This window comes from Physcomitrium patens, chromosome 21 (assembly GCF_059467195.1).
Source record: "Physcomitrium patens ecotype Gransden chromosome 21, ASM5946719v1, whole genome shotgun sequence".
NCBI classification, from domain to species: domain Eukaryota; kingdom Viridiplantae; phylum Streptophyta; class Bryopsida; order Funariales; family Funariaceae; genus Physcomitrium; species Physcomitrium patens.
Window position 1 is genome coordinate 8610081 of NC_143430.1, and position 72089 is coordinate 8682169.

Consider the following 72089-nt stretch of genomic DNA (forward strand, 5'->3'; position numbering starts at 1 on the left):
ATAGACAATTCAAACAAATTCAAAAAGTTAAATTAGAAGAAGATAATCTGCAACCTCTAATAAAAAATTTCACAAAAAAGGGTAATCCACTCTCTTTAAGAAAAAGATCAATATTAAAAAATAAGATTTTTTTTGTTTAAAGATAGATAATCTATAATATTCAAAATACAACAATAAAAGTGGAATAATTACTCATTTCTAAAAAAAGAAAAAAATAATAGTTTAGCACTTTTATCAAACAATCAAGGATATTCATCTTGAAGAAAGAAAATTTTTAATGTACTCTTGTGTCATTGAAGAGAACTAAAAAGTCATTCAAAGGTGATATAATATTAATTCAAATATCTATTGCCAAAAATAAAAAGACTAAAAAGCCTTGAAACAAGACTAAAGACTAAGAAGGCATTGATAAGAATAAAGAAGGCTTCACTCTTACTTCCATATATACTCTTAATTAGGAGCTACGTGGCGATGTCTTTTAGGACCTTTAAAAACGTTTTGACTTTATAAGACATGTATCTTAATTTTCAAGGCAAGTTTTCTATAAGTGCGCCATGTAGTTAACTTATTCTAGAAGCTATCAATATGTGGTTGACTTATTGATCAAGTTTCTAACCTACCAAATAACTACAAATATATATATATATATATATATATATATATATATATAAGGTCAAAGCAGCATCTATGAAGATTCTAAAAAGCTTCTCTAAAAGGTATTATAAAATTAACCTACTTTTATCTACTAGTCATATAGGTATTTACTAGTGTATCTATGTATATCCATGACATGCTAATATTTTTACAAATTTGAATGAGATTTAGAATAAGAGATTGTTTTTTTAAATGAATTATTCAAGCTCTGAAGATATTATCTTTTAGGATAGAACTTTTGGAATCAACTCGGATTTTTTTTTTTTTTTTTTTTTTTTACTTAGGTAGGAGTGTATGAGAGAAGGTCTCTAGAGTTTTGAAATAATAAGTTTTAAGACTAGTTTGAAATTTTCAATACTACTTATTCAATGTCAACTTTTCAATAAAACTTAATATTCAAAAAGAAGAATTGTAATGAAAGAGATCTATGCAAGTTTGTGAGAGAGAGGTCGTGAGAGTTTTTAAGTAGCAAGTTTCAAGATTAATTTGGGATTTCTTATGCGATTTATAAGATATTCTTTTTTTATCTTAAGATTCAAAGAAAAGTTAGATCTTCTTATTAGCTTTTTAATAAGCCTTAACATGTAAGTAATGGGACTATGATGAGGAAAATTTAAGCAAATTTGTAGAAGGGGGGTTGCTAGAATTTTTTTAGCAACAAGTATTAAGTTTGGTATAGGATTTTATATACTTTTTATAGAGTTTTATCTTTTATTTTGATATTTTAAAAGAAGATGGATCTCATTATTAGCTTCTTAATAATACTTAATATATAAAAAAAAAGAATTGTGACAAAAGAGATACATGAAAACTTGTAGAAAGAGGGTCATTAGAATTTTGGAGAGGCAAGATTCAAGAATAATTTAGAGTTTTTTATGTTATTTCTTATATTTTCATCTTTTTGTTTTGAGCTTTTGAAAGAAGCTTGATCTTATTATTAGCTTTCTAATAAGCCTTAGCATGCAAAAAAAAAGCTATGATAAGTGAGATCCAAGCTAATTTGAAGACTAGAATTTTAAGGGTATGGACTTTAGCAAGCAACCTATTTTATTTTTTCTTGATTTATTTTTTATTTTTTTAAAATTTTATTCATTAATTTTGATAATTTAAAATTTTTAGCTTGAATTAAACTTAATGAACTAAATCATATCTAAATAGAATTATTAATAAGTAAGTTATAGGTATTTTAATAAAAAGAAGTTTAAATTTGAGATTAGAGTTAAAAGTTGGATATATCTCAGCATAAGAAAGAAATTAATTTAAAATTTGTACTCAATCTTTGAGCTACTCTTAAATATTTGATTTCATTTGGACAACATTATATTTCTTACAATCCATTTGCAATCAAGAATCCAATGTTCTCCTGATAAGGCTCATCTTTTTGAGAAAATGTTTCAAAATTGTATAAATGGTTGCACTAATTCAACCTTAATGAAGGCAGCAAGTCATCATGTTGTTAAAAGATTCTTATATTAAGATCTCTTTTTTTATATAGATAATTATAGCTTATTATTAATTATGTTTTAATTCTATTGTAGGTTGTAGTGGCACACTTGTTTGTTATTCTTTTGTTTACTTTTCAATTGCTCAAAGGAAGTTAAAATTATGGTGGTTGAAATTTTTATTTTTGCTATTTTTTTCTTTGTGATTTTGTCGAAAGCCACTAATTTAGAATGGTATATTGATTGTTGTTATCCTATAGTGATGTATAGTAGACTTATATACCTTGGAACTATTGGTGGTATTGATTGTGTTTTGAGGCACTCAACTATGTAGAGTTGCAAAAAACTTCAAAATTAGCAATGATGTGTTAGAACAATTGTGAGCCATTGAATTGACTCACTTTAATATTTAGCATAAAAAATGTACTTATTATGCTTAAAAAAAATTTATGAATTAATATTAGACTTTTAGGAAAAAAATATAAAATAGATTGCTAGTAGCAAACATACAATCTAGGATAGAGTTTAGTAAGAAAAATACCATACAGACTATATTTTTTTAGTTAGCTAATAGTATAAGAATTACAAAAGAAGTAGTCTTGATGTCAAAAAGAAAAAAAAAAAAAAAAAAAAAAAAATCCAGTGAGATTTAATTATGATGTTTTTGAAGATTTTTTCTAAATTCAACAAATCCAAGCAGCAAAGTAGTTTTTCTAATTTATGGAAGCCTTTCAAATAAAATGGAGGCATTGAATGCACTATGTGTAATGAAGAAAACAAGATCAGCATCCTTTTCCTTCAAAGTACAAGTACATCAATGAAATTCTCATTTTTTGAAGAATTTTTACAAAAATTGCCAAAATCATTATAAGTAAAAAAAACCTTTATAAAAGTTGCAAATGAACATAGATTGAGGCATGTAAGCAGTCAATCTTAGCATAGGAAGGTGTTTTGAACACAACTGTGAAGTTAGATTTACCAAAAAGTGTTTTTTTTCCCACTTACAAGAGCCATCAGCCTTGGTCACGAAATTAGCTCTTGGATGAATGAAGGCCATAGATCTACATTAGGGATCTTAGAGATCAAGGGTGGAGATATGCCCACCCTTCCACAAGCCACCACTCAATTGTATAAGAAAGGCTTGATTTCCCAAGCCCTCTCTCTCTCCTCTTTTGGTTAAGAGCGAAGCTATGCCAATTTTTGGCCCTAACCTTAATCTTAATTTTATTTTGATTTTTAACTTTTATTGTAAACCTTATAGATGTGTATGCATGGATTTTGAGTAGTGAATGATTGTCATTAGATTTTAAAACATACTTCATTGTGGTAGATAGCTCCCTCGGCCTCTCAAATATACCAAGGGTTTCAAAAGCCTCGGATTTTCCTCAATCAATCTTAGCATAAAAATTTCCCTCAATCATTGATTATGTAGTTTCAATGTGATTTTTTTTTATGGTTGTAGCTTTTGGTGTTAGCTTTCTAACAAATTATTTCTTGCTTGATTTAAAATAAGAATAAATTTTTGGTGAATTTTTAAGTGCAAGGGGGATTGGTTGCTTAACAGTTTAGATCACCCAACATCAACAAGGCATTTTTCAGTGCCTCAAAATTGATTTAAGTAAATGCATCTTTAAGCTAGACTTCTAGTAGCATAATTTTTATCAAATTTAAAGATGAATTGATTTTTTAATAAATTTCCAAGTAAAAGGAACTTGCTTGTTGCAACAATCTTAGTCACTCAACATTGGAGGAGCATTTCTTGTAGCTTAAATACTAAATTGAGTTAAAAGTTATTGGAACAAGAGCACCTTCAAGTTAATTTTAAAAAAACCAAAAATTCATTTAATTTGACATTCATCACGATTTTTGGAAATTTTTGGAGTAGAAGTGGGATACTGCCTCAATTCTTAGACATTATTAAGATACCTTCATTTTTTCCCCTCTTTAGTCCCATTTTTATTTTTAATTTTTAAATAACTTGTAACTTCCATATGTCAACTTTTAACTCTTAATTTATTTTAAATTTAACTTAATCTTTATTTTAACTTTTAATACTTACCTTTATTTTTTAATTTTATTTTTTACTTTTACTTTTAATTTGTACTTAAGATTTTACCTTTACTATGGATTAAGGATAATAACTTTATTAATTACTTTTACCATCAATTATTTAAGAAGTAATAATATATATTTTTTAAAATAATAAAATAATATAATAATATAATAATAAAAAATAATCAAAATAAAATAAAAAATAAATAATAATAATAATAATAATAATAATAATAAAACTAAAACTAAATTATTTAATTAAAAATATAAAAAATGAATTATTTTGCATGAAGTTTAAAGAATGAATTATCATTGTAAATGTGAATAATATTAAGAAATTTGATTAATAACTTGGTGTTTTAAGAAGAACAAGTAATGATTGGATTAGAATTTAAATAATAGCTTTACTTTTAAATTCACATAGTTAATTCACTTATTGTGAGTTAGAATAAACTTCTAATTAGTGGAGGTTTATTTTAGCTCACAACAGTCAATAAGAAAGGATATGTTTGTTGTAGATTAACACCAACTGTATTAGAATTATAACCCTAGACAAATCACAAGGCATAGAATCTCATGTCAAATATTGGATAATCTCTATTATAGCTCATCTAGTAACTGGGCAAACAAATAAGGGTGGTAGAGTGTAGTAGATTGCAATCAAGTTGACTTAGAATAGATTGACCAATACATCATTCTTTTTAGCTTAGTAAGGATCTAATGCAATGACATCATAAATAGATTAGATTTAAATGAATTAAATTAGGACTTAACCAAATTAGAATTTAAACAATTTAGGATTAAAACAAATTATAGTATAAACAATAGGATATTGGATGAATTTTGGTAGATGAATTACTATTCATAGATAAATTTTCATTCATAGATGATTTTTTTAATGAATGAATAAATAATTTTAAATTAATTTAATTAAATTAAATTAAAATCAGCAAATAACAACATAAATTAAGAATTAAGAAAAGGGATTTTTTTTAGCATGCAATTTGTAAGTGATTCACTACTATAAGAGTGATTTAATGGTAGAAGTTGATTGACTAATAGGATGAATTAAGAATTTTTAATAATGAATTAATTTGGAATAAATATGAGCTAAATATTCTAATATTCTTTTAGTTAATTTACTTGTTGTAAACTAGAATAAACTTCCAATAAATGGAGGTTTATTTTAGCTTACACCACTTTTTTAGATTTTTAGGAATTAATTCTAAAAATTTAAAGAATAAATTGAAGAAGATCAAAGCCACTTATAAAAGCTAATGATAAATAAACATGGTTGCATCCATCAACAAAAAGAAGAAGTTTCAACCAAATGAGTCTATAAGACCTTTTATATTTTTACTTTAAGACTTAAAGGTAGTAGCTATATGTCTATTCTTAAATTCAAAAGAGATGAAATTACGATCCATAGTCTTCATTTGATCCAAGGATCAAAACTTGAAATCAAAATTAATGGCTATAGAATGAGACATAGAAATATTTTCTTATATCAAATTAAATTCACCATTATGTTTAAAATATGTCTTTAGTAAGGATAAATTATTCATTTAATAATAACAAAACTAATAGAAACTAATATCAAATTAATTAATACTTTATTTATTAAATTTTCATATTTATTGCCATATTTATCACAATTAGAACCATTTGAAGAATTCAAATAGCAATAGACATTGAAATGCACCACAAAAATATAAAGACGATTTTTTTAAATAAAAAATTACAAGACATCTATGTGCATCAATTTCAAGGATTTGTATAGTGAAACAAGTATCAATTTGTGAACAAGTTAAAAAAATCTTTGTACATTTTAACAAATTCTAAGAGCATGATACCAATGTTATCATGTTATGTGTAAATCAGCCTAGAAATGTATTAGCATTGGGCTATAGAATGATTTTATTTTACCTTGAATTTAAATATATAATCCAAAAAAATACACAAGGTCTTTAAAAAACATCCTTTTGGAAATGTTGAACAATCTAAGCAAGCTTTTGATTATATTTAGTACACGTTATTAACTTTAAAAAAATCTTAGAAAAATCTTATTAAATTTTAATTAACTTCAAATAAACTTAAAATAATCCTAATTAAATCCTAAATATATCTTAATTGATTCTAATTAAATCTTAATGGAATCTTAATTATATCTTAAATAAATCTTTAAAAATATAATTAAGCTTTAATCAAATCTTAAGTAAATTCCAATTAAACTTAGTTAAATCTTGTGTAAATTTTTGAACACTTATAAGTAAATTTTAATAAAATATTAATTGAAACTTAACTAATCTTATTCAATTATAATTAAATTTTATATTAAATTTAAAATTTCAATGATTAATACATAAAAATTATCAAAATAAGTACATAAAATTTGAAAAAAACTAAACTTACAAATTTAGAAAAAAATTCTTAATTTGTTTAAATATTATCTATCTTTATTTTTTAATCTTAGCATTAATCTTCTAAAGTGAATAGCTCTTTCTTGCACAGTTCACTTATTACTATATATATATATTTCTTGAAAACTAAGCCAGTATTTACTCACAAAAAACCATTTTAATCTAATTAGTAAATTTTTGAAAATCTTCGAAGTCCTCATTGATCTTTAAAATCCTATTTTTAAGATTTAAACTCACTTTATTTATAATAAAATTTCATACATAAATTATATTTAATTTAAATTTGTATTATATATTTAAAATAATTAACTTTATAAATACAAAAATTTCTACTAATATATTTGCTACAAAATTCATAAATATTTTTAAAATATAATTATTTTATTATTCTACAAAAAGCAAAGCTAGCCAAAATAACCGTGACTTTGTAAAGCACTTACAATGTCATTATCTACTTAAATTATTCAAAAAAAATTCAAAGAAATCTTATAAAGCCTATTCTTCAATTTCACTCTTCAATTAATAATTAAACTTCATGTGAGTTCTATCAATAGATCTTAATTAGTGAAGTTATTATATATAGTTTGAAGTTATTTAAATATAAAAATATGAATAATAGTACTTTTTATTATTTAATTATCTATTATAAATTAAAAAAAATTATAAAATAAGAGGGTCTTATTAAAGAAGAAATTATAAAAATAGAATCTTAGTAAGTCTTAGATAGAATTATCTTAGTTAATTTAGTATTTTTACTTATTATTAAGTATTATTGTTTAATTATTGAGACTAATATCTACATTGGTTTTCTATCTATATGTATTATTTATAAAAAAAAAACTATAATTTTAGTTAATAGTTAGAAGAAGCATGAGAAAGAACCTCATATCTTTTTAGTTATGTATATAAAAAATAAAAAAATTACTTAATTTCAATTAATTTTATTATTATAAAAAATCACCAAGATAAAAAAATATAGATTTATATTTATAATAGAATTATAATAATATTATTTTAATTTTAAATTTTTATTTATAATTTATTAGGAATTAGTAGAGAAAATTTTAAGACTTTGGTAAAATTGAGGTTTTCCACCTTCGACGCTATTATGTAGAAATAGAGCAAGATTTGAAAGATGTATTTAGTTTTTAGGCTACTTGGATATTTTTGAATACTATGGTGAATTTCAAAATATAAAAAAAATAATTTTATTAGTAGAAAATAGGAGGACCAACAGCTAATTTAACCCTTGCAAGAAGAAAGGTGCACAAGTCACTTATAAGTTATAGCACTTTAGTTGTAAGTAGGAGAATAAAATTAAGACTTTGAGGCCTCTCTAGGATACCTTCATATACTACATGTGAGCTTTAGTAAGGCTCAAATCATTGATTTATTAAGCAAGCTATCCGTGAGATAAAATATTTTTACTTAATTTTTTAATTATTTATATGTTATAATTAAATCTTCATAATTTATTCATAATAAATTTAATTCACATGTTTCTTATGTCATTAAAAAGATAATAAAATTAAATATCTAAAAATATAATTTTAACTTTTAATTTTAAATTTTAATTAAATAAAAATCTAATAAATAGATTATGACAAAGTTTTGGAGTATGTAATTCCTCAATTACATTTATTTCACTTATTTTGTATTGTACTTCTTTTATTCTTGTTATTTTCTTATCTCTCTTTACATTTCCAACTACAAAAAACTTTTAATTAAAGCTATCTTGTAATTTGTATTAAATGATGAAATTTATCTTTACACTCTCCATTTATTATATGTACATAATTTTGAGCCTAAAGATCTCATTTTGACTATGATTCACAATTAATCCTCTTTAGGTATCAATGCAAGATTTTTCTACAATCTCTTTTTTAAAACATATTCTTTATTTTTAATTAAATATAATTGTGATATATTTTTTTAATCTACTTATTTATAATCCTATAAAATATTCAAGTATCTATTTTATAAAAAATAGAATTAATATTAAATTAATTTTATTATCATTTTAATTTTTATATATATTTTTAAAATAGTTTTCTATTTTATTTCTAATTATATTCTCTTATAATATAAATATTATTTTTTTATCCAATAGATATATTATAAAAATAGAAATATTATTATGATATATAAAAATTATAATAGAAATATATTAAGAATTTAATTGTAAAAAGTTATGATCTTATCTTAAAGTTAAATTTATAATAAATAAATAAATAATATAAAAAATATAAAAACATAATTTATTAAAGAATATCTTTATAATCCTTAAAAATATTGATATCTAACCTACAAATTGAAAAGAAATGCTTATAATTTGATGAAGGATTTTCCAACTTTCTTTTCAAATCTCAAAGCAAAACTTCTAGCTTTAATATCTTATTATTAACTATTAATTTTGTCTCAAAATTAATAAGTATAAAAAAATATTAATTAAAAATTATCACACATAGAAATTTTTACGATTCAATTTGTAAATTTTGAAAAATATAATAATCCATCATTAACTTCTAAAACCCAATTTTCAAGATTGTAGCTCACTTAAATCTCACTTATGTTTGAGTTGACGATCTAATTGAGCTTAAATTTATTATACATATTCAACAAAAATATACTCACAAATCTATTAGAATTTACCTATATATCTTCTACAAAATGTACATAACTTATTAATATAAAATTTCTTCTTTATTCAACAAAAAATAAAGCTACTTAAAACAACCTTGACTTTGCAAAGCTCTATTAAAGTTAATATTTACTAAAATTCTTCAAAACCATTTTTATAGAAATTTTATCATATCTACTTTCAAAATTTATACTTTAATTGATGATAAAACCTCCATTTTCTATTGATACATGGTTTTGTGCCTCAAATGTTGATTTTGACCTTGGTTTATAATTGGCCCTCCATGGGTATTAATATAAGATTTATCAAAGTAATTTTTATTAATTTCTATTCTTTACTTCTACATAAAAATACTTATAGTATGTTTTTGCTATTCTATTTTTTTCTTTATTATAGTCCTACATAACAAATAGAAGTCTTTTTTATAAAAAATAATGTAAATACTTGTTAATTTTATTACATTTTTAACTATTATCTATGATTCTAAGATAATTTGCTACTATATTTTAAAATTTTCTATTTTATAATATATTACTTTTTTTTTTAATTCAATAGACTTATTATAGGATTTAAAAAATATTAATATATATTTTTATGAAGGATTTGTAAAAAATGAGGTGGATCATTGATTGTATATAATGCAATCAAAAAAATATTTATTGATTGTAATTCTTTATTTTAATAATTTTATTATTATAGCAAGCATTATAAAGAATATAAATGGGTGAAGAAAAAATTAAAAAATGAATATGAGACAAAATACTTTAAGCAATTGCATTACTATCTTAGTGTTACATTTGTTAGAATTTGTGTCAAATATATCATTATGATGAGACAAGAAAAATATATCAAAGAAGCATGATAATATTTTAACATGTAAGAATATAAATCTATTTATATAACACTTGAAGCTAATTTAAAGTTGATAAAACTTTTGGAAGAAGCATTTGATAAGTTGAAGTTGAAATAAAAGATGTTTCATATAATGCATTAGTTGGATCACTTATATATGCAATAGTATGTAGAAGTATGAATTATGCATATGTTATGAATGTTGTGAATTAATACATGTCTAAAGCTGGATCTACATATTAAATGATAGTAAAGAGAATCATGAAGTATTTAAAAGATACATTAGACCTTAAATTATATCTTGGTGGTAAGAATATTAATTTGCAAGTTTATTGTTTGTTGGTTAGATTAGAGATGTGAATGATAGAAGATATATTATAAAGATAGGTATTTTATTTTATTAGAATAGAAGCTATTTCATAGAATTTTAAAAAATAACAAACTATTGCAAGATCAACTATGGAAGTATAGTATATATTAGTAAGTCATTATGCAAAAGAGGCTTCTAAATAAAACAACACTTGAAAGACATTAGGCTTATATAATGGAAGCAATTCAAATAAAGTGTAATATCTAATGATGCATTATATTTGCAAAGAATCCAAAGCTCTATTCTAGCATCAAATACATTGATACTTAACACTATTTTATAAATAATAAGATTAAAAAAAGGCATGATAAATATGATGTATTGTTATAAGTGTAAACTTTTTCTTCAATCCAAATTATAAAATGGCATCAATTAAAAGTTACTCATAATTGGTGGTTTAAAGAAGGAGATATAATAAATAAAAATAAAAGAAAGAATAATATAAAATAAGTGAAAAAAATACAATCAAATAATTTCATATAACAAAAGTAGTCTACAATTTTTTACTAATTTTTTATCCAATACAAAGTAAAGATCAATATTTAAAAATATATTTTTACATATTTAGTTTTATTATCTTTTTAATGACATAAGAAACATGTAAATCTAAATTATTATGAGTAAGTTATGAAAGTTTAAAGGAACAAAGTGAATAATTAAAAAGTTAAGTAAAAATAATTTACTTCAAGAATAACTTACTTATAGATCAAGGATTCAACTTCACCAAGGCTCACATGTAGTGTATATGGGTTGTTAAGAAAGGCCTTGAAGCCTTAGTCTTATCTTCCTGCCTATATCCAAGGTGCTTCAATACATTTGGAACTTATGCACCTTTCTTCTTACGAGGACTAGACTAGCTCTTGGTCCTCCTATTTTCTACTAGTAAAACTCATTTTTTTGCATTTCTAACTATGCTATGGTCTTTAAAAATATCTGAATAGCTTAAGAACCTTGAATGGCCTTCAAATCTTGTTCCATTTTTTCATAATGGCTCTCGAGGAGATAAAACTTAATTTTACCAAAGTCTTAAAATCTTCTCTAAAAATTCTTAAATAAATTCTAAATAAATCCTATAATATTTTTATAATATTAATATTTATTTAAATCTATAATTTTCTATCTTGATGATTTTTTTATAGTAATAGAATCAATTTAAATCTACTAAATAAACTTTATTATTATAAAATATTTATAGTCAAAGACTAAGTAAAGATAAAGTATTGCAAGTAATGTTGTAGCTTAGATTGTAAAATGGATATGAATGATGATTTTTAAGGTGTTAATAAAAAAAAAATCTTATTATGGAAAATATATTTAGAATATAAAGTAATAATAAAAATAATCTTATTATAGTAAATAAAATTGGTAGATTTTAATATTTATAGGTAAATCCAAAAAAACCAATGATTGATAAATATCAGCTTATATAGATTAATTTTAAGATAATAAATCTATGGAAAATAAGCTCTTAAGAAGACCATTAGTAAGGCACTTCAAGTTGTATCCACTACCTAAAAAAAAAACAAGTTGTAGTAGTATGAGATATCTTATTCTACATACTCTCTTATGTTTGTACCATTGTATTTTGGAGGAATTTTTACTTCTAACTCATTTATTTTTTTAATATTAGTTTCAATTAGTTTTTTAAAAATCAATCTGTATATTTTAAAAAAAAATTGTCAACTTCAATAAACTCACTTAGAAATTTTATTTAGTATCTAAAAGACTACTTATTAAACAAATTCAAAATTATATCTTCATTAAGTTCTTTAATATCTATTTTTAAAACCCTCTTAAAATAATCTTCAACTAATTTTTAATTTCATGTTTTTACAATAAATGTGAAACTATTGCTAAATTATAAAAAAATCAAAGAAAAAATGTCTTTCTTTATTTTGATTTAAATTTTTCATATTATCAAAAACTAAGATGCATTTGTTTTAGAAAAAAGATAATTTAAAGAGATTCTATAATTCTTTTAAGTTATTTTTTCAGAATCCTATAAAATCCCTCTCATATATTGCAAAATATTTCATTATTTTTACTACTATCTTGTTCACTTTAAATAAAGTATGAGACATTTTATATATATTTTATATCTTTAAATGCAACTTTTGTGATTTTAGTCTTGTTTATAACTTCTATACTAACAAGAAAATACAAATGTATTTTTTTATGTATAATTGTAATAATTTTAATAAAAATTGTTTTCTTTTCAATAATTTTTATTCTTTATAATTATCCAACAAAAAGAACCAAAATTAGGGATCAAAAAAATTACATCATATATGCTATGTTTTTGTAAATTTTTATGAATATTTATTTACGATTTAGAATCTAAAAATTATAATAATAGAAAGATATAGATAAATATGGCAAAAAACTATTCAAGTTTTATTTTAATATATACCTAATAAAAATTATAAGTATAAATATTACTAATATTAAACCATCATTTTTTTTTGTGGTTTAAAATTTTAATATATTTTTTCTATTAATATTTTGGTATATTCTAATATTTCTATATTACTACCTTTTATAGAAAAATAATATTTATTGAGGTTAGGATGGCTTAAATTTAAAAAATACCAACTTCTTTGCTAATTGTTTTTATGATTACCATTAGTTTATTTTGTTATACTTAAGAGTCTAAAATACTTAGTCTTATGAGCTCTTCTATAATCTCTTTTATCTATATATTTCAAAAAAATAAATTTTTTATGTCAATTAAAAATTCTAAAGCATCTCATTTTTTTACCTTTAATATAATGCAGCTCATTCAATTTGTATAACAAATAGTTGCTTATCTATAATTTTGATTATTCTTTTTAATTGCATAGATCAATCTCCTATAAATGATTTAAATTTTATTTTTTATTTTATTGAAGATTGTTATATTAAAAATATTAAGTATATTAATTTAAAGTTTTTTAGATATTTATTTGAAAGCATATTACTTTAATATAACATAATACTTCAAATATCAAAGAATTTATCTAAATAATTCTTTATTCTTTATTTGAAAGATGATTACTTTATATAAATAAATTTTTCTATAATATTTTATTATTGTGTGAATCTTTCTTGATATTTGAAATAATTTATTAAAAAAATCTATAATAAAAATTGTAATAATTATAAATTCATAATTTTGAAAATTTCTTTATAATATAGTGAAATGCTTTACAAAGCTTAATACAATGTTTCTTATTTAATATTTCTATTTTTATTAATATTTTTATTTCTAATACATGACTTTGGCAATGTATCCAAATTTCTCCATCATATCTAATAATTTCACTATAATGCCAATATCTTAAATACTACTATTATTATTCTTCAATAAACATAAAAATCTTTATTGCCCAAAGCCAATTAGAACTTTCAAACCATTAATGAGTACTTCAAGACTGATTCCAAAAACTTGATTATTTTATTTCTATAATAAGTATTTAAATCCTAAAATCAATAAAATACATTAAATTTGATTTGATTTTATTAAACTCTTATTGATATAAATCTTATTAGACAAAAAAAATTTGACTTTTAAAAAATATAAAATTCAAGATAAAATTTATAAAAATATAAAATAATTCAATGACTAATTTAAGTTTTGTTTTTGGATTTACAATAACACTACTTAAGAAATATGTACAAAAAAGACTTTAAATTCTAGCTTTATTATTTCTTCTCTAATTTATTTTTGTGGATTAAGAATCTAATTTTTTTTATTTTTGAAAAAACATTATAAAAAAAAATATTTAACTTCAAAAGTAGCATGCAAATAAGATATTGCAATTGAACAATAAATTATTTATTTAAAAATTAGATTAATATATATTAGAATTTAATTAAAATTAAATCAAATAAATAAATTTTCTAAAAATAGATTGTATGTAAATTAATCAATTTCAATAATAACAATCTCTATGTAATAGAATATCAAAAATATACAACATGTAGAGTAAAAAAAATCTCTATTATCTATTCCTACGATGACATAACTTGCATCAAAGAAAGCAACATCACAACATATAAGTATGGGTGGAAGAAAGATGGCATAGAGTTTTTAGTAAGCATGAAGCGCTGCAAGCAATTGTGGATGAGGCAAGGCAAGTAAAATAGCTAGAGACAAGGCAAGGCCAACCAAGAATAATCACTTTATATTATATATTGATAGTCATGGCAAGGAGAATAAAATAAAGATTAATTGGTGGTTTTAATTTTAAATTAGAATAAAACTTAAACAGAGACATCCATTGCATTTGTTGAAGTAGAAATGTTGGATTACAATCACGTTTGGACATCCTACAGTTTATACCACAAAGACTGTGCAATCTAAAATTTTTTTGGTAGTTTGATTTTCTATCAAACATTTTGAATTGCCTTGGATATAATAATTCATATTAGAGTGCAGTAAAAAAGTCAATCAAATGCGACAATAACGTGTTTAAATAATATTTTGAATTTTAATTTTAATTATCATCAGAAAAATCAGATCATTTTTTATTAATATTTTATTAATACTAATATAATAAATTTTATAACTTAATAATACTAAATTTTATTTTTTATGCTTGTTATTTATAATATGTTAATAAATAAAAATAAAATTTATCAATTTTTATATATCAATTAATAACTTAATAATACTAAATTTTATTTTTATTTATTTAAATAAAATTTATCAATTTTTTAAAAATTGCACCAAAAAAATATTTATGTATTTTTAATTAAAAATATTCATCTAAAAACTAACCATTCATTAATGATTATAATAATAATAAAATAAAAATATTTAAAAAAATATTAATTTTTATAATTTTATTTTATAAATTTTTATAATTTGAAATTAACATGTATGTATAATAATAATAATAATAATAATAATAATAATAAAATAATAACTAAACTAATTCATTAATTATTTTAATAATTATTATTTATAAATTATTATATAATATTTTAATCGATTAAAACTTTCAAGGACATAAATCACAACAAAAATCTAAAAAAATAATACACTCTTGCATCACTAAAAGAAAAAATTAGATAAATCAAAGATAGTCATAAAATTGAAAGCAAAATGTCAAACACAAAAAGATTAGTTAGTCATAATTTAAGATTAGAACACAAAAAAAACATTAATAAGAGTAAACAAGTGTCTCGCACTTGCCTCCAAATATACTATCTACTAAAGAATTATGAAAATATATATATATATATATGTATATATATATATATATATATATATGGTAGAATAAAATATATTTAATAACATAATATTATTAAAGAATATTATATTTAATGATATTATTAGGTATAATTATTATTTTTATAGACTTTAAAATTATTTTTTAAAACTTTTCTTAAAGGATTTTAAAATAATCAAATGCTTAGATAGAGTTTTATTTTAAAATATTTTATAAATTAGCTTCAATCCTAGCATAAATTTAAGTTTATAGAAATTATAATATAATGTATTTTTGACTTTATTAACTGATAAAACAACCCTAATATCACCATTCTTCATAGAACTTGTTTTAAGAAAAAGAAGATGAATATAAAGAATAATTATATATATTCTTTTGTTAATTAAATATAAATAATAAATAAAATAGAAGCAAGTAGAAATATGTTAAATGAAGTGTGATCTTTCATTCTATAAATTTATGTCTCTAAAAGTGTCCTCTATCAATAATTATTGATAAATTATTTTTCAAAAATATTAATATGTCAATCTATTTTATAAGAAAAATTATTTAAAATAATAAATCTTTAAATAATAAATAATTTATATGATATTTTTTTATTTTTTAAAATAATTTATAGTAATTAAAAAACAACTCCTTAATTTTTTTTCTTTTAATAAACCTAATTTTTTGAAATGGATTTTACATAATTTAACAAAATAAAACTACATATATAGTTTATAATTGGACTATACTTTCTATACAAAATTTTGACACCTCTAGATTATACATTCAGTAGTCTTAAAGTCTTAGTCGTATTTATTATCATATTTGTTTCAAAAATATATATATAATATTTTTTAGTATATTTTTGAATCTTTAAATAATATTATTGATAGAAAATTATTCTAAACAAAAATTTGAACTCTTTTATAATTTTTTTATAAATTTAACCATAAAATATTATTATTATTATTATTATCATCAATGTTATATATATATATATATATATATATATATATATATATATATATTGAAAATTTCAAAAGTATAAATATTTTGTATAAATTATCCTATGAAAATCTATAAATGCTTTTAAATATAATGATACACGTATTTTTTAATTTGTATAAGGTGTAATAAGAAAAGTATTTTAATTTTTTTAATAAATTTATTTTTACATATAAACTTTATAATTTATAATTTTTAAATTTTAATTTAGTTTATCCTTAATTATATTTTTATGCAAATACTTAGATAATTACAAATAAATCCTTTCATCTGTGAATTATCACAATTTTATTATATATGAAATAGCTAATTAGTGTCTATTCCATTGCAAAAAAAAATGTAAAGAAATTTACTTTAAATTTTATTTACTTGATTCTTTATAATAATTAAAATTTTTATTTAAATTATTTTAAATTATTATAGAACTAAATTTTAATAATTATTTTTTAACTACGTTTTTTTAGTTTTAATTTTAATTTATTTTTTAATTTTTATTAATACTATGTTAAATAATACTTCTATGTATTTATTATTTTTTAAAAAAGAATTTAAGTGAGAATAAAATTATAAAACAATAAAAGTAGATAAAATATCATTATTGATTTTTAATATTATTTATTTATTTGGATGGTAATATATGGCCTAATTTTCCAATAGTATAAGTAAATTTATTATAATAAATGAAATCAATTAATATTAGTAATGATGCAAATATGAATATAAATTTATTATATTTGTAATTAATTTAAAATACGATATTAATAAAATAAAAAAAGATTTTTTATTAAAAATCCAAAGTCTTTATGATTTTAAATATTAGAAAATTCAAATTACTCAATAACATTGGCTAGAAGAAACAAAATTTAAGATTATAATTACTACTAAGAAAAATGAATTAAATGTTAATGCAATATAGAGGATTGAAGAGTCATTATAAAGGATCTCATGATGGCTAATATTGAAAAAATATTAAAAAAATATAAATTATTGTAGAATAAGTAGTTATTTGCTGATTTGTAGATACTTAGTTTATAGTGTAAACAGGGATAGATGACTGTTAGAAAGGTAGTTCAGTAGTTAAAATGGATGAATAGTTAGGAAAAGCAGTTTTCATTAGAGATGTAGCAGTTGATATCTTGTGGTAGGATAAGGAGGATGAGAGAGAGGAAGAAACCGCCATTACTGTGATAGTGTGAGCCGGGGTAAGCTTGGTGCTACCTCTTTTCTTTTGTTGTTATGTTCTTTGAAATAAGAGTATTGAGAGTTTCTGAATATTGTGAAGTGAATCATGGAATTAAAGTGTGAATGGAATTATATGTTATTGAATGAGAAGAAAAGAGATTGAATGCTGAAATCTGAATGTAGTTCAGCAGAAAGAGTGAATCTGTGGTTGTGTGAAACACTGTAATGTGAATGGTAGTTCTGTGTGAAGAATTCCAGTAATTGGAATGAGGGTAATTGTGTGCTGAAGCTGTGATGTTGAGGTATTACAGTTGGAGATTATAAGAGTGAAGATATATTGGTGGAAATAACAGTTATTGGTATGACTGAATTGTTGCAAGGAAGAGAGTGATAAGGTGAAAGGAGAGATTATCATTTTCCTATGTGCTTAGACAATGGAAATAGTGACGATACATTGGAGGTAATTAATTGTGTGACCCTAACGTGAACGCTCAAGCAACTAGTCACTCCCCGTGTTCGAATTCCCCTATATGGGTTTATTCTAGGAAGTTTCTTCTGGAATAAGTAAAACGAGAAATCACATTTTGGCGCCGCTGCTGGGGAGTGATAATAGCTTTGAGCGTTAGGAATTAATTACAAACGTGTGAGAAAATGGGCAATGGAAGACGATTTCAGTAGTGTTTGAAGAAAGATTATGGTTAATAAGAACGAGAGCATTGCATCGAGGAAAATAAATCAGTTGAGAGAAAGACAGGGAAGAGCGCAAGGAAGGAACTTGCGTAGAGAGGAGCAAGAACGTAATCTTAAAAGGAAGCATCGACAGAATTGGATTAAACCATAGTTACAAGCTTGTCGACGTATCCGAACATATCAAGAACCGGACAGACCGTTAATTCTGCAGTCTTATGTACCGTTAGAAAAACTGCCAAGAGCACTCGTAGGAAATTTTGTCAACATTCCAGTAGAAATCTTGAGGCCGTTAACTAAAAGAGAAGGACGCATAGAAGTATTTGGTACTCCATTGGGTAATTTTCCAGTAGGGGGTACCGCTGAAACGAGCAATAGGGGCTCTGCAGATTGGCATGAATTGGTCGCCAATAAAGGCAACTATATTGTATTTCAAAATCTGACGTTTTCACCTGCAAGTCAACCAATAAAACTATTTGCGAGAAATAACAGTAAAGCAAGGACTGCTGAGAGCTCGGTAATTAGAGTAAGGGAAAGCAGAGATTATTTTAAAACAAATTTCAGAGGAACAGAAAATTCAATGGCGGCAGGAGGACCAGCCGTTCTGATTGCAGTTCAAATGGGTACCTTGGGCGATCGTACGACTAGCATTGCACCATTACCTACTTTTCGTGGTTTGCCAAGTGCGGACCCAGATCAACATTTGTCTCAATTCTTGACGGCGTGTGTAGCCAATAATGGAAGGACAGAAGACATTTGGCTGAGATGGTTGCCAGCGACACTAAAAGACACAGCGTTCGAGTGGTATAATCGCCAACCTGTAGGTCAATTTATCAATTGGGAGGCATTGAAAACGGCATTTTTAGCCCATTTCCGACCAATTGGTTTTGAAGAACGTCTTCGAGAAAGATTAATGAACAGCAGAATGGTACCAGGGGAAGCGATACAGTCATATTATGGTCGTGTAGCAGATATACTTCGGAAATGGCCAAATAACCAAATGTCGGAATCGTTTGTGTTGTCCATATTGGTTAATGGATTACACCCACGAGAATTGAAGATGTTTGTAAAGGAGGCCCAATCAGCTACCATTACAGCATCTCCTGAGCGAGCAAAAGTATGGGAGGAATGTCATTACGACCAACACTTAACCGTTGGTGCCACGATGATTCCATCGCAAGGCAGTTATCAAATGACAAATTGGAATGACGCATCGGAAAGTTATCCGGGAAGGAGTGATTATGGTACAATTCCACAGGGAATAGTGAATGACGTTCCATTGCAGGCTATACTACCATCATCGTCATAACCGTATGTGCCTTATTCCGCGTATCAAAAATCAATACCTACGAAGGAATTGACCAATGAATTGGTATCAAGGGATCCCAAGGAGTCATTGTTGTTAACTTTAACGAAGAAAATGTATGAATTGGCTGTTAATCTAGCCAAGGATAAAGAGAAAAGGCATAAACCGACCAATATGTGACCCAATGTTTGGTGTAGCAATTGTAAGGGACAAGGTCATTTGGTAACCGAATGTTCTTCACCACCCCAAATGATGGTTCAATGTACCTTTTGTGGGGGTAAGCATACCATTGCCAATTGTTGGAACTTAAAGAAACAACAACAAGTCGGACAACAGACCATGAGTCAACCAACTTCGTGGGATGTAAATCAAGTACAAACGAATAATAGGTTCGGCTGGAATGGAAATCGAGCGAATAGTCAAAACAGAAATTACTCCAATTTCCAAAACTCTGAATTTCACCAAGAAGGTATATCCAATACCCATGGCTTGGGGGTGAATCAGCAAGGATATCATCAATATTCACCCATGCAGAAGCCAATACCAGAATCTACAGTACCAATGGGTCAACCAGGATCCTTTATTCAACCGACATGGAATAGACCGAGCCGTTATATACCAGTAGAGACACCCAATATCCCTGAAGGAGCTGGCAGAAGACCACTTCGTTGCTATTGGTGCAGACAAATCGGACATTATGCGAGTGAATGTCCTAATCCAAGAGCAAGTGATGATTATGCCCCAATATGTGGAAATTGTAAGCAGTCTGTTCATACTTATCAGCAATGCAATGCGGCTTTTAATTATAATAATCGGGACCAACAGATGCAAACAAGCCAACCGACGGAGGACAAAGGTCCTGTTCAACGGGACTCACCAGTACATCGCGTCAAGGTGGTGAACGCAGTGCTTACCAGGGGCCAACAGAAAGGCAAGAATCCAATTCAGGACCTGGATGACCCAATCGAAGTAACAACAGTAGCGCCGTCCAAGAGGCGGACCCAACCAATATCAGTATTGGGACGTATACCAATATTGAGCCCTCAACAAGATGAGGAACCCACTTCAGTTTCACGTGCCAAATTTTCGTGGACATCAAGATCAATTCCAAATGACCACTTCCCAATATCCGCACAATCCAATATAAGCTCGTACCCATTGAAGGAACCTTTAGTGGTCGAAGAGTCGACTAAGAGGAAGGAATTGCTGCCGAACAAAGTCAAAATGAAACCAATGAAATGCAAAAGAGCATTGGGAGTTACTCTCAATATGCAACCCTACGACATTTTGAAGGATTTGGATGTTATCCAGCCTTCAATTACAATGAAGCAACTTTTGGCTGTAGCACCGGAATGTCGATCAACATTGAATTCAGCGTTAATACGGCGGAGATCCCACACTAGAGAAATACATGAAGTTAGCTTAAACCCAGATCCGGGAGCACCAACAATCGATGTATCAATCGATGGAGTTTTAATTCCAGGGGTACAAGTCGATGGTGGCTCCAGTGTGAATTTAATGAACGCTGATACAATGGAAGACTTGGATCTAAAGCAATTGCTCCCTACGACATTAGTTTTACGAATGACAGATCATAGTCGGGTTAAGCCGATGGGAATCTTACGCGATATTGCCACTGTAATCGTGGGATTGACATACAAAATCGATTATGTTGTATTTAGGTTACAGAGTTCTACGTTATCGTATCCCATTTTATTGGACAGACCTTGGTTGTATCAAGCCAAGGCTAAGAACGACTGGGGCCGCGGCACATTGACAATTGGAAAAGGCAGTGACCAGATTGTTCTACAAATGTACCCGGTACAATATCACGGAGAAACCCAATTGCTCGAATCAGAATTTACATCGGATAACGAGAGTCACTCGATTGAGGAAGATGACGATGCTATAGTTTTACCGCAATTTGGAGTAGGTCAAACCCCTTCTACAACCAAGGGAGGAGTCTACCAATGTGGTGGCCCCGGTGAATATTTACTCCATCAGGAGGATGCCTCTAACTCGGATCATGTTATTACCGAATGGATGATCCGATATGATGTCAATCATGTGAGTGCAATGCGGTCAGACATGAGTCACCAGCAGTTGCAGTCTCCTTCGCACGACGACGGGCCAACAGGCAATTTTAAATCGGCGGCTGTGGAAGAACTTGTTTTCTAGACTCTGAACTTAAGCACCCCTGACGCGCCCCAAAATATAAAGATATACAAAGGTATTCAAGGTAACGAATTGAGTCAGTGGAAAGCATTCTTCCTCCGGCATAAATCGTCCTTTGCTTGGACGTATGCAGATCTGAAGGGTATTCCAGAAACGGTGTGTGAACATCGTATTACATTGGTTCCGTGTACTCTGTGTAGCTGTCTTCAGTATTTTGTCTAGAATTGTTGAAGCATAGTTCGTTAGTGGAGAGTTCACGACAAATCATAGTATTAGTGCGAATACGCAGAGATTTATAATGTCGAGGGAGAAGGTGAAGAGAGCCTCGGAGAAGGAGGAAGAGGGTAGAAGGGTGAGGTCAAGGAGTAATATGGATGAACTTTCTCTTTGTATACTCACAAATATGGAACCCATGCGGTTAGAAATTTGCTGGAATGCAAAGCGGCAGAAGGACTTTAGAAGTGCGCAGCTTTATCCTTTTCTGCGAGCGATAGATAATTTACAATCAATCGAAACTGGAAGTTGAGAAAATGAAGCAACAATTGGAATTGAACCAGACGAAGATGGCGACTTTGGAATAGGAAAAGAAGACGATGAGTGACCAATTCAGAGTGAAAACAGAGGAAATGCAAGGGGAGATCAACACTCTGAAGGAGGTTGCAAAGAAATTGGAGGAAGAATTGGTCAGCGTTCGACGGCCACAAGGGTCAATTGAAGGTTCAATTGGCGAATTGGAACAGAAGGTGAAGCAACAACAATACCAATTAGAGGCGAAAGACACCCAAATTCTGCAATTGGAAAGTCAAATCTGTGAATTGGGAGCACTTAATGAAGATTTAACAGCCAGATTGAACATAGTCCCAATAAATGTATCAGACGAGGAAGACGAAGAAGTGACTTTAGAATTGTAATCAGTAGCAATGAGTATGGGAAATGCTAAGGAGTCACCAGTTCAATTTCAAACTGGTTGTTTGCGAGGACGTTGCACAGTTAGGAGTGGGGCTATGTAGAATAAGTAGTTATTTGCTGATTTGTAGATACTTAGTTTATAGTGTAAACAGGGATAGATGACTGTTAGAAAGGTAGTTCAGTAGTTAAAATGGATGAATAGTTAGGAAAAGCAGTTTTCATTAGAGATGTAGGAGTTGGCATCTTGTGGTAAGATAAGGAGGATGAGAGAGAGGAAGAAACCACCATTACTGTGATAGTATGAGCCGGGGTAAGCTTGGTGCTACCTCTTTTCTTTTGTTGTTATGTTCTTTGAAATAAGAGTATTGAGAGTTTCTGAATATTGTGAAGTGAATCATGGAATGAAAGTGTGAATGGAATTATATGTTATTGAATGAGAAGAAGAGAGATTGAATGTTGAAATCTGAATGTAGTTCAGCAGAAAGAGTGAATCTGTGGTTGTGTGAAACACTGTAATGTGAATGGTAGTTCTGTGTGAAGAATTCCAGTAATTGGAATGAGGGTAATTATGTGCTGAAGCTGTGATGTTGAGGTATTATAGTTGGAGATTATAAGAGTGAAGATATATTGGTGGAAATAACAGTTATTGGTATGACTGAATTGTTGCAAGGAAGAGAGTGATAAGGTGAAAGGAGAGATTATTGTTTTCCTATGTGCTTAGACAATGGAAATAGTGACGATACATTGGAGGTAATTAATTGTGTGACCCTAACGTGAACGCTCAAGCAACTAGTCACTCCCCGTGTTCGAATTCCCCTATATGGGTTTATTCTAGGAAGTTTCTTCCGGAATAAGTAAAACGAGAAATCACAATTATATATATATATATATATAAAAACTTCTATACTTAAAATTTGTATTGAAAAAATATTTTATAATAAATTCTATGCAAATCTATAATAAATTTTATATTACTTGAAAATTAATAAAAATATTTGTTTGAATTTTTAGTTTATTTTTTTATAATTTATATATGTTTTAGATATATATATATATATATATATATATATATATATCTATATATATATATCTATATATATATATGTATGTGTGTGTGTGTGTGTGTGTGTGTGTGTGGTTGATACTACAAGTACATCCCAAGTTGTTATATGTACACCCATTACATCTATACATACATCCAAGGTCTTTTATTGGTTCATCTAGGTCTCTTTTTTCTTGTCTCTTTTTTCTTGTTCCTAATTCCTTCCTTCTCTCCTTTGCCTTAGTGCAGGTCCTAATTCTCTTTCTTTTCTTACTTACCTTGGCACAATATAGTAGCAACCATCATTGCTAACTTATACAAGCAGCATTAGAATTGGTAGAGAAAGTATTAAGTTGCCCTAGTTGGATCTATTAGGCTTGAAATTAATCAATATTGGAAGTGAAGTAGTAGCATGATTTAGCATAATTATGATGAAATTGCAAACACAAGATCATTGAAAGGTATACTATATTTCTATATGATTGAATCTTCACCTTGTAGAGGTGATAGTTTCTATGCCATTATTTAGGTTCATAAATCATCCACAATCTCTTATTCATTATTACATCTTTAAAAATTGGAGTGGTTTAAATAATAATTTAGAGTCATCTTTAATGAATCATGTTTTATTTAAATGATATTTTCTATAAAACAAGTCTTTAGAATGTTGACTAAGTAGTCAAGAGCTTGAATAACTCATTGAAAGGAATGTCGTGCTGATTGAAGTAAAGTTTTGGATTTGATTAGCTAACCAAAGTACTAACAAACTATTATATTTTATTGCTAGATTGTAAAGAAAACAATAGAAAAACATTGAGGGATGTTAAGACAAGAGATGAGGTAGTAAAGTACTCCAAATTTATACAAATAGTTGATTTGATGAATGAATTAGAATTTGTATAATATGCATCATTCTTTGTTGTCATTTTGAAGATGAAGATTATGTAATTTTCTTGAGCTAAATCCAAAAGAAACTTATTAAAGAAATAGATGCATATGCATGATCAATTATAATATGGACTTAGAGTTGTAAAAGACACCGACTTGTAAGAGAGGCTAGGACTTGTGCTGAGGCAAGGAAGATAAAGAGAGTGGCTAAAACTTACTATTGTATAATGTGAATTTTAGCTTGAGAATACACCATACATCTAGTTGTAGAAGATAAATAGAAAAATGCAACAACAAGATTCTAAAAAGTCTAATATAATCTTGAATAAATTCTAATTAAACCTTAATAACTTAATCAAACTTTAACCAATTCAAAAGAAGTTTGAAAGAAATTACTAAAGAAATATAAAAAAGTCATAAATTAATTTAAAATAATAATAATAATAATAATAAATTTTAAAGAAATAAAAGAAATATTTTTAAATATTAAAAATATAAAACTTAAAAATAATAAAGAATATTTTTAAAATATTAAAAATAAAAATCTCAAGTAAATCCTAATTAAATATTAATGTATTTTTTTAAAAAATCTAATAATCCTAAAGAAATTCTAATGAAACTCTAATAAAATCTTAATTAAATCCTAACAAAATTTTAATTAAATCATAACCAAATTCTAACAAAATCTAATCAAATCTTAAATCAAATCCTAATTAAATCCTAATTAGATCTTAATAAAATTCTAAGTAAATCCAAAAGAATCTTAAGTAAATCCTAATCAACTCTTATAGTTGTTTTAAATTTTCAATAACTATTAATTGAACCATTAATCTTAACTAAAATTTCACAAATATTTCAATCAATAAAAAAATAAAAAATATATAAAATTTATTTTTTTTAAAAAATTGCTTATGTATAAATAATTAAGTCCAAATTTCTGTCATTAAATTTTTCTTTAATCTAACAAGCAGATATCTTAAGATTGCAAAAACTCTTAATGATCGTAAATTTCAAATATCTAAAATTCTAATCTAATAAAACTCTCATATCCTTTAGTCTAACAGTTTGATTGACATCAAATTTGTGAAATATATTCAAGACAAATATAATGACAAACTTACAAATTTCACTTGTAAATTTATCAAGTTATTAACACAATCCTTAAATTTGTTAATCTTTTTTATATTTAAAAATCCAATGCCATTGAGAGCATCTCTTACTTTGAAAAATCCTCAAAAACTCAATAAGTATTCAAATCACTTGAAACCAATGCTTTAACAACCTTTTTAAAGTTTTTTTCCATAACTACACTCTTTGATCAACAACAAAAATTCCAAAATTGATGTATGTACATGGTTTTGTACTTTAGGATCTAATTTAGACATTGATTCATAATTGGTCCTCTTTGGATATCAATTCTAGATATTTTAAGTTAAGTTTTGCTAAAATCTATTTTTAATTCCATCCTAAAGATATTTATATGATGTGTTTTCTTAATTAATTTTATTTTTCTTTATTTATGGCCTTACAAAGAAAGTAGAAGTATTTTATTTATTAAAAGACAATATTGATATTAAAAGTTTTTATTACCTTTTTATCATTTATCCATGTTTTACTACTATATCTTTCTATTAGGCCATTTTAAAAGAAATCCATATTTTTATCTTTCACCATATAGTCATTTTACTATACAATACCATGCTAAGATAAGAAAGAGAGGAAAGGAATCCAAGATCCATGCCAAAACATATGAGAGAAGAAGGGGGATTAGAGTCCATGCAAGAACAAAGAAAAAGGGATCTAAATGAGCTGATTAGGAGCCTTGGGTGTATGTATAGACATAATGGATATGTGTATGGCAACTTTAGGTGTGATTGTAGCATGAGCCTATATATATAGAAAAATACACACATACAAAAATACATGCACACATATGATATTATAATAATATGATCATTTTATATTAAGTGAAGTTATTTATAATTTTATATTTTACCAAATTAATTAAAAAATGATTGCATTTTTTTTACAAAAGTTGCTGAAAAAAACTCGTATAATTTTTTTGAAGTTAGAAACATTATTTAGAAGAAACTTCTGTGATTATTCAATATGCCATGCAACTTTTTAGATCCAAGAAAGTTCCATAACTAAATTCAAAGGAAAAAAAATTAAGTTATTTCAGACTCACAACATGCTTCATAGAAAATTCCCAAAATGTTGCACTGAAAAAAGATGCCATGAAGGGCAACGATGATGAAATCCAGTGTTGCTATTGCTGAATGTAATTTGGTCTAATATGGAATATAGGTTGGTTTCCTCTCCACGAGAACCTGTTCTAACGTCGTCGTCCATTGACATCACCTCCAACGTCCATCCCATAACATTTGGCAGCGATGGACAAGTCTCCGTCCTTCCTACGACGGATTCAGTCCAACAAACGAACGACAACGAAATAGTGCAACGTGCGTTGGTCAAGTATGGTCAGCTAACTCCGTCGCTGGTAGGCTGAGGGAGGGGGGAGTTCCCAGTCGCCAAAGCAGACGACGGACTGGAGGATAATGTGACGGACTAGTGGATGATGCAGATTTATGCAAGACGTTCGTTCGTTTGTTCGTCAGGGGAACTGGAAAGAAAGTTCTACAGGTCTTTTTCACCGTAGTAGTACCGATTGTGCCAGAGATCCTTTCCAGGTGTGCTCGGTAGCTGGTTCTCGAATCCGCTGAGGGCTGGGTTCATGGTCATCACCATGGCTGAATTGCCGGTCTAGCGTCCGCACGGTGACGAAGCTCTCGTCTGCACCCGCCGCTCTGCGACTTCGGGCGGGATTTGTGCAAATTTTGAGACAGTTTGGTGCGTTAAGGGGTTCAGGCGTTCTTGTTGGTTTTTGCAGGATGAGGGTTTGTGAGAGGCGATGATGGCGGATGTGGGAAGGGATCAGGTTAGTGTTGCGGAGACGATAGGTAGCTTGGAATGGGGGATTTTTGGAAGCGCAGGAATGGGGGAGAGCAGGTTACGAGGTGATTACAGCTGCAGTGAGTTAGGGCAAGATGGGATGGGCGAGCTGGAAGGAGCTCAAAATAATTGGAGAGAAGGTGAGGCAGATGTCGAAGATGGCAGTGAGCCGGTGCGGGACGAGACGGATCAACGTGATGTTTACCTCGATGAACTTTTAAGCGTCATTGAGGATGATCCCGATTCGGTGAGGGTCTTTCTCTCACGTCGTTCTCATTTCTTATTAATGTTTCGGAATTTTAGGGTTTTTTTAATTTTTAATTTTTTAAATTTTTTTTCTCCCTTTTGAGGGACTACTGGTTCTTGTGGCAGAAATGGTTTTAGGCCACGCAAGCTAACACGCCTTGATTTTTCGCAAGGCGCAGGGCTTTCATTGTAACATATTGCAGCGTGTATTGCGAATTCCGCCAGGTCTTGAGAGCAGATCTGGAGAGAGCTGCAGATCTTGCAGTTACGATCTTGAGTTTGAAGTTTATGCTCCGCTTACCATACTAGGTAACTCTTTCTGAGACATTGTGGATTTTTGGAGTTTCTCCGCAGGCTGCACCGAGGTTCCAGGCAACCTCTGCTATGGATGAAGTGCTAGAGACAGATGGGACAATGCCTCTTCTTGGTCCAGCTGTCTCGCATCAAGAGTTGGGGATTGCACCGTATGCACCTGCTGTGCCCGAGGGACATTATGGTCTATCACTGGCGCCTTCATTTAATCATACCACCTCAGAAGTCTTCTGGCAGCGCGATTTGAATGGGAGTGGAGAAGGTTAGATCTCACAGGATTCACTGCATTTGTCACATGCCCCCTTTGACAGTCGATACACCTGTTTCCCTTTAATTCTTTTATTTTAACATTAAAGGATTGACGACGAATACCTAAGCACCTCGTTGTGACCGAACGTAAATTACATGCAATCTTTCTCCTTTTGGTTATTTATTTATTTATTCAATTATTTGTCCTGACTGAAGAGAAAACCCCAATGCTACAGTATTCTTTGACTTATTATCGTATTTTCCAAGCATCTATCTATGGCACACATGAATATCAGTCGTTCAACATTTAGGGCGGAGAAACCGTAATAGGCTAGATTTTAATTAAGTCATGCATTACTATCCAAGCTCAACTTGATGGAACGCTGACTCTTATGTTCTTTCTTGCATAGCAGGTTTTGAAGAGACTTCAGACGAGGTGCTTTCTTTAGAGGATACAGAGCAGGACACGATTCAGTATTTTCCAGAACTGACTGGAGATCTTGATTATGACAGGCCGCAGCAGAATGATGGATCTGTATTGGCTTCGAACTGCTACTCAGAAAGGCTTTCACCTGGGGTGTCGAGACCGAGTCGTTCCACTTCCAGTTCGCCAATTGCCATGTTTGACAATACCTCAAGACATGGATTAGTGTTCGATAGTCCGTTTGAGCGGAACAGCATAGTTGAAAACCCTAGGCAATTTACCATCCTCAATGGCCATGCCATTGTGGATCTTACCAGTGATGACAGCGATGGTGATGAGGAGGAGTCTGAGCTGAAGGAGATAGATGGGAGATCGCGAGGCAAACGGAAATTACCTCACGATGAAACTGAAGGTGATAGAAAGCGGCTACGAGAAACTGCCAATTCGTCTTATATGCAAAATATTGGTACCGGGTTTCCCTACACGCAGATTGCGAAGAAGCCATGTGAAACGATTTCTTTTCCAAACAGATCTCAGTCATGGAGTCCTAGCTCTCTCAAGTATTCTTCTCAATTAGGTAATCTTGAGTCCTCTGTGACCACCGCCACATCTTTAAAGAATATTCCAGGTTATGAATCTCACAAAACTACTTCTGCGAGGAGAGATACTTACACTAGTAGTTTGACAAATATGGCGCAAAGGAGTTGCTCAGGGGAAGTGAGCACATCGTACGATAGAGGAATATCTAGGGTTTTACCTGGGACCGTGGCAAGATCTATGGCAGGATTAGTCAATGGAATGCGTGTTGCTGCTACAATAGATCATCGTCTAGCTCTTGCAATGGATCCTGTGAAGCGGAGCGAGGAGTTAGCTATCCAAGCTGTTGTCCAGGTATTGTTTACTGCCTAGCTACCGCCAGTTTTTAAAATTTTATTGTTTAGCTCTTTAGCATTGATACAGATTGGGGTGATCGTCCTTAGTGATATTGCATTAAAAGGCAACGTCACGAAACCAGTCTTGTATATTTCTTCTAATTAATTCCTTGAACTTGACAGGCTTTTTCATTGGGAGATGAGAAGGAAGAGCTTACTCCTGATGAAGACCTTTTAACTATGACACTCCTCAAGCATCAGGTACTAAGAAGTTAAAAGTTGTGGTCATGTTGTGCACTACCAGTTATTCTGAAATGTATTCGTTATGTTTTCTACTTTAAAGTTGTTATTAGTCTTACGTGATCTCTTGCTTCAAAATTTGTGCTGCAGAGAATAGCGCTGGCGTGGATGGTTAATAGAGAAAGTGGAAGACATGAACCTTGTGGAGGCATTTTAGCGGATGATCAGGTGAGCCTTCGTGACAACTCTTTGTACTGTATCTTTTTATCTAAAAAGGCATCTATTTTGTGATACTGTTCTTGCACCTTTTTTTTTCTAACTTCTTAAATAATCATGACTTATCAATTCTAATTGCTGCCAGGGTCTCGGAAAAACAATCTCTACTATTTCTCTCATCTTGAAGAATAGAGCTCCGATTCTAAAATCAGGATCAACCAGTGCACAGTCTGTTCAATTAGAAGGTTCGACAGTCGATCTGGATGCTTACGAAGACGATGAAGACCAGCTACTGCTCAAAAAGGAATTCGAAAATGGACAGTGGCCAGCATCTGCTCTTATTGAAAATGGCAATCAGCTACAGCAGGATGAACCTAAGTCCAGCCAACCATCGAGCAAAGGCAGGCCAGCTGCGGGGACACTTGTTGTGTGCCCTACAAGTGTTTTGCGTCAGTGGGCGCAGGAGATCAGGGACAAGGTCTCTATTAAGGCAGACGTATCAGTGCTAGTTTACCACGGGAGCAATCGAATCAAGGATCCACATGAAATTGCGAAGTTTGATGTGGTGCTTTCTACTTACTCAATTGTGAGTATGGAGGTTCCCAAGCAGGCACTACCTGAAGAAAAAGAGGTAGACAATAGGAGGAGTGCTTTTGACTATGGGATAAGTCAGTTCACAAAACCCAAGAAAGATAAACCCGAGAAGGTTAAGAAGGCAAAGGCCAAAGGCAAAGGAGCGGGGGCAGATGGTGACAGTTCTGATTCTGGTCCTTTGGCTCGTGTTGCTTGGTTTAGGGTTGTTCTAGATGAAGCTCAGAGTATTAAGAATTATAGAACTCAGGTTGCACGTGCTGTATGGGGTCTCCGAGCTAAGAGGCGATGGTGTCTCAGCGGGACTCCTATCCAGAACTCAGTAGACGACCTTTTTAGCTACTTCCGCTTTCTCCGTTACTCTCCATGGGGAGATGTTTATAAGAAGTTTCAGCGTGATATCAAGGATCCTGTTGGGAGGAATCCAACCGAAGGCTATAAAAAGCTTCAAGCAATTTTGAAACCAATTGTTTTGAGGCGTACCAAAAGTAAGCGTTGTGCTTCTACATTAAGATCGTTAGCTTTTTCATGTAATGGCAAGTTCATGAGGGTTTATGTCTGGTTATGATACTCTTCCTTGAAGGTTATGTTTCATTAAACAGGAAGTTTTTCCGAGAGTTTTCGGGATCTAGAGGCTGTTGGTAACTGAATTTTCCAAGTTATGATTCTCTTTACCTTTGTGGCGGGGATTCTTGCGGTTTGATTAACTTTTATATTGGTAATGAGGTTTGTAAATATCATAGCCTGGATTGTTTTATTGCAGCTTCTTTTCTCGACGGAAAACCTATTGTCAATTTACCTCAAAGAATTGTAAAACTTCAGCAAACAGAATTCAGCTTGAATGAGCGCTCCTTTTACTCCAACTTGGAGACAGAATCACGGGCTCAGTTTCAGGTCAGTTTTTTTTGGTTTTTGCATGTTTGTGTTTGTTTTCTGTTTTTTTTGTGTATTTTTTTGTATGATCTAGGGTTATTAGATGCCTACATTTAGCATTAGCAGTAATCTATGGGTTTTTATGTTATTTTTTTCAAAATTAATGGCGTATGATTCACAGTTATGGATAATTCATAATGAGATTTCAAGGCTCTCCAAATACTTCAGGAATTGAGGAGTTCCGTTTTGATTTTATCGAAGGTTATCTCATCATAATCTGAATGTGGTCAATTTGCAGATGTATGCTGCTGCAGGAACTGTGCAGAATAACTATGTGAACATTCTTTGGATGCTGCTACGGCTGCGCCAGGCATGTGATCATCCCATGCTTGTTAAGAAATGTGCGAAAAGTGAAGCTTTACAAAAAACAACACTAGAGGCAGTTCGAAAGTTGCCACCTCATCAACGTGCTGCACTTATTCAGTGCTTGGAAGGTGGTAGGGCAATATGTTACATCTGCCAGGTTTGTTCTTTGAATCTTTGTGTTCTATGGAAATCATGAGTTGTTGGGAACATCATGCTACTCTTGTTTCTCCTTGTCGAGAATAATTCATAGAAGGTCGACAACGGAGTGTTGCAACTAATTTCTGAATCCCCAAAGCAGTCCGAGGTGATGATCTCTGTTGCTTCCCATTTGATTCATTTCTTCGTTGTAGACTGGAGTATAACTTGGTCCTCGTTGTTGTGAGAAGATTTGGACGATCTAGATAGTGAGCACACCATGATTGCATATCCTCATGTATCCATCGTTTTCTGCGTGGTGTTTCCAGGATGCACCAGAAGATCCAGTCGTCAGCATATGTGCGCATGTATTTTGTAGACAATGCGTATCTGAGCAAATGAATGGCGATGATACGACCTGTCGATTCCCCAAGTGCAAGAAATCACTCAATGTCTCTTTATTATATACGCTTTCTGCTTTGAAAGATTCGGGGGTTTGTGAAGAAAGTAGCAGCCTTATTAAGGAAGAGAAAAGTTCAGAGCCTGCCATAACAGAGTTGGATCAATCTTGGAAGACATCCTCCAAAATCGATGCTATGATGAATACATTGCAGGCCTTGCCAAAGGTAATTGTGCTTGTAGAAGATGGGAAGATTGTTAAGGGACCTAAAGCAGAAACATTATTGAAAGCAGAAGCTGTGGAAATTGATCAGGGTGAAACCCTGTCTTCTGGGTTGCCTGTCGTTTCTGAGACAACTGTTAGTAAAATCGACAAGGTTGAGTCGACTGAAAAAGCTATTGTATTTTCACAATGGACTAGCATGCTTGACCTCTTGGAAACTCCGTTGAAGAAATCAGGATTATGCTATCGAAGGCTGGATGGTACCATGTCAGTTGTCGCTCGAGATCGAGCTGTTTCTGATTTCAATACACTTCCAGAGGTATGCTTTTATCTTTCCCCATGGGATTAGTGGTATTTTTCCTTTCTACCAAAGCTCATGCTATGTCTACAGTTAATAAATGCGAGTCTTTTGCGAATCTTACTTGTGCTTATAATGAACTTGTTGCAGGTGACAGTCATGATTATGTCTCTGAAAGCTGCAAGCCTTGGGCTTAATATGGTGGCTGCAAACCATGTGCTCCTACTGGACGTATGGTGGAATCCCACCACTGAAGATCAAGCAATTGATCGAGCTCATCGTATTGGTCAAACTCGAACTGTCAATGTCTCACGATTCACAATTAAAAACACAATTGAAGATCGTATTTTAGCATTACAGGTTTGTTCAAAACCCATCTGTGCAATGGCTAAGGAATGTTTCATGTAACGCCACATGTCTTCTGAAGCTAAAAAAAACCTCTCTCTCTCTCTCTCTCTCTCTCTTTTCTTTCTTTCTTTCTTTCTTTCTTTCTTTCTTTCTTTCTCTTTTTTTTTTTTTTTTTTTTTTTTTTTTTGCGTGTCATGTGTCTTTCATTTGGTATGACAATCCTCACGTTTATAAGAGGGTGAACATCATGCAGGAGCGAAAGAGACAAATTGTGGCATCTGCTTTTGGGGAGAACAGCGGAGGTGAACAAAAGAATCGTCTGACAGTGGAGGACCTTCGCTACCTTTTCCGAGTCTAAGTGGTTCAGTGGATTTTCTGTACTTTTAAATTACTGCTGTTTTTGATATGTAATATTACCCAAACACAATAGCAGAAGCAGTGGGCTTTGTTTGACAATACTCGTAGGAGTTGGGCTGCTTTACCATTCGAGGGCCCCCGCGCTTAGTCTGTAGGGTAATTGGCAGTTTCAAATATTACATTTGATCCCTCTCTTGATATTGATCCGTAAGGCTGTAGTCACTATCTTGCTGATTAAATTATTTCCAAGGTAGTGTTGTGTCTTGAAGTTTCGGATTACAGGCCTGTGAAACTTTAGAACTTGGGTTTCTCATTCGTGAGTAACTGGGTAGTCGATTGGAATACTCCTGAAAGCACGAACAGTGAATTACTGAAGAGGCATTCTTTTCTTCAGTTTGTACACTAGATTGTATTAAAATGACGTCTTAATTAAGCGGATCTGGTTGATTTTTGCGAAACTTAAGTATTAATATATCGTACTGAGATTTCTATCGGATGCCACACCAAAATTGCTTGGGACTTAACAGTAATATTAGGTGATTGTTGTGTCGAAATCAAAAGCCTGATTTGTCATGTTATGAGTTATAGAGAGAATGTGATGTTATGAAATAACTCAGTTCTTAGCAATAGGTTAGTTTGGCTTAATCTGGGTTAGTTAACCAACTTAATTAGGTTTAGGGTTAATCCCACGTGTAGTTAGTTTTAGATATAGAGAGAAGGCTGCTGCTTCTCTCTCTCTCTCGTGTGCATACTTTGCTCATACTCTGAAAATTCTTTAGAAGTTTTCTCCTGCTGTGTTGTCCCGATTGATTATCTTATGTTGTGCATTGACTCTTTTGCTACCACATTGTTGCTTAGCTGGATTATATCTTGTACAATTGGTATCAGTGCGTTTGGTTTCTTGATGGTTCGTGGCTTGGGTAGTGGTGAGAGTTCGGTGAAGAGAATCTGTGTTGTGGGTGCTCCAGTCCTTGTGTTGACATTGATCCTGTGTCAACGATTTCTTTTGCTTTTCGGACATCTTGGTGTGAGGGGGCCACCCGCGCTTCTGCCCTGAGGCCTGCGACCACTCAAGCCCGACTCAATGTACCCATCCTTCGTAAACGGCGGACCCAGCGCTTCTGGCACAAGATCAAAAGGGGAACTGGATCTCGTTTTCTCAATGAGTTTCGGAAGGAGAAGGAGCAGCAGCTGCAAAAAGTTTCTGCAATTGAAGGCTAATGCGGCCGACACTGTTGCGGTGCTAGCGACAGAACTTGGATCGTGGCAGGCTCACCCACGAGCCACTATGCACTCGAGCCTTTTATAGGGCTGCATGAAATCTGCACACGATTGCAGGGGAGAGAATGGGGGCCAGGTGCGGCGGTACAGAGAGAGTAAAGGGAGCGATACGGCTGAGCACTACGGGCGACGTCGAGGCACCCGAGGTTTGGGGTGAGGTGAAGTTGCCCACGGCGACTCACGTTTCAGGTCCGGGCGTCGGCCAGCAACACACTCGAGGTGGAGGGCCCCTCGTCGACTTGTTATCGAGAATATCGGGAGGAGAACTCTTGGTTTGCAAGTACGCACACGGGTGAGAGGTCAGTCGTTCGGGTGCGGGAGTGGCCGGGAAAATCACACTCGAGTTCTCATTTTTACGAGGAGAAACGGCAGGCCGAAAAATTCGCTGAGAGTACAAGGACGAGGTCGAGGACTTGGAGAAGGCCAACTTTACGGTGATCCAGATCGGTGAGGTTGCTATTCACGCTCACGTGTGCTACTCGAATTTCAATGACATCATCCACAGCATCATTGACATGGACGCAAATGTGATCAAGATTGAGAATTCGCGATCAGACGAGAAGCTGCTTAGTGTGTTCCGTGAAAGTGTGCACTAGGGAGCTGTAATTGGTCCCGGCGTGTACGATATTCATTCCCCTCGCATTCCACCAACAAAGGAGATGGCTGACCGTGCTCACAAGATGTTGGCGGTGTTGGAGTCCAAGGTATTGTGAATCAACCCTGACTGCGATCTGAAGATCAAGAAGTATGCCGAGGTTGTGCCAGCGTTGACAAACATAGTGAACGCCGCCAAGCAACTGCATGCCGAGCTGGCGAATTAGGAGCTGATTTTACGATCAAGCTGGCTTCATATGTTTCGGCTGTGCTTGATGTAGAATCTCCCCGCACTTGTTCTCCCTTTACCTACGACAGGGAGCACCTGAAGTGGGACTCATAACTTCAGAAAAGCAGGGTGTGTATTGATCAGGGCACCAGAGAACGTGGCTGATAAACTACTTGGCAAGCTAACGATGGAGGTTATCGTGCAAGGACTCTACTGCTGCCGAAGTTTCCTGGATTTTCTCTACGTTTTCCACTTGTGCTCTTCATCGTGTTCTCGTAGCAGATTTTTCTCTGCGTTGCACCCATTGCTGTTGGTGTTTTCAGTTGATGTGCACAGCGGCTGTGAAGCAAATAAAGTGACTGATTTCTGTTGACGAAATTACCCCAGAACTTACTTACTGCCGTGATGATGGGTTCACGCAAGTTAACAGCTCCCAAGTTTGAGGTGGAGAAGTTTGATGGCAACATCAGTTTCAGTTTGTGGGCACGCAAGGTGACAAATGTACTGATTCAGCAAGGCCTTGAGAAGACCATCATTGGGATTAAGCCATCGGATGTGAAGGACGTAGTGTGGGATGACATGTGTGTGCAGGCTTGCAGCACCATTGAGCTGTTCTTGGCCAATAACATTCTCAAAAACATCTTGGGCATGGACAGGAATTCGAAACTCATCTAGGACAAGCTCATTGCGCTCTAACAGGATATGTCTATGACTTCCCGCATCTATCAGTTGGAGCGGCTCTTTCGGTTGAAACTAAAAGAAGGTGGTAACATGCGCGAGCACTTGACCTCGTTTGATGAGATTGTGCACGAGGTTTGCAAACTAGGGAGAAGTTGAATGATGACCATCTTGTTGATAGCACTTCCAAAGTCTTATGCTACCATTGTCATTGTCATGACACATGGTCAGACTAAGTTGAACTTGGAAGTAGTCAAGTCTACTCTCCTTGCAGAATGGAGAAAAAGTGAGTCTTTCCATGAAGATGATTCTGCAGTTTTGGCCGTTAGAAGGAGGCCAGCAGAACGCTCTACTCCACATTCTAGAGGTTCTACTCCACATCCTAGAAGGAAATTTCAGCATAGGTCTAAATCTAGACCCTTTGTTCTTGAGTGCTGGCATTGTCATGAAAAAGGGCATAGGAAGAGAGACTGCCCTTCTCTTAAGAAGAAGAAGCACTCTTCTTTTGCTGGTGCATCTATTTCTTCAATTGACATTGTGATTGCTGATTTTGATGATGGTGCCCATGTGTTGTGTACAAGTGCTGTTGGTGATAATAAATGGATGTTGGATTCAGTTCCTCTTATCACGTGTGTCTAGAGCGTTCTTTCTTTCACACTTATCAGGAGACATCTGGCAGTGTTGAAGTTAGAAATGGAGAGTGTTGTGACTTTGTTGGCATGGGCAATGTGAGATTTCGGATGTTTGATGGAGTTGTGAGGACATTGACTAATGTTAGACACATCCCTATCAGAAGAATCTCATTTCCCTTGGTTCTTTAGAGAAAGATGGATGTCACTTTGTTGCACGTGATGGGAAGTTTTTTGTGATTAAAGTTTAAGTGACCTTAATCAAAGGGCTGCGGCAGAACAACTTGTACATCTTGTAAGGTAGGAACCTTGCTGAGGAGGTGGATCAGGTAGATGCTGTGGTGGAGCACTTAAGTGTTGAGGCTTGAACATTTGGTTCCAGTGGACACAGCTCCACTTCACGGGAGACACCAGCCATTGACTTGTGGCACTAGTGGCAAGGGTTTGACAGCTTTGGTCAACAAATCCTTGTTGCAAGGCATCAAGTCAAGCAAGCTTTCTTTTTGTGAAGATTGTATCTATGGCAGGCAAAAGAAAGTGAGTTTTAGTTCTAGTTCCTACCATCTCCATGAGATTCTTGAATATGTTCATTCAAATGTTTGGAGGCCTCCACTAGTGCAGTCTCTAGGTGGAGCCAAGTATTTTTTGACATATGTGGATGATTGAGGATGCTATTGTTGGTCCTTTAGGTAGAGGTGCAATCTCTCAACCTCAACTGCAGCGCTCTACACGTGGGAACTTTGGTCAACCTCCAGATAGATTTGGTTTTGTAGATCCTCGTATTCATTTGGTCGAGGACGAGGATGATCTTGGTGTGGTTCTACTCACGGAGGATAGAGATCCATCTAGCTATGCAGAAGCTATGGCGTCTCCAGATAGGGATAAGTGGATTGAGGCAATGTTGAAGGAGTTGGGTTCTTTGAAGAAGAATCAAACATGGCGCCTGGTGAAGTTTCCCAAAGGCAAGAAGCTGGTTCAGTGTAGATGGGTGTATAAGAGGAAGCGCTTACAAGGCACGCCTTGTGGCCAAGAGGTATACTCAAAAGAAGGATATGGACTACACAGTTTTTCTCTCTAGTTGTCAAGTTTGCCACTATTTGTGCATTACTTACAATGGTTGCAATACTTGATATTGAATTAAATCAAATGGATGTGATTACTGCCTTTTTGCATGGGTTGCTTGATGTAGAGATTTATGTGGCACAACTAGAGGGGTTTGTGTTGAAAGATATACAAGACCTAGTATGTCTTCTGTTGAGATCATTGTATGTCCTCATCAAAGTCCTAGACAGTGGAATAAGAGATTTGACTCCTTTATGTTGTCAAAGGGGTTCACAGGGAGTGAACATGACTGTTGCATTTACATGAAGAAGGTGGAGAACTTCAAGACTTTTGTTTTCATTGTTTTGGCTCTAGGTAGATGTCATGCTGATTGTTGCTGAGAAAAAATCTGGCGTAGCACATCTAAAAGCAATGTTAAGGAGTTTTCAATGAAGGACTTGGGTCAAGTCAAGAAGATTTTAGGAATGGAGATTCATCGTTACAGGGAGCAGAGGCAACTATGGTTGTCACAGCGGCAGTATATGGAGAAAGTACTTGCCAAGTATGGGATGGAGAAGGCAAAACCAATTAGTATTCCATTGGCTCCTCACTTTAAGCTTTCACAGCTTCATTGCCCTTCTACTGAGAGTGAATTCACACGATGAAGTCTACTTCCTATGACAATATGGTAGGTAGTTTGATGTATGTTATGACATGCACTAGACCTAACATTGTCCACGCAAATAGACTTTTGCGCAAATATATGGCAAATCTAGGCAAACCTCACTGGGAAGTAGTGAAGTGGGTTTTACGCTATTTGAAAGGTACACCTGACTATGAGATTATGTTTGATGGGAACTTACCTTCGGAGAGCTTTCTCCATTGTTTGGACTTGACTAATATTAAGACCAACTGGATACTACGTATATGTTTTATTTATTTCATAGTTGACTCTTTTTTGTTAGAACCTGAGTCAAGGTGGAGATAGTTAGGAATTAACTCAGTTCTCAGCTATACATTAGTTTGGCTTAATCAAGGTTAGTTAACCAATTTAATTAGGTTTAGGATTAATCCCATATGTAGTTAGTTTTAGATTTAGGAAAAAGGAGGTTGCTTTTCTCTCTCTCTCTCTCTTTCATGTGTATACTTTGCTCATACTCAAAATCCTGAAGAAGTTTTCTCCTGCTGTGTTGTCCCGATTGATTATCTTGTGTTGTGCATTGACTCATATATTACCTAGATTATATCTTCTACATGGAATATATTATAGTCGATGGCTTAAAAAAATTGAAATATACATATATATATATATATGTGCGTGTGCGTGTCTATGTATATTACTTATCAATTGGTACAGAATTAAGAAATGCTTGCATAAATAAAAAGTTGTACATATTGGTAGCTCAAATTTACTTTTCGCATGTTTTCCAACTCGTGAAATTTTATCACACTAAAACTCGAAGGCACACTCTGGCGTTGGCTGCTCATTATCTTCATTTTCCTCTTTAACTGCAATCTCAAGAAGAAAACCAAGCATGTGGAGACATTGAATGTATTTAGGAGTAAAATAGAAAACCACACAAAGCTCTCAAAAGTTTACTATATAATAACATTGTTTTCACACTTGGATGTCAAAAACCAAAACTCCAAAGCATATTACACAGGTCACACACATCCACTTTCACAACATAGCACAATAAATCTAAATTTACACTATTGTCTAAAATATCATTACTTCGATCCACTTTAGATACTGTAATTGATTTCTTAGATGCAACAACATATACATGTTTATTTTTATACAATAAACACTCTAAAAATTGAACGCCTCAGCATAAATATACATGTTCCACCTTTTTGGAGTATCACAAGAACTAGCAATAACATTAACTTTACCGTCATCTCCTCCACGCCAAGAATAGCTGAAGGTTGTCCCGAACAGTTTTGGTGTTCATCCAAATTCTTACAATCATGCCTGTTGCATCAGTTGCTCCTGCAGCAGATTGCGCATAAAAAAAAACAAATACGAACATGTCAAAGGACTACAGCAAACGCCGAGAAGTGACGGAACCATCTGAAGATGGCATGGTTTACTCAGTTTCACAAACATCAGTTCTAAAACTCCATCAAGGAATAGAATGAGGAATCGAATGTATATCACAGCAAACCTGGCTAACAAAATGGGCATGAAATCCGTAAGGAACCCGTCTGGGCAATTTCACGGTTGCCACGGGATCTGCAGCCATCGTCTTGGCATCAATGATCACCGCTTCTGATGTCCTGATCAGCAAAAACCTTATTAGATTCAACATTTTTGCTTAAGACTTTCCAAGTATGAGTTTGTGTAAAAGGCAGGCCATACCCTTTGTTCTCATCGTACACAAACAGGATCAAGTAGCCGTCGTCTTCGGGTCCCTCCATACCACGCTTGAGTGGCACAAAAATTGCCTCGCTTCCTGAGCGACCTGGTCCAAGGCTGAACACTCCCGCCACGTTGCCACCCTTTTGCAGGTCACCTGTCGTGAGGCATGGCTCCTCGTCAAGGTCATACTTGACAACACCTATTACCCTGTTTAGCTCGTCAAATACTCCACAGTAGACAAACCGGGTCTTTCTGCCAGTGTATTCCTCGTTGATTCTGGGAAAATCTGTGCTTAAACTTGAGAGTTGTCGTTGCTTCACCTCTCCGGTCTTAAGGTTCATCCTAAACTCGAATCTGGAGCTCAGAAATCAAGTAAAGTAGTTCAGCTGAAATGGAGCGAGTGATTTCAAGAAACTGTGGGCCCAATTGGGATAAGATGTATTGAAGAATTTAGTTTCTGGGAGGAAGAAGAGTGCTCACAATTTGGAGAACACACTCCAAGCCTTTTCTTTCTTGAATTCCAATTCCAAGTCAAGTTCGATGCCGGGCATTCGGCACGTTATAAGCACAACTTCATCCCCCTCTTCCCATGCATTCGCTTCACATAAGTACGCACATTATCTTAGTTTTTCAGTTGCATATCTGAAAACTAATCTACGCTCATGAACATCAGGAGCAAGAAGCTTCAAAGAAAGAAAATAATTGTGTAAGCTCACCATTGTGAAAGATGAAACAAGTGGGGATCTTACACCAGCGAATCTGCGACTCATCGGTGGCGTACCGGGGCAGTATTCCAAACCGTGATTCTTTGCTGGGATCAAACTTGAAAATGAACTCCCCTTTTGGCAAACCCTGAGTTCATGATGCAAGTACAGGCAATCGAATCTGTAAGAATAAAGTTATGGTAACCAAAACTAGATACTGAAAGTTGGCAATCAAAAATATGAATTCAAACCTAGAGGCCATCTTTGATCATGCTAACATAGGCTCTGTTGCAAATCGGTACCGTGGGGTTGAATCGAAGAGGAAGGTCCATGAACAGGGCATAGTTCTCGGTGATGGCGAAGTCGTGCATCATGACGCATTCGGGGATGGTAATGGGCACCGGCTCCCGAAGAGTACCATTCTTGGATATTACACGATAGATCAGATATGGGACCTTCTCTTGGTATGCAAACATAAACAATTCTCCTGATCTCAATTGAACAACATTGGAATCATAAGTTCAGATAATATAATTCCCAAATAATGTTGTGTTATCAGGCTCTTCTTTCTGCCATTGTACGAGGAAAGTGGGTAGTTGAGCGAGTCCCTTTATCCACCAAAATTGAATTTCTAATAGTGGAGGGAGGGGTAAAAAATGATTGAACCTGTGGTGGAATCTATTTTTGGGTGGGCTGTGAATGAATGTCCCAGTCTCTGCTCGTAATCTTGGAGGCCCATTGTTTGCAGGTCCCCATCGTCCAACACCCTGATAGCATCTGCAGAGAAGCTGGTGAAGTAAGCCTAGGAACGTGAACTGAAAGAATTGTTTCGTTAGCAGATCGAAGTGGCGTCTGATAATTAAGAGACACAAAACTCACTCTAAATGCATAACTTCGCTGAACTTACAAGGTTTGTCGATCTCGTGTAACGCAAGAAGCCTATTATTGTGATACACGAAGGCTGTGTTGCCTGCACCATGATGTGCACTTTTAGGTCAGTGTCGCATTACGAACCAACTTCAATTGAATGATCCAAAGCTATGTTGGTGTACTGACCTCCATATAAGCCATTGGATTCGTCAAGGACGCCCAAGCTAAGTCGTAGTTTTTCCACAGCAATGTAAAATAGCCCCCGAAGCCCTTTCAGTTGTCCAATCTGCCAAAACGTTAAGTTAAAAACACTCCTGCTTGAGGCAATTGATTCATTCCCTTAGTAACTAAATGAGACTAAGCTGGGTATGGCCGATGTCCTCGCATACCTTCAAAAATTTGGCTGCACCGTAATATTCCTCTTGCTGTAACCGTGAAGTTTTCACGAATCGGGCCACATATGTGGCTTTCCCATCCTTAATGTTTAAACCATGCATCATCCTGCAGGACATCCCCGTGTTACTAAAGGATTAAAGACATTAATAGAAACTAAATAGAAATGATCAATTATTCATTGTCTTAGGTCGAAGAATGTAGGCAGAAAATTGATTACCCGTCCCCATCAAACCTGCGTAGATAACAATGCACAGGCCATTATAAGCATCTCTCCTTCCGCAAAAGCAATGTTGAATCCACCAAACTACCATAAAAAGATAGTTTTCCAGATTGGGAACACAATATATATATAGTAAAATTTGATGCATCCAAATTTGGCTGTTGAAATAGAAAGGAGACCATAATAGATTGAGAGCAACAGCAAGAAATTTATGAAAGTGAACAAAATCTACGTCTCCAACTAAAATTGGAAGAGTGAGAGCGCTAGCCGCAGAATACACGCACCAGTGATATCCAGAGATAGGTTTCAATCTTGGGTTGGGCCCAACACGCACGAACTCGCCATTCAAACATTCCTTCAACAGTCAGAGCAACACAGAAATCAAAGCGAATTCACGATAAATAAAAATTCATCATCAAAGCCATAGATGAACTCTGAGAATAGTTGCCTGACTTCAATCGCGGCATACCGGAATGGTGCCGATAATGGGCAAATCCCCCACCGGACCCAATTCCTCCACGGGCGCATAGTTATCGAACAACAAGTACGCCTTCTTATCGCTGAGACCGGCATCAAACGCCCACACTACCGCCCTCTCAACAAAATCACACACCGACGCCGCCCAGCTACCAACCTTCGGCCTCCTAAACTCAACCTTCTTCGGATTGTAGTAAACATGATTTAAGCTGCCAGCCCCATAACCATCATCCCGCTCCCTATCCCCTTCTTTCACATCCGGTTCCGCAACCCATGGCGACGGGTTCTGCGTGGACGCAGCCACTGATAGCCCTCTCCTCCAGTGAACCTCAGCCATTCCATGCGCTCCAAAGAGCTGCAGCGGGAATGGAAGTGACACTGTCGACTTTGAGAGACTTGGAATGTTGCTCCCCGGAAACAAGCTTGTCGTGAGGTACGAGGATGCCATTCCAGTATCCATGGCAGAATTCAGTCGAGTTGAAGGAGCCGAAAACAACACGAAAAATGCTGCACCAGGAGACAGCCACAGATTCTCTCTGTGGCATAGGAACCACAACACAACAGAGATTTGGTGTCAGAGACCATGGCAACGAATCAGCCAAACAAGGGTGGTGGATGAAACTGATGTCTCGTCGTCACTAGGAGACACCACAACACCACTCACTCACTCACTTCAGCAGAAGCAGCAGCAGCAGCGTCACTCACCTGGCTTCGTATGCACTCACTACAATTCTGGGTCCCGAGCTGGCAAACAAACAACGTTGCGTGCGGTTCCACCATCAAAAGTCCAAAAACCAGCGCAGTAGTCGAGGCAGAATATCTGCTCTTTCTGATAATGTCCAATTTGCTGATTCGCACATGCAGCCCTCACCAATTTCTTACCGCAGTAAAAAGAATAAACATTTAAATATATAAATAGATATATGGACTAGCGGAAACCCGTGACAGTGGGCACAGAAAAACTGTTTGTAGTGGGCAGCTGTCTTTCTATAGTTCATCCAGGGCTTTCTACTGGTTAATAATTTTTTGATTTTGGCCAATGAGATGACTTCTTTATATCTTTGTCTTATATCTAAACTCCCTTATTATATAAATATAGATATATATCTATTTGAGAAAACTGGTATGGGTCAATTGTGGCCCCATCAGGTCTACACTCTTTTCATAGTCACCATTAGCCTTGCGTGTATATCTTTGTTATTGGTTTTATTGGTATTACCAATTTGGTAAATTAAGATATAAACATGTAAGAATAAGACAAAAAAATTAAATTATTTTTATTTTTAATTATTTAATACTATATCTTTGTAGCAAACCATCCAGGTGGATATACTTTTATTGCAATATGAAATAAAACTGTATATAATTTTCTCTAGTAGTTAGACGTTCTGAATAGAATATTATCATTTTAATTCTATGTATGTATGTAGTATGTATATATATATATATATATATATATATATCACTATTACAATATCAAATGTGTTGAAAAGCATAATTATTCCAATTGATAAAATATTTGTGTGATTGCAAGCTTCAAAATCCTATATTTCAAGTATTGCATATATATATATATATATATATATATATACACATATGTTTTTTTTATTGTTTTAATTTTTAAAATTAATTCTTAAGAAATTAGTGTGTTTGTGTTGATCTTTATATTTTTTTTAATTATTTTAAATATTCTTTTCAACTAACTATTTCATGTTTGTGTAAAATTAAAACAATACTTTTTAAAAATATAATAAATTTTTGTGTAGAATTTTATTAATTCTATTCTTTTTAGTAGTATTTTAAAATTATTAAATGAAATTCTCATTTTATATATGAAAGTTTTTAGAGTTAAAAAAAAATCTTTTGGATTTGAATAAATTGTGATATATACAAAGATTCGGAATTGTAATTAATTTTTTAAACACAAAATCAACAAACTTATTAATTGCTAACATTAATACCATATAAAAACATAATAAATATTACAAGTGGTTATAAATTTGTCTCTCTCTCTCTCTCTCTCTATATATATATATATATATATATATATATATATATATGAACACATATTAATCCAAAGAAGTAAAAAATATATGTATTATTTATTTAAGTGAAAAGATTGGTATGCAATAGGTTATATTAGATTCATAAATAAAAAACATAACTAATATATTTAGAGTGATTTTTATGACGGAATAGATTTTTTAGTTTCTGATTTAAAAAAAACATCTATTACAAAATAAACTTCATTTGAAATTTTATTTCTTGAAATTAAAAATTAAAAAAATTACTTGACATATTATATAAAGATTATGTAAGATGGGTTCTTTTTAGTTATTTAAAATTTACTTAAAAAAAAATATTATAAAAATAATAGATATTAAAAGATGACTATAAATTAGTTAGTTAGTTTGTTTCTTATCTTTTTAATCTTAAAATCTCCTATTTGCACATTTAAACAAATAAATTAATAAAAAAAACTAGTTTAATAAAGTTTTTATTGCACTTAAAAACTTGATAGAATCCTTATTTAAGTAATATTAGAAAATATCTTGCATATTACAATTTTAAACTTCTAAAATTTTTTTTTATTAAGTTTTTGTATTTAAGAAACATAATAACCTAAGGTTTTAACATAAAATTTCTATTTAATAATAGTTTTTCAAGTATGATACTTAGTACTTATTTAATACATTAACTTGTCTATTTGATTTTTAAATATAAAATATAAGTAATGATTTTAAAAATATTTAAAATTTATATATTCTCTAAATTCATAAATAATAATATTACTTTTTAAAAATTAAAAATTAATAAAAATATCTATATTAATTTTATCAGCTAAAACCATATATATTGAATTTCATTAAAGAAAGTGAAGAAATAATTAGATAGAACGACCCAAAAAAAAGTATTATTTTAATGATACTATTTAAAAAAGATTGTAAGTTTATTAATATTTTTAAATTATTGACATATCCCTTTAAAGATTATTAAACCTATCTATAAGAAGAGAGATATAAGTTATTGCATAAACATATTTTTTTACTTAGGTAGTTATTTTATTTTTATTAAGAATTAATTTTTTTTTTAAATTACAAAATATAACTTCTATATTTGGAATCAAAATTCTATTACAAATAAAATTTTATGCAATCTAATTATAATATAAATAAGTTTTATTTTATATTTTTATATTTATATATATATATATATATATATAATAATAAATATAAATAACACCATTTTTCACAAATTATTACTTATGATAATTAATTTTATAGTTATTTCTTATATTTTTTCTACTTAATATAAAAGTATAATGATATGATTGCAACTATGAATGTACTTGATCTTATCTTATTAAAAATAACTATATTATATACATATCTATTTATTTATTTATTTATAATTTTAGATTATATTGTATAAATTAAATATACATGTGTGCTTGAGATAATATAACCATAGCAAAGATGTAAAAAAAAAACTATATTAAATAACTTTGTCAAATATATATAATTAAAAACTAAAAAAATTTGTACAAAAAAATTATATTCAGATATTTGACTATAATATATATATATATATATATATATATATATATATATATATATATATATATAATATTTACATATATTAGGTTTTAATGAAAATTTATTAACTAACACAATTACTTTTTTTATTGCTAAGACTACATTTAAGTAGTATGTTGTAGAATATGGATCTCTTTAAATAATCTAAAAAATAAAATTTTAATGGAATATATTATTATTTAAAAAGTTATTAAAAATATAAAGATACATTATACAAATCTTAATTATTCTCATAGAAAACATCATTGTATTTATATCTTTGTATGTATGTATATATATATATATATATATATATACAAACGATTCAAAAGAAATATTACAAAGAATATTATAATTTGTATGACTACTTGCCACATAGTACCTTGAATATATTTAAAAGATTCTATATATTTTCTTAGATTGGCTATTTCTTATAGATGCCAAGTCATGCTTATTATGACCTTAGATCCTAACTTTTTATAACATGTTGTTAAAGTTGGATTGTAAATTTTACAATTCTATTACTTATAATGGAGGTTTATATCCTATATTATCAAGAAAATGAATTTCATAGAACTAAAAGATCAATACACTCTTGTATCACTTAAAAAGAATGGAGAATTTTTCATAAAGGATATATTATTGAATTAGAATTGCTATTGCCAAAGATAAAAAGACTAGAAAGTCTTGAAATAAGTTTATGGTTTAGAAAAGCATTGACAAGAGTGAAAGAGGCTTCACCTTTGCCTCAATATATACTATCTAACTAGGAGCTATGTAGCAACGTTCTAAAGGACCTTCAATATATGTTCAAATTATAGAATACATATCTTAAATTATAAAGCAAGTTTTCTATATGTTTACATAGTTACCTTGTTCTATAAGCTACTAATATATGTAATACGTGATTAACTTATTAATGATGTTTCTAATCTACTTATTAACTACAAATATGTATAAAGTCAAAGCTACATCTATGAAGCTTCTAGAAAGCTTTTTCATAAGATATTATTTAATTAATCTACTTTTATTTATTTCTACCTAATCATATAGGATATTATTGGAGTAAATATGTTATTGTTTCTATTCTTAGGAACGAGTTCTACAACAAATTGTGATTAATTATTAATGACATCTAAGATATAACAAATTATATTTGCCACAAACTCTAATCTTTGTTTCTTTTGAAGATAGTTGATAGGTCTTTTTAGCCATCAATAATGTTCTATTCTAAGATAAAAAGACCACCCTATTATTTTTTTATTATTGAGGCTTTTATAGCTTCTTTTAAATAATATATTTGTAAAACTATTATGAGTCGTTTCTACCTCCAATAAAATCACCAAACATTAGGAGTCTCTTTCAAGGTCATGATACCAAAGACATTGTACTATCACGGATACAAAATACAGACTTGAAATCTAACAAGAAGTTCAAGAAGAAGTGACAAAACTAGATTAAACAGATGAGTACAAGAACAACACCAGAAAGGTGAGCTAAAACTCCAAGAGATGTGTTGTCGAGACTGAAGAACTCTTCAGCCTCGATCCCTATATATACTCCTACTTAGGAAGCTTCTCGAGCTACTTCTATTAACTAGGAAGCTTCTAGAAGGTTCCAGAGGCTTCCTTTCTAGAAGGTTCTAGAAACTTCTCGAGCTACTTCTATTAACTAAGAAGCTTCTAGAAAGTTCCAAGGGATTCCTTTCTAGAAGCTTCTAGAAACTTCTCTTCTAGAAGGTTCCAGAGACTTCCTTTCTAGAAGCTTTTAGAAACTTCTCTCTAAAAGGTTCCAGAGGCTTCTCTTCTAGAAGGTTCCAGAGGCTTGTTTTCTAGAAGGTTCTAGAAACTTCTCTCTAAAAAGTTCTATGGAATATGTCCCTAACATCACTCCCTCTTTTAGCTTCGAGGTCTCTGAGAAGCAATGTTGTTGATCAGTACCAACGCAAGAAAATGAAGATCTGTCGCATAACTTTTGCTATGAACTCCAACTGTTGTTCACGAGGCAAGTGGTTCATCGACCCTTGAAGCCAACGGTAGTGGCCCACGCCTTTGACTTCTGACCAAGCATGAACTTTCGTGTCCTCATTGTGAAATTGTCCTACAAACACACCTTCTGGTTGACCATCGTAAGCAGGCTCGCTCTCAAATACGATCACCAGTGATCGGTTACTCGGTATCCTCCGTCGTCGTCGTAGTACATGTAGTTCTTCATCTCGGGGTCGCCTTCGTGAGCTACTTGGTTGCGATACTCTGACTGGCATAGTATCTATCTCTTGGCTATCCATATCAAAAGACTAAACTACGATCTATCTTGGAGAAAATAACTACATCAACTATGAATTTTGCTGGTGCTCTCCCCTTTTCTTATATTGTTGGGAGAACAAGCTTCAGAAAGAAGCTATCATCGAATTGATTTAGGTTTATCGGGATGTCGTTGATGAAACTCCTGTACCTTTTGTGGCGCATTCGCAAGATTTTCAGCTGGCTCCCACGTTCGCTCATTAATGTCATAGCCGCACCAATGAACAAGATATTCTAACTTTCTCCACCTTCGCCATGAATCCAATACCTTTTCAACCTCGTATTCTTCGTGGTTCTCGATTTCAATACTAGGTGGCGGACATTGCACTCTTCCAAGAAAAGATGACTCTCGATAAGGTTCCAACAGAGAAACATGAAAGACTGGATGTACCTTCATAGAAGCCGGTAACTCCAGCCGGTATGCCACTGGATTAATTTGCTTCTGGATGATAAATGGTCCCAATCTTTGATAGTCCAACTTATCACATGGTCGCTTGGTCTTGATATTTCGTCGAAGAAGCCAGGCTTTGTCTCCAACTTTGAAAGTAGGTGCTGGATTCCGAAATCTATCTACAGAAGTCTTATAGGATTCTTGAGCGGATTGTAATTGAAGCTTCAACATAGTTTGAAGCTCTGATAGTTGCTTCGCAAATCCTTCAGCTGCAGGATTGTTATTTGTTGACGGACTCAATAAATCAAGCTTTGGATGATACCCATAGTTGGAAAAGAATGGTGTTTGTTGAGTCGACGCATGGAGGGTGTTGTTATATGCAAACTCGGCTAGCGATAGATTTGCAGTCTAATCGTCTTACTGATAGTTGATGCTGCATCGTAAGTATTGCTCCAAGACTTGGTTCACCCGTTCCGTTTGGCCATCAGTTTGAGGATGAAAAGCTGAAGAAAGCTTGATATCCACCTTCAATATCCCAAAGAGAGATCTCCAAAACTTTGACATGAACTGGGTACCTCGATCTGATATGATATCATCTGGTAGTCCATGATATCGATACACATTATCGAGAAAGAGTCTTGCTGTGACTTCACTGGACGATGTCTTCTTACAAGGAACAAAGTGTGCCATCTTCGTAAGACGATCTACCATGACAAAGATGCTGTCAAATGAGTTTGATGATGGCAAGTCCGTGATGAAGTCCATAGAAATTGAAGACCATGGTCGACGTGGAATTGGCAATGGCTGTAGAAGTCCATAAGGGCGATGCCGAGGATTCTTAGATCTTGAACAGATGTCACAAGAGAGGACAAAATCTTTCACATCCTTCCACATTTGGGGCCACCAAAAATCTCGAGAAATAAGCTCCAAGGTCTTGTTGAATCCAAAATGTCCCGCAGCTAGAAAATCATGGCGAGATTGAAGAACTCGGAGTCGTGCTAGTCCTTTTGGAATGTACAATCGCTCTTCAAAGTATAAAAGATCTCCCTCCACCTTGAACTTGTCGTCATTGGTACGTTGCTTGATATCAATGGCTACTGAATCTTTAATGGTCATAGCACGTACATGGTTTAGGAAGTCAGCATCAAATGATACAATAGTAGCACAAAGTTGAAATCTCTCTGGCTTCAATAACGTTGTACATTGTTGATCAAACGCTGCTTCTGCAGCCTTTGGTGCAAGATACGATCTCCTTGATAAAGCATCGGATAGTCCTTGCTGCCTTCCAGGTCGATAAGTGATAACAAAATCGAATCTAGATAGCAACATATTCCATCGAGCTTGACGCCGATTTAAAACTCGAGCCGTCATGAAATACTCCAAATTCTTGTGATCCGTATATACGGTTACTGGATGTGCAGCTCCTTTAGGAAAGTGACGCCATTCTTCGAAAGAATCCACTATAGCAAGAAGTTCCTTATCGTAGATCTTATAATTGATTTCAGCAGCAGAGAACTTCCGAGAATAGAATGCAACTGGATGGAGCTTCTTATCTTCACTCATTTGTGAAAGCACAGCTCCCAAAGCAAAATCTGAAGCATCAGTTTCTAAATAGAAGGCCTTTGTGAAGTCTGGATGTACCAAAATTGGAGCTGTAGTAAATGTTGTCTTCAAATCTTGAAACGCCTTCTCCGCCAAAGGTCCCCATTCCAACTTATCCTTGCATGTTAATCGAGTGAGAGGAGCAGCAACTTGAGAATAATTCTTGATGAAGATTCGATAGAAGTTAGCAAAACCAAGAAAACATTGTACGTCTCTAATCGTCTTTGGAACCTCTCAAGACATGATTGCTTCTACTTTCTTGGGGTCCATCTTCAAACCTTCTATAGTCGCAATGAATCCCAAAAATTCCATCTCCTGCTGATGAAATAAACACTTTTCTAATTTGGCATATAGTCCTCGCTTGCGTAGTTTCTCCAAGACCAAACGAACATGCTCCTCATGCTCTTCCCCATTTTTAGAGAATATTAGAATATCATCTAAGTAGATGACAACAAAATCGTCGAGGTGTTCTCGAAAGATGTCATTCATCATATGTTGAAAAACCGCTGGAGCATTGATAAGACCAAAAGGCATGACATTATATTTGAAATGACCATACCTTGTACGGAATGCTGTCTTCCACTCATCTCCTTCCTTGATTCGTACGAGATTATAAGCTCCCCTTAGATCAATTTTTGTAAAGATCTTCGCACGTCCAAGTTGTTCTAAGAGACTAGAAATCAAGGGTAATCGGTAACGATTTTTCTTTGTTACCTTGTTGAGGCCTCGATAGTCCACACACATCCGTAATGATCCATCTTTCTTCTTCACAAATAAGATGGGTGCTCCAGCTGATGATTTTGAATGACGAATGAAGTTCTTGGCTAGATTCTCGTCGATGTACTTTCACAACTCTGCCAACGACGTTTGCGATAGATTGTAGATTGGGCCAAAAGGTGGTTGTACTCCTTCTTGCAAGTCTATGGCACAATCATATGGTCGGTGTTCCGGTAGTATGTCGGCGTTCTTCTTTTGAAACACGTCTCCAAAATCTTTATATTGCTCCGGTATACTTGCTGTTGAGATCTTCTCCTCGGTAGTTGGAACCGCATAAATGACAAATGGAGTGCCTTCCTTAGATGATCTTATAAACGCTCTTGCTCCAATGAATAAGGATTTCTTTTTTCGAGGTTTTTTACTAGGTTTTTTCTTGGGTGGTTTTGTGGGAAAAGTCATCTTCCGCAACCTCCAATCTATCAATGGATTATGTTTTTCCAACCAAGAAAGACCAAGAATAATAGGATTTGATGGGGTTCTAATAATATTAAAAATAATATGACTACTATGGTCTTTAAACGTTACTTCTATAGGTTTTGATTCATGGATGATGCTACCAGACAATAAAGGTCACCTATCTATGACCTCAACATGAACAGGTTTTGATTTTTGTACTAAAGAGATCTTATGATGCTTTACAAATTCTTCGTCTAAAAAACAAGCAGATGCTCCTGAGTCTAGTAGTGCTAAGGTTCTCAGTTTTTGAGGGCCGATAAACAGAGGGGATTGTAAAACAAAGTGCAAGTTGGACAGAAAGAAAGGAACCTGATTGTTGTTGGGATATTTCATTGTCCAGCCGCACGGTTCCTACTGTGGCTAGGCATCCTCGTTTTCCTGAATAAATACTCCCCTAGTCTTGACTATGCCTCGATTTTGTTTTTTGGGGTAGTTTCCGACTTTGTGGCCTTCTCCATCGCAATACAAGCATAAATTTTCCTCCATACGTCACTTTTTTTCTTCTATAGTAAGAGATTTGATACGTGCCGCATCAATTTGCATGTCTTCCGCCTCTGAATGCGAATTCACACCGCTTGCCGACATAGTTGGAGCATGGCGAATTGTATGTTGTCTTGAGCGTTGGTCTTGGCGACGTTGGAATAGGCGATTATCGCACTTCACAGCTTGGCTAATGGCTTCATTGAGCATTCGTGGATCAGGAAGAGTTAACAGCAAATCCTTCACATCATCTCTTAAATTCCAATAGAATTGACTCATCAATGCTTCTTCATCCCAATTGATGTCGCATACTAATTGCCTGAAATCCGAAGCATAGACTGATGTAGAACGCATCCCTTGTCGGAGCGACCGGATCTTTGTTGTAGCCCATCGAACCTTATCGTGTTCACCAAATGCTTCCGCAAATGCTTCCAAAAAGGTTTCGAAGTTGTTTAATATGGATGATCGTTTCTCAAACAAAGGAGCAAACCATGATAGAGCTTGTCCCGTAAGTAAGGTTCCAACAAGCCCAACACGTGACTCCTCTGTTGGATATCGTTCGGGTTATAAAACTGTTATCAACCTGATTTGATTGACGAATCCTCAAAACTTGGAACGTGTTCCATCAAACTTATCTGGAAGGCTAACTCGAGGCTCCTTATGTTGTAGAACTAGTGGTTCTTGTCGAACCTGAGGTAAAGTTGTTTCTCCAAGTGCCGAAATTTGAGGCTGGTGTAGTTTAGATTGTGCTATCCCAGATACTCCATCATTATGCAGCCTTGCCACCACTCCTTCAATCTCTGCAGTTCTTTGTGATAACGTAGCGAGGGCATTCATAATAGCATCTAACTTAGACTCCGAACTTTCTGTCATACTAATGTCTTGACCTCTGGCCATTCTAAAAGAAGGACAAAAATGACCCTATAAGAGGCAATATTGGTTTATAGGAGGGTAATCCACAACCTATAAAATGCCTTAAGAATTTCAAGAAGAGGGGTAATCCACTCTCTCCAAGAAGAATAAGACTCCAATATTGTAACAGAAGAAGTATCAGTTTAGAGGAGGGTAATCCGCAACCTCTAAAAAATGCTAGTATACCTTCAAGTAGAGGGGTAATCCACACTCTACTAAGAAAGAACTAGCTCTGATATCTCAAGTTAGTGTAGTCTCGACAAACTATCACGGACACAGAATACAGACTTGAAATCTAACAAGAAGTTCAAGAAGAAGTGGCAGAACTAGATTAAACAGATGAGTACAAGAACAACACCAGAAAGATGAGCTAGAACTCCAAGAGATGTGTTGTCGAGACTGAAGAACTCTTCAGCCTCGATCCCTATATATACTCCTACTTAGGAAGCTTCTCGAGCTACTTCTATTAACTAGGAAGCTTCTAGAAGGTTCCAGAGGCTTCTTTTCTAGAAGGTTCTAGAAACTTCTCGAGCTATTTCTATTAACTAGGAAGCTTCTAAAAAGTTTCAGGGGATTCCTTTCTTGAAGCTTCTAGAAACTTCTCTTCTAGAAGGTTCCAGAGACTTCCTTTTTAGAAGCTTTTAGAAACTTCTCTCTAAAAGGTTCCAAAGGCTTCTCTTCTAGAAGGTTCCAGAGGCTTGTTTTCTAGAAGGTTCTAGAAACTTCTCTCTAAAAAGTTCTAAGGAATATGTCCCTAATATGTACTTACTATCTATTTGAAGAAGAACATGTCATTCTTAATGATCTTTATTTCAATTACATTGTCTTGAAAACTATGATAATTGCAATGTCTCATCTAATAATTCAACAAATGATAGTTCTTGTGTTGAATCTTCTAGTTATTGATTCTCTATTTAATTATTGCTACATATACAAAAAAATTACAACCAAAGATAGAATGTAGAATATTATCCAAGATTGTAATATCAAATATATTGTTTCTTCTTTAAATTTTTTTTCTTTTATAATAAAGATTTGTTATTCTTCATCTTGATTTTGATGGATGCTATTGATGAAAAGCATCAAAGTTCTTTTTTATATTTATAAGATTCTTTGTTGGCTCTTATATGAATTCTATAATATCATATCCATGCCAATGAATAAGATATTCTAATCTGTTTTGGCACTACTTTTAGTCTAAGACTTCTTCCACCTTAATTTTTTTATTATTATATCTTTCTATAAAAAAAAATGGCATTTATCTTCTTCTTAAAATATTTATTATCTTATATGGCTAAAGAAGAGATATGTAGAATACAAGATGGATTTTCATAGATTTTGATAGATATAATCAATAGGCAACATGATTATTTTTTTTTCCCAAATAAGAATAAAAAAAATTATTTAATTATCTTATTGATAGTTGATGTTATACTTCAAATACTCCTCCAAATTTTAGTTTATGAACTTCATGTGTCTATTAGTTTGATTATGAAAAATCAAAGAGAGCTTTATATCCACCTTTAAAATCTTGAAAAGGGTTCTTCAAAATCTTCATACAAATTGAGTCTCCTTGTCTAATATAATATCTTAGAATAATCCATGATAGCAATAGGCATTGTCAAAAAAAAATGTAGATATTTTTTCACCTGTAGTAGATTTTATATATGGTACAAAATTAATCATCTTAGTAAAGCAATCTACTATTATAAATATAGAATTATAGGAACCTAAGATTAAAAGATTTGTGATAAAATATATAGAAATAAAAGACAATAATTGATGTAAAACAAATAATAGTTAAAAAAGTCTATAAAATTGATGATGAAGAGTTTTTTTTTTTTTATCTTGAACAAATATCAGATGATTGTACAAAGTCTTTGACTGCCTTCTTTATTTGAGACGACTAAAAATCTCTAGATATTAGCTTTAAAGTCTTTTGTATCTAAAATATTTGGCTACTGGAAAGTCTAGACAAGCTTGAAGAACATGTAATTGTGCTTTGCTTTCCAAAATATATAATTGTTCCTCAAAATAAAGTAGATTATTTTTGAATTCAAACCTAAAGATATCATGAGACTTAGAAGAATTATTATTTATATTATTAATAAGAAGATCAAAGGATATACTCAAATGAACTTGCTTGAAAAAAATTGAATCAACTTTGCTTTCCAAAATATATAATTGTTCCTCAAAATAAAGTAGATTATTTTTGAATTCAAACCTAAAGATATCATGAGACTTAGAAGAATTATTATTTATATTATTAATAAGAAGATCAAAGGATATACTCAAATGAACTTACTTGAAAAAAATTGAATCAACTTTGAATTTTGATTTCATTGCTTAAAGATGAAAATACTCTAATTTTAAGAAAATCATTCTTTGTTAATCAAAAGTTGTATTTCTTTCTTTTGGTACAAGATAAGAACGTCTAGAAAGAGCATCTGACAAATCTAATTGTTCTTGGATTGATAAATAATCTTTAAATCAAATCTTGATAATATGTTTCAATGGATTTGGTAGCAATTTAAAAAACGAGCGAATATGAAGTACTTGAGGTTCTTGTGATTCATACATATAATAACAAGAGTAGAAGTACTTTCTTGATAATAATTTTATTCTTGAAATAAATCCACAATTGCAAGAAGTTCTTTGTCGTGGATGTTGTAGTTAATTTCAATTACTAAAAATTTCTTGGAATAAATAGCTATCAAGCAGAGCTTGTCATTTGCTCCCATTTATTACAAAATAACATCCATATCAAAGTTTGATGCATTTATTTCTATAAAGAATACCTTAAAAAAATCAATATAATATTAGATTGATATAGAAATAAATTTTGCCTTGGAAGTTTCAAAAGATGCTTTACCTTCTTTATTCTATTCAAGTTTGTCTTTATATGTCAAATTTATTAAAGAAGCTACAACTTGAAAAAAATTCTTGATAGAAATCTCATAATAGTTGACAAATCCTAAAAATATTATACATCCTTAACTGTTTTTGGAATCTTTCAATCTATAATAGTGAGGACTTTCTTAGGATCTATCATAAGGCCATTGTTTAAAATGTTGTATTTTAAGAAGTTAACTTAAGTAGTGCCAAATACATACTTTTCCATCTTGGCATATAATCTTACATCTTTTAATTTTTATAAGATATGTTAAATATGAATTTTATGTTGTTTAATATTCTTAGAATAGATTGAAATATTATTTAGATAATAAATGATAAAATCATCAAAAAACTCACAAAAGACATCATTCATTAGATGTTGAAAAGCAATTGATGCATTTGAAGGTCCAAAAGGTATGATGTTATATTCAAAATATCCATACATAATTTGAAATGTAGTTTTTCTTCATTTTTTTTTAATGCAAACCAAATTTTATATTCTTTGTAGATTTATTTTTGTATAAATCTTTGTTTAATTGAATTGATCAAAAAGTCTTAAAATCAAAAATAGAAGAAGTCTATTTTTGATGATGATCTTGTTGAATCTTTGATAGTTCACATATATCCATAGAAATCTAATATTTTTCTTCACAAATAAAATAAAAGTCCTTGCTAGAAATTTAGAATGGCATATGAAGTTCTTAATCAAATTCTTATCAATATATTCTTTGAGTGCAACCAATTTATTCTATCGTAGGCTATAGATTGGTTCAAATGGTGGTTGAACTCTTTCTTAAAGATCAATGGAACAATCATAAAGACAATATTTTAGAAGAATATCTATATTTTTTTTCTCAAAAACATCTTAATAACCTTAGTATTGGCTTAGAATGCTACTTAAAATCTTTTTTTCATCAATAATAGGTATGGCATATATAATGAAAGTTGATTTTTTTTTGCAATAGGTATAAAAGTTCTCACACTTATTAATAAATATTTGGATGTATTAAATTTATGGATTTTTTTCTTAACTAGCAAAATCTTTGGTTAACTATGAAAGTGCTCAAGATTATAAAAAATCTAATTTATTTGAAGATTATACTTTTTTTAGATAGAATAATTCTAAAATAATTAAGTTAAAAGTTAATCTAATCACATTAAATATTATTAAGCTATTATCACAACTAATTGTTACATTAAGAAGAATAATTTCATGAATAACATTTCTAAAAGATAACAAACTACCATCTACTACTTCTATATACATAGATTTGGTTTTCTTAACTAAAGATATTCCTTATTTTTTGAAAAACTATTTATCTATAAAATAGGCTGAGGCTCTTGAATCTAATGAGGTTAAGAATTTATAATTTTTTAGTCCTAAATAAACTTCTATTATGAAAAAAGATAAAGGATATGAAGAGAAAATAAATATTTATTAGGTATTGCATAAGATTTCAGCCACATGATCCCTATTATAGTTAAAAAAATTCATTTTCCAATACATTGTTCTTTTTGACAACCAAACTCCTCATTTTGTGATAACATTTTTTTTTTGGAAAATACTGAGCAATGTACTTAGATTTTTCATAATATAGACACAAATCTTCTTGACAATAATGAATATTTTTTTTCTTTAACTTTTTCTTGACTTATATCAATCAAAACTTTATTTTTTATGTCTTTAAATGAGTCAATTATTATATACAATAGCTTAAGTAATAAACTACTGTAATAAGAATTTTCTTAATATTATCAACAATAAAGCTTTGATATTATCTTTCAATTCATATTAAAATAAATTAATATAAATTTTATCATTCCAATCTATATCACAAGCAAGGTTTTAAAATTCACTAGTATATATAGTGGTTAAGCATGAACTTTTTTCTAGAAAAATAAGCTTAATCTTTGCTACTTTTTTTCAATCACTTTTTCTAAATGTAATTAGAAATACTTTCAAGAGTGAATTCAAATCATAGATTAATCTTGAATCTTTTTCCATCAAAGATACAAACCAAGAAAAAATACTTTTAGGAAGAAATGCTTCTATGAATTTGACTTAAATAAATCTATTAAGATATTGAAAATGATGCAAACTTAGATAGATTTATTTATTTTAAAAGCCTTCAAAAATTTGATCTTTTTCTATAAAAATTTTCGAGCATATTTATCTTTATCTTTTTTGTACTTATGATAGTAAGATTTTTTAGATTTAGTTGTGAACTTCATCTACTTGCTTCTTTTAATTGCATAACTTCTTGGCATTAACTTTGAACTTCATTATTGACTTCTTCTATAGATCCTAAAAATCCCTATCTATAAATTAGCTTGAATTTCCCTCATCATAGCTCTTCTTCTTATATGCTAAAGCTTATTGAAAAGCTAAAAAGATTTAGATTCTTTCAAAATTTCAACAGAAAAAAAAGACAATCCAATAAATGACATAGAAAATTTCAAATTATTCTTGAATCTTAGTGTCCAAAAATTCTAACGACCTCCTTTCTATAAGTTTGTATGATTTTTTTTTATTTACAACTCTTCTTATGTGAAATAGCTTATTGAAAAGTTAACAACAAGATATAGTTTATTCTAAAATTTTAAGAAAAAAAAAGATAATTTAATAAATGGCATAAAATATCTCAAACTGGAATTAAATCTTACCTTTCAAAAACTCTAGAAACTTCTCCTCTTCTACACTCCTATTCAAACAAAAAATTCTACTTGATGCCAAAATCCTTATCTTAAATTTTTTTCAATATTTGCCTTGAATCATTATAAAATTGGTTATCTATCCTAAAAGATAATATCTTCAAAGCTTGAATAATTTCAAAGACATGAACTAAAAGAAGATGCCCAAACTTGAAAAATTTGTGTAAAAAGAAAAGTGATAAAATAGAAATAAAGTACTATGTATATTAAAAGAAAATTAGAATGGCTATTGCTAAATGACAAAGATACTAGAGATACTTGAATCTAGACTAGAAGCAAGAAAGGAGTCGATAAGAGTGAAGAAAGCTTCACTCTTGCTTCTATATATACTATCTAACTAAGAGCTATGTGGCAATATTCTATAAGACCTATGATATATTGACTTTGTAGAACACATGCCTTACCTTATAAAACAGGTTTTCTATGTGTGGGCCACATAATTATCTTGTTTTTCAAGCTACCAACATCTGTGGCACATGGCCAACTTGTTGACGACGTTTTTAACCTAAAAAGTCAATTAAAGAAACCTATAAAGTCAAAGCAACATCTATAAAGCTTTTAGGAAGCTATTATAGAAGATATCATGGAATTGACCTACTTTTATCTACTATTATCTAAATCATATAAATAATTATTGGTTTACATGTATATGTCTATAACATAACATCTTCTTCTAGAAACAAGTTCCATGAGGAGTGGTCTTCTTATGTTGGAGAAATCAAAGATGCAGCAAATTGTATTTGTCACATACTCTGATCTTTATTATCTTCAAAGATAATAGATAGGCACTCTTAGCTATTAATAGTATCTTATACGAAGGCAAAGAGACCACCTTGTTGTTTGATCATTGTTGAGACCTTCGTAACTTCCTTCAAATAAAATATTTGGAACATCGTCAAGAATTATTTTTACTTCTAATAAAATCATCAAACATTGAGAGTTTCTTTCAAGGTCATGATATCAAGGATGTTGTTGTATTGTATTTGCTTATAGTATGTAAAATTTAGTTAGGACATATAATATGTTCATAAATCTTGGTGTATGTTAGAATATTTAATAGATTAATTTAAAGAGAGTAGATATAAGAAACTTTATTTTGAGTTTTATCTTTTTTGATTATAGCATTTAAAAAAAAAATAGGACCTAATTGTTTAGTATGAAGCCTTGACAAGAGATTAGAGCCTAAAGAAGAAAATCTTAATTAATAGGAGGTTTATTGGAAGGAATGAAAGCAAGGCATGGTTGGATGAAGGCAAAGAATGGGAATCTTCATTTCTATTAGTCGAAGGCCATGTCCAATGGGCTTTAAGGAGGCTGCCCGAGGCCTTATTAGGGGTTAGGGTTATTTTTTTTTGAAGTCATTCGAGCTTTAGAGGCTAGGATCAGTAAGTTCAAGATTTTGGATATAAGTTGGGTGAAGAATTTGTGTGATTTCGAGTTTTTGTGAAGGAGATATAGGTGTTCAAAGTTAAGGTGTCAAATTTATACCTACTGTCACTCTTTGAAGCATAACATATGCATACAAAAAGCAATAAAAGATCGGCAATTAGAATTGGAGAGAAAACTTTCTTAGCTACACTTTACATATATTGTTTGACGAATTTCAAGTCTAGATGAAGGAGTTATAGGGCATTGAAGACAGCACATGTAATTCAAAGGTAGTAAGTGAGTCATTTTGTTGATAGTAATGGTTGGAGCCATATTTTGAGTTTCTGGATGAATTTTTGGCTCAATTTTTTTGAAACTGTGAATTATTAGGTTAGAAAGCTATAAATCAAAGTTTCATAGTATTTAAGTACTTATTTTGTGAGATATAAAGAAAATAGCATGTACGTGTATATAAGCTAAGGTTTAAAGCTACTATTAGGATTTTGGTGATATCTCAAGGTCCGTAATGAATTTGAAGTTGAATTTTTTTGTAGTAGTTTTTGAAAGCATATCAGTAAATTATATAAAATTTTAGGTTTTTTGGACAATTCAATCGTGAGATATAAGCTATTGAAGTTTGAAAAACATTTCTCATAAAGATATATAAGGTTTTAAGATACTTTATCATACATTTGGGTGTTTTTTTGGTACTTGGGCTTATGTATTGATGTATATGTCCTAAAAGGAAAAATATTATATATATAAACTTGATACTTTTATATCTTAGACTTGATTGAGCATTTAGTGGTAGCTAGAAGCTCAGTGCTTTCTTGAGGCAAACTCTCTCTATCCCGACAATATTCTATCTTGTCAACTATTCAAAAAAGGACATGTCATTCTTAAGGATTTTCATCTCAATTTCGTCAACTTGAAGGTTGTAACAATTGCAATGTCTCATCTAGTAAGTCCGCAAATAAAACCTCTTGAGCTAACTCTGTTGGTTGTTAGTTCTCCATCTCCTCATTATTACAAATAAACAAAAGCTAGAGAGAAAGATAGAAGGTAGAATGCAATCTTTCTTGGATCTTTTTTCTTTTATAACAAAGACTTACTATTCTTCATCTTGATTTAGATAGATGAAGTCAATGAAAAGCTTCCACTACCTTTACTACATTTATAAGATTCTTTGTTGGTTCCTATGTGTATTTATTAATATCATATCTGTACTAATGGACAAGATATTCTAATTTATTTTGGCACCACCTTGAGTGTAGAACTTCTTCTACTTTAAACTCTTTATTATTGTCTACATCTATAGGAAGATGTAGAGCTTGTCTTCTTCTTGCTATATTTATAATCTTATATGACTCAAGAAGGGATATTTGAAATACAAGGTGGATCTTCATAGACTCCGGTAGATATAATCGATAAGCAATAGGATTGATTTATTCACAAATATGACAAGGTCAAAGCCTATGATAGTCTAACTTATTACAAAGATGAATAGTCTTCACATTGCGACAAAGTAACCATACATTGTCACCTATATTGAATTGTGGGTGTTTCTTGTAATAGACATCTGCATTGGTCTTTTGATGTTCTTAAGCTTCTTTTAATTGCATCTTCATTGTTACATGTAGCTCTGATAAATGATTTTCTAAATCTTTTGCCACAAGATTATCAACTTTTCAAAAGTCAAAAATATGAAGTCGTGGATAATAACCATAATTGGCAAAGAAAGTTGTTTGTTGTAGAGAAGAATGCATCATATTATTATAAGTAAAATCTATTAATGGTAAGATGGTTCTCCAATTGTCTTATTGATAATTGAAGGTACTCCTTGAATATTGTTCTAAAATTTGGTTTTTGCACTCTATTTTTCTATCAATTTGAGGATGAAAGGTCAAAGAAAGTTTAATGTTCAACTTTAAAAACTTAAAAAGAGTTTTTCAAAATCTTGATACAAATTGAGTCCCCTTAACTAATATAATATCTTATGGTAATCCATAATATCGATAGATATTATCAAGAAAAAGCTTAGGAATTTTTGTGGTTGTCGTTTTACTTATTCTACAATTTCTTTAAGAATAAACTTGTATAGGGGAATTCGAACACATAGAAAGACTATGTGCATGAAGTTTACTTATTAGGGTCCCACAATTAATCATATTCTGAACTACTGAAATACTAAGAAATATTACAATGCTTTTGCCAGTAATAATACTCCTTCATCAATTGATAACAACAGTGTGCAACCCTGTACTCTCAAAAGACTACTCAAAACACAATAATTTTCAACCAACACCAGGGATAACAGAATTCACTCCAACAATTTGAATTCACATAATTTTTGTAATCACAGATTTTCTCTGTCAAAACACATACAGCTCTCAATAAAAAACAATCATAATCTTCCAATAATTCTTCATATAATTCAATCACTCAGTGTTGCAATTACATAATCAATAATTCATAAATCAATCTTTGATTTATTCCACACACTCACTTCTCAGTATTTAGAAATTATCCATTACTCTTCAACAAGAGGGGGTAGATGTCGTGTTGTGATTTGGCTATTATATGAAAATAATGTAATTATGTACTTAATATATAATTTACGAAGTAACATGGTGAGAGCCATGTTAGTAGATTTTAGTTGGTTGTAGAATATAATTTGATTATTACCTTGAGAAGAGGTTGTTTAAAAAGATTACTATAGAATTTGTATAACTTTAATTTTCTTTTGATAGTGGCTTTTAAGATTGGTTTTGGTTGATAGTAATTTCTAAATATTTAGAGTCACCTTTGTTAGACATTGGTGACCTTTGGAAACTTATTTTGGTTCTTTTATTTGGTGTTTAGAGTATGAATTATGTAAATCTTATAAGAAAAAAGATTGAATAAGGATTTTGGTAGCAAAGAGACTAATTAGGGCACCAATATATACGAATGGAGATGAATGATGAAAATCTCTATTCCTATTGATCAAAAATCATGACCAATGGACTTTGAGGAGGCTGCCCGAGGCCATATTAGGAATTAGGGTTAGTTTCTCAAGACCGTTTGAGCTTTGAAGGCTAGGATCAGCAAGCTTAGGTTTTTGACTATGGCTTTGGTGCAAGTTTTGTATAGTTTGGAGTTTATATGAAGGAGATATAGGCGCTCAAAGTTAAGGTGTTGATTTGGAAGCTACTGTCACTCTTCTTGGCATAACGCACGCGTACGGATAGAAATTAAGGATCGGCAACCGCGACTAGAGAGAACACTTTTGCGGCTATACTTTTTATATGCTTCTTGCTGGATTCCAAGTTGGAATGAAGGAGTTATTGGATTTTGAAGTCAGCACATGCAATCTAATGGTAGTAAGTTATCCGATTTATTAGTGGTTGTATCTTGAGCTATATCTTGAGCAATTTGACAAGGATTTGGCTCAAAATTTCAAGGAATGTGTAATTTCATGTTAATAAACTTTGTGCATAATTTTTATGACATTTAAGTATTAGGTTCTTGAGATATTAAGAAAATAGTGCTCAGGTACTTGTAAATTAGGGTTTAGAGTATCTGCTAGGGTTTCTTAGATGCCAGAAGATTTGGAGTGAATTTGTAGTTTTTTTTTTTTTAGGATAAAATTTAAGAGTGAATTCTACCTATCTTGTAAATTTGAGACAAACTGAACAGTTAGATCAAGAATTATGAATTTCTAAAGTTTGTGAAAAGAAAACCCTTTGTAGGAAAAATATGTTTTGAAGGGATTTTATTATATTTTGAGTAGTATGAAAAACAAAGGAGATTTAGAAGCTAAGATAAGATTCATATAAAGGTTTAAGCTACACTTTCTACAGCTAAATACCTATTATATTTTTAGATAGCAAATCACGCCATATAATATCATAATTTCGTAATTAACCGCTTTTAATAACTAAATCAATTATCCGTCTTCTTGAACTAACTATTCTATAGACTATTAGTCTATTTTACCAATATCTTATAGAAACAAACTAATATCTATTCTACCTAGCCCCACTCCTATCTATGTAGCGTTTCCGCAAACACACAATTGATTCCTATCTAAAAACTATTTAGCAAAATTCTATAAAGTTGCTATTTCCTCTGACCCATCCAATTGATTATTTCCTGCATTATCGAATGTAGGTTCCATCGAATCTAATTCTAAATATAAATCTTCCTCCTCATCCAATCTGTCCATCAACTCCTTCCTCAATTAGTTTTAGAGCTTCATTATACTCTCCCAATTCATAGACTTGAGCCTCCAATTTCAAGATCTGGGCATCAAGGAGTTCCAATTGATGCTGCTGCTGACTCATCCATACTGGAATATCTTCAATTGACACTTGTGACCGACTTCTCACTGTTAACTTTTAACTAAAACTCCTACTCCCAAATACACAAGAAACCCAAGAAATGGCAATCTCAAAAAATAAAATAAAATAACACATAACAATACCACAAAATAACCTCTAATTGATGCCCCACACCTATTCTTTTACTACCTGGTGATAATGACAACATGTTACCCATACTGTCCATTTTTCACCTCCTCCCAAAAAAATACAAACCCGTCCTGGTTTTTATGTATTAAATAACTATAATTAGTTCCCATTAATGTGGATAATAAAATCCTCCAATTGAACAAATCTATTAGAAAAACCTTAAATCATCCAATACGGTCCATGCCAGCAAACTTAAAATTTGCCCAAAAAATGATTAAAGTAGCTATCATACAGTATTATCAAATCATTCGGCATAAAAATCTTCGGACGTAGTTTACTATCATAGTAACTCTTTTTCCATTTTTGAGTTGCTTCTATGTTGAAAAGAGCTGTAGCCCGTATTTCATCCAATTCTTCTAATTTTGCCAACTAAAAGTGTAATGATTCATTGTCACTGAGACGTTCATCCAAGGCAATCCGTTGTCATGTGACGTGTTTTTCAATCTGGGAATACATCGGGTATCTAGCTGTAGAGAGTTTAGATTTCCTTTGTATATAATGCCTTAGCTCCCAGAAAAAAAGCTCTTTGTTTTGTATAAAAACTCAAAATATATTAAAATTCTTCAAAATATATTTCTTCCCGCCAAAGACTTTTTTACATCAGACTTTGGAAATTCATATATGTTGATTCAACCATTCACTTTGTTTCAAATTTCTACCTAAGCTAGATGCTATATTTAACTTGTACCACAAAAAAAATTGAACTGTACATCTATCACCGATCGTTTGGCATCTTAGAAACCCTAGCAGGTGCACAAAACCCTAACTTACAAGCATCCGAAAACTATTTTCCTTATATCTCTTAAACCCAAGCTCCAAATCACAAAAAACTTATAGAGAAAGCTTTATAACAAGGTTACACACAATCTTAGAAATTTTGAGCTAAAACCTCATCAAATTGTCTAAGATATAGCTCAAATCACAAGCACAAGTAATTCGGGCTACTTACTACCCTTAGATATCAAGCGCTGACTTCAACTGCCAATATCTCCTTCATAAAAGCTTGGAATTCGATAAACAGTATGCACAAACTATAGCCGAAAAAGTGCTCTCTTCAAATCCGGTCGCCGATCCTCGTTTGCTGTCCGTACGCGTGCGGTATGCTCAAAAGAGTGACAGTACGTCAAAAACTTACACCTTAACTTTGAGCGCCTATAACTTCTTCATATAAACCCCAAATGACACAAATTTTGCACCAAAACCATATCCAAAAACTTAAACCTTCTGACCCTAGCCTCAAAAACTCGAATGGCCTCGAGAAACTAACCCTAATCCCTAATATGGCCTCGGGCAGCCTCCTCAAAGTCCATTGGTCATGATTTTTGACCAATAGGAATGGAGATTTTTATTATTTATCTCCATTCATCCATATTGGTGCCCTAATTAATCCTTTTGCTACCAAAACCCCCTTCTTCATCCCTTTTCTTATAATATTTTTACAATGAGTCTTTATAATACTAAATAAAAAATCCAAAAGAAGTTTTCAAAGGTCACCAATGTCTAACAAAGGTGATTCTAATTATTTAGAAGTCACTATGAACTAAACCAATCTTAAAAGCCACTATGAAAAAGAAATCAAAGTTATAAAAATTCTATAGTAACCTTTTTAAACAACCTCTTCTCAAGATAATAACCAAATTATATTCTACAATCAACTAAAATCTAATAATATGGCACTTATCATATTATTTAATAAATTACATATTAAGTACATAATTACATTATTTTCATATAGTAGCCGAACCACAACACGACACCGTAAACTTTGAACCTCCAACTCGATAGGTAAAATTGTCTCTTGTCCGTAAATTAGTTGGAATGGAGTAGTATTGGTAGTTACTTTATATGCGGTATGATATGCCCACAAAGCCGCTGTCATATTGTGGTTCGGCTATTATATGAAAATAATGTAATTATATACTTAATATATAATTTACTAAGTAACATGATAAGAGCTATGTTAGTAGATTTTAGTTGGTTGTAGAATATAATTTGATTATTACTTTGTTTAGAGGTTGTTTAAAAAGATTACTATAGAATTTGTATAACTTTAATTTCTTTTTGATAGTGGCTTTTAAGATTGGTTTTGATTAATAGTAACTTCTAAATATTTAGAGTCACCTTTGCTAGACATTGGTGACATTTGAAAACTTATTTTGATTCTTTTATTTGGTGTTTAGAGCATAAATTATGTAAATCTTATAAGAAAAAAGATTGAAGAAGGATTTTGATAGCAAAGGGAAGAATTAGGGTACCAATTTACATGAATGGAGATGGATGATGAAAATCTCCATTCCTATTGGTCAAAAATCATGACCAATGGGCTTTGAGGAGGCTGCCTGAGGCCATATTAGGGATTAGGGTTATTTTTTCAAGGCCATTCGGATTTTGAAGGCTAGGGTCAGAAGGTTTAGTTTTTTGGCTATGGTTTTGGTACAAGTTTTGTATCATTTGGGATTTTTATGAAGAAGTTATAGGCACTCAAAGTTAAGGTGTTAGTTTTGGACCTACTGTCACTTTTGCGGCTATACTTTTCATAAACTGTTTACTGGATTATAAGTTAAAGTGAAGGAGTTATTGGATTTTGAAGTCAGCACTTGGAATCTAACGGTAGTAAGTACCCCGATTTACTTGTACTTGTGATTTGAGCTAAATCTTAGACAATTTGATGAAGTTTTGGCTCAAAATTTTCAAGATTGTGTATAATCTTGTTATAAAGCTTTCTACATGAGTTTTGTGGAATTTAGAGTTTGGATTTTTGAGATATAAGGAAAATAGTTTTTTGGGTGCTTGTAAATTAGGGTTTAGAGTGCCTAGTAGGATTTCTTAGATGCTAGAAGATCGGGAGTGAATTTATAGTTGATTTTTTTGTGATAAAATTTAAGGGTGAATTCTATCTATCCTGTAAATTTGAGACAAATTGAACGGTTAGATCAATAGTTATGATTTTCTAAATTCGGGGCAAGAAAACCCTTCATGGAAAAAATATGTTTTGAAGGAATTTTATTATATTTGGAATTTTATACAAAAATAAAGGAGTTTTGGAAGCTAAGACAAGAATCATATAAAGGTTTAAGTTACACTCTCTACAACTAGATACCCAATGTATTCCCAGATAGCAAATCATGCCATACAACATTGCAAAGAGTTTGGTCTCCCAATCGGTATCTACCCTCAAAATTGTCTGAGTCAAAACCTTGCACAAAATTCCATTGATCTTTTTTGTTTGCCCATTTGTGCAAGGATGATATGGAGTAGTTTTGCGATGCTTAATCTCATATGTGTTCATCAAGGCAACTATAGTAGCATTTATGAAAGGGTGTCGCGATCACTAACCAATTCTTTCGGACACCCAAATCGAGTTATAATATTCTCGTAAAGTAAAGTGGCCATCGTACTAGTATTATCATGGCGGGTAGCAATAGCCTCTACCCATTTTGTTACATAGTACGTGGTACCTAAAATATACCACTTCTCGCCAAGTTTTGACGTTGGTGCGATGGAACTAGCAAAATCAATATCTCATTTTTCAAAGGATGCCTTTGCCAAGATTGGTATTAATAGCATGGCTGAAGTGCACGTGGGTTGACCAATTTATTGATAAGGATTACAACGATAAAAAAATTGGTGTGCATCAGAAAACATTGTGGGCCATCAATATCCTGCCATTAAAGCCTCGCGAGCATTGCTGTTGCCCATAAAATGACTACCACAACTATTCAAATAGTAATCCTCTAATATCGACTATATTTCACTTAAAAGATATAGCATCTTAAAATGCCATCTTTACCTTGTTTATACAAAGCATGGCGAATCATTGTGTATGGGATATTCTTCAGAATGAGTTGCTTCTTAAGTTTTTCTGTGAAAGTCGATGGAAAAGTATGGAAGGTCAAAAACTCAATGATTTCACTATATTCGGGGGAAATCACATCCACCACAAATAATTTGACGTCGAAAAGACCATCAGGGATAAGCTCATTGCCAAAAATATTAGACAACTGGGATAAATGATTGATATTTGCATGTTTCTTCTCATATCATACAACAATTGTAAAATTGAACTCTTGTAGAAGTAATATCCATCAGGCAATGTGTGCTCTCAATTGAGGCTTATCAATCATGTATTTGAGGGCATCATGATCCACATAAAATACAAACAGATATCTAAGCAAATAGTGTCAAAATTTTTGAATCGAGTATATCATGTCCTATGCTTCGCGTTCAGAAATAGTATAATTATATTTGGCAGCCACCAATTATTGACTGACATAATAGATAGGATGATTCAGATCTTGGTCATTCTTCTGACTTAGCACCGATCCAATAACCACATTGGATGCATCAATGTACACATGAAAATGCTCCATCTAACGAGATGCCACCAATATTAGTGCAGAGACCAATTTTGACTTTAATACCTCAAAGGCCATGGTACACTAGTCCAGAGGAAATTAGTCTCATCTAATGGAGGTTTCTTTAGTAAGTTTGTTCCAGGTTGATAAATAACTACAAATGAACAAATAAAGCGGCAATAATAACTGACATGACTGATGAATCCTCGAACACCGGAGATTGTCTCTGATCTACGCAAGTTCATTATATATTACACTTTATGAAGATCCATAGCAATACCATGGCTGGAGACTATATGTCCCAATAATTTTTCGGACGGAACACCAAATTGATACTTATCCGAGTTCAACGATATTTCAAACTCAACACACCAAGCCATACATTTACTCAAACAATTAAGATGATCTTATTTTATACTGAATGCACAAAAGTCATCTAAAAGATCTCCATAAACATCCGGAGATAGTCTTGGAAGGCCTGAGTCATCACTCTCTAAAACATGGCTGGAACATTGCATAATCCAAAAGGCATCATGCAATAAGAAAATATGCCCCAATTCATAGTAAAGGTTGTCTTGAGCTGGTCTTCTAGTGCAATTTGAATTTGATTATATCCGAAAAATCCATAGAGGAACAAATAACATTCGTGACCTGATACAACGTTCAATATACTATTTGTGAAAGGTAATGGGAAGTAATCTTTCTTGGTGGCCGCATTAAGTTTCCGGTATCGTGTTATAACACTACTATATGGTGAAAGATGATAATATGGATCTTATTATAGAAGAGCCAAGTTAAAAGAAAAAGTAGAAAAATATAGATAAAAGATAGGAAGGTAATAAAACTTTTAATAGTAATGCTGTCATTTTAAAAAAAATAGCTTCTACTTACTTTGTAGGACCAAAAATAAGGCAAAATAAGGTAGATTGGAAAAATAAATGATACAAACATCTTTAGGAAGAAGTTAAGAGTATTTTCTAGTAAAAATTACTTAGAAAAATTAGATGTTGATATCCAAAGAAGGCCGGTTATGAATCAGGGTCGAAATCAAACCCTGACGCACAAAACCGAGTCTCCATGACAACTCCGAGACTCTTTTGCAAATCAAAGAATGGGATTTTATAGAAGATTGGATAGGATTTCTATGAGCATTGGTTTTGGATGATTTGAATCTATATTGAATTTGTAAGAGCTTTGCAAAGTCAAGGTTTGTTTCAGATGACTTCGGTTTTGTGAAATAAAATAGGGTTTATATTTTGGGTGATTTCAAGAGTTTTGTTATAGATCTACAAATGAAATTTTTTGGGTTAATGGTTATAGTTGTGTTCAATATATTTTATGAATTTAAGCTCGATCTAATAGTTGAATTGAGGATTATAGAGGTTTAAGTGAGTCAAGGTTTTAGAAAATAAAATTTTAGATCTAGTGAGGGTTTTCAAGATTTCTTGCAATCTATTAATTGGATTGGAGTGAAATTTATGTTAAAGAATACTAAACTTGTTTTTTTATGTATTTAAGAATTTTGAGATCAATAAAATGGTGAAAAAAAAGAAATATTGACTCTAAGAGATTAGCACCAAAGTTAAAGAAGGAAGCCGACGAATATCCGAGCACATTTTTGAGGTTATCGTCTATTTGGTAATTTCGATCATTTTCAAAGTTTTTGTGCTTGTTTTTAATTTAGTTTTTAAGAAGTGTGCAAAATATGAGTTAAAATCAATGGTTCATATATTAGTTAGTGTGGTTTAATTCTGTTATAAAAATTATTAGGATTTCTTTAAGGTTTGGTTTAGGGTTTAGGATTTGGTTAGGGTTTGATTTAGGATTTAGAGTTTCGTTAGGGTTTTATTTAGGATTTAGGATTTAGGATTTGATTAAGATTTGGTTTAGGATTTAGAGTTTCATTTAGGATTTGATTGGGATTTGATTTAAGGTTTGTTTAGGGTTGTATTTAGGATTAGGATTTGGTTACGGTTTGATTTTGGGTTAGGATTTGATTAGGATTTGGTTACAGTTTGATTTAAGATTAGGGTTTGGATAGAATTTGGTTTAGAATTTGATTAGAATTTGATTTAAGGTTTAAGATTTGGTTTAGAATTTAGGATTTGATTTAGGGTTTAGAATTTTATTAGGATTTGTTTAAGGTTTAAGATTTAATTAATTTTGGCCTAAAGTTTGAATGAAGTCCAATAGGATTTTAACTAGGATTAAATTAAGATTGAATTGAGATGTATTTGAGATATATTTGTGATCATTCTAATATTTCTTTAAGCTTTTTTATTATTTCTTTGAAATTTCTTTGAGGTTTCTTTGAATTTGATTAAAGCTTGCTTAGCATTATTATGAT

General features: G+C 31.8%; 2 protein-coding genes across 4 annotated transcripts; one reads left to right on the top strand and one right to left on the bottom strand.

Annotated features, from left to right (window-relative positions):
- The first annotated feature begins 27568 nt into the window (after positions 1–27568).
- LOC112274282 (helicase-like transcription factor CHR28) lies at positions 27569–34382 on the top strand. Its single transcript, XM_024503611.3, has 11 exons — positions 27569–28022; positions 28376–28595; positions 28996–29897; positions 30062–30139; positions 30269–30346; positions 30480–31413; positions 31689–31819; positions 32097–32321; positions 32629–33240; positions 33370–33579; positions 33821–34382. Exons 1-11 carry the CDS (start codon positions 27735–27737, stop codon positions 33923–33925), a joined length of 3783 nt encoding a protein of 1260 aa, XP_024359379.1. The 5' UTR covers positions 27569–27734; the 3' UTR covers positions 33926–34382.
- Positions 34383–40127: 5745 nt separating this feature from the next.
- LOC112274349 (carotenoid 9,10(9',10')-cleavage dioxygenase) lies at positions 40128–44236 on the bottom strand. Of its 3 annotated transcripts, none has more exons than XM_024503774.2 (14): positions 44111–44236; positions 43398–43941; positions 43213–43283; positions 42926–42940; positions 42702–42813; positions 42499–42598; positions 42350–42412; positions 42109–42219; positions 41745–41929; positions 41488–41590; positions 41219–41336; positions 40739–41092; positions 40545–40656; positions 40128–40369 (listed from the first exon to the last, which is right to left on the bottom strand). In XM_024503774.2, the coding sequence occupies exons 2-14, from the start codon at positions 43863–43865 to the stop codon at positions 40346–40348; spliced, it is 1836 nt and encodes a 611-aa protein (XP_024359542.1). In that variant the 5' UTR covers positions 43866–43941; positions 44111–44236; the 3' UTR covers positions 40128–40345. The 3 variants fall into 3 exon arrangements, with proteins under 3 accessions (XP_024359542.1, XP_024359540.1, XP_090102021.1); XM_024503772.2 differs by having other exon boundaries at positions 41455–41590; XM_090245895.1 differs by lacking the exon at positions 44111–44236 and having other exon boundaries at positions 41455–41590; positions 43398–44080.
- Positions 44237–72089: the final 27853 nt, after the last annotated feature.

Coding starts and splice junctions, on each gene's coding strand:
- LOC112274282 (XM_024503611.3), top strand. CDS start 27,735: ATGATGGCGGATGTGGGAAGGGATCAGGTTAGTGTTGCGGAGACGATA. Junction 31,414..31,688: donor TGTTTTGAGGCGTACCAAAA/GTAAGCGTTGTG, acceptor GTTTTATTGCAG/CTTCTTTTCTCGACGGAAAA. Junction 31,820..32,096: donor AATCACGGGCTCAGTTTCAG/GTCAGTTTTTTT, acceptor GTCAATTTGCAG/ATGTATGCTGCTGCAGGAAC.
- LOC112274349 (XM_024503772.2), bottom strand. CDS start 43,865: ATGGATACTGGAATGGCATCCTCGTACCTCACGACAAGCTTGTTTCCG. Junction 41,930..42,108: donor AAAAATAGATTCCACCACAG/GTTCAATCATTT, acceptor AATTGAGATCAG/GAGAATTGTTTATGTTTGCA. Junction 41,591..41,744: donor CTCTTCGATTCAACCCCACG/GTACCGATTTGC, acceptor TCATGAACTCAG/GGTTTGCCAAAAGGGGAGTT.